This window comes from Thermobia domestica, chromosome 10, assembly GCF_964235325.1.
Source record: "Thermobia domestica chromosome 10, izTheDome1.hap1.1, whole genome shotgun sequence".
In the NCBI taxonomy this organism is placed as follows: domain Eukaryota; kingdom Metazoa; phylum Arthropoda; class Insecta; order Zygentoma; family Lepismatidae; genus Thermobia; species Thermobia domestica.
In genome coordinates, this window is record NC_137463.1 from 108,853,449 (window position 1) to 108,925,537 (window position 72,089).

The 72,089-nt window shown below is 36.0% G+C and overlaps 1 protein-coding gene across 1 annotated transcript; it reads left to right on the forward strand.

Moving 5' to 3' along the window:
* Window positions 1–20,622: 20,622 nt before the first annotated feature.
* Window positions 20,623–49,200, forward strand: LOC145662648 (uncharacterized). Its single transcript, XM_081728432.1, has 7 exons — window positions 20,623–20,747; window positions 34,077–34,415; window positions 35,627–35,887; window positions 40,133–40,432; window positions 42,120–42,452; window positions 44,511–44,831; window positions 48,450–49,200. The coding sequence occupies exons 1-7, from the start codon at window positions 20,657–20,659 to the stop codon at window positions 48,506–48,508; spliced, it is 1,704 nt and encodes a 567-aa protein (XP_081584558.1). The 5' UTR covers window positions 20,623–20,656; the 3' UTR covers window positions 48,509–49,200.
* Window positions 49,201–72,089: the final 22,889 nt, after the last annotated feature.

The following is a 72,089-nucleotide window of genomic DNA, read 5'->3' on the forward strand; positions in this document are numbered from 1 at the left end:
ACGTTGGTGGACTTTCCTGGTTCTTTGAAGTCGAGCAATAATGGTCCATGGCAATCAAAGACACAGACACCATAACTTTCCCCGCAGACGGTTGCGTCTTGAACTTTTTGGGAAGCGGAGATGAGTGATGTTTCCACTGCATACTGGAAGACTTTGAACTCGGTTCAAAATGATGGCACCATGTTTCATCCTCAGCAAATGGTAACTTGACAAATGCTCAATGGCGCAACCCATACGCTCTAAGTTTTGGTCTTCGTCAACACCTTTCGGATCCACTGCGGGCACACTTTATAATACCACAGCAATTGGTCATACACTATTCCGAGAATGAAGATAAGACGAGAAATGATTAAGATACTTTTTGTCTCGTCTCGATTCTCATCTCGAAAGCGAGACGATAATTTGAGTTAGCCTTGCCCGTCTCGAATGTAAAATGTTAATTCTAGTCTCGATTTTGTTTCTTTTGTTTTGTAACGAGAAGAGAAATTCCTCTTCTCGTGGGCAACACTAAACAAATCCGCAATATTCTTGCGAAATTATTCATTTCTGCTTGTAATTGTATGACCTGAGCGAGAATAAGCTCCTAACTTTTAATCTTGTACGACATAATAATTATTATTCCTGAAGATTTGATAGTTCAAGTATTGAAACATCCAAGTTTTCAAATATCTGAAGATAATAAAACGTGTGTCATCGCCGATCAATTGCCAACAAAAAGTCTTAACTAAAAAAAATATCAGCTCGGGCTCCGACCGAGTACTTCCAGATTACTGGCCAAACACTGTGATCACTAAACCAAGATCACTACACGGTGAGTGGTTCGTCTTTAGTGTGTTTATGTTAGGTTTCTTTCCCTCCAGTTACAAAGTTATACGTTTTCTTCGTTTCAAAGTCTTCCGTATTTCTTTTATTATGACGTAAGACTATAATATTATTTGGCAAAGTCTATTTTAATAACTTGAGTTGTTCTCTGACCTTTGATTCATAATTTAGTTTCTTCTGCACACTAAACTGTAAATTTGACAGATTTAATTCTCATACTCGCATTTAGTTCCAAGTTACCTGGTCAAGGATTTAAGCCCGCCACGATTCATAACATCGATTTCAAGAAGGGTTAAACGATGTAGACCCGTGACAAAAATTTTTTGACACGTAGTAATGTATTATTTTACCACTCAAGACGCTTTTTTTAAATTTCAACGGCGTAATTAATTGAATACCTACCAACACACACATAATTCTAGGGGAGAAAGGAAATACTGTGTCACACTCAAAATTTCTTTAAAAGGGTTGTCCTAACGGAGACTTTGCTATTTAAGTCTTCATTCGGCAAACAGAAAGTTTCAGTCTTTCTTTCTTTCCTTTTTTTAAAATCACTTTTGTTTCCAATTTTTTCTCCCTCAAACCATCATTTTATGACACTAATGTCAAGTTAGGAAATTACGGCAATAGTGAAAGAATAGCGCATGTGTTATAGGCAATAGGTTAGAAATAGTGGGGTCGCGGGTTCGAATCCATCATAAGTCAATTTATGACTTTTGAATTTAATTTGTTCTTATAAGGTGTATAACGACTTCTTTTTACTCGAAGTTCTCCAACTAGAGGTGAGATGCAAGAATCATGCACACGTTAACTGAAAGAGAAAGTGGAATATTATCCGAAACATTAATCCATATTCATATTTGATTATGTTTTAGTTCATTTTTGTTTATTCTTCTTTACGAAATTACAGTTCTCGATTACTTAGAATATAATAAGGGATAGTGAATGATATATTACGGCGAATTAAAGAAAGAACTGGTATTCTTGTGATATCGTTTATTCTTCTAATAAAAACATGTATTGTATCATTAATTGGGGTTATATTACTCATGTTATATGCACACAAAATATGATTATTTGTCATATTTGAAACATTTGACATGTTTTCTATTGATGCAATGGTTTTCGCAATTGAACTGACACACACTGCATATTTTGTTTTTACTTTCTTAGATTATATTTCTTATTTATTTTCCTTTTTGTTTTTTTGTTTTATTTTCCGAACACACTGGACACTAGTAATATAACTTCAGAATATATTCTTCTTAGCTTTAGTGTGTCATTTAAAAGTAACAATAATAATACATTTAAAAAAATAAAAATTACTATACTTTATCTGAGAAAAAATATTCTTTCAAAACAAAGACGGGATTCAAATCATCTTGACCTGATATTTTTTTCATAAAGTTTTACTAGAGATAATAAAAGTGATAAGTAAGAAAAGTGAAGGTAATATTCAAACGAATAATGTAAAAGATTCAGTGATTTTACAAAATACTGTAACCTGTAAAATAAATGTTTGACCAACATTTATTTTTCCTTGGTATGTCTAAGGTTAAATACGATCTTTTTGTAACTTTCTCATGATATCAATCGCTCTTTAGATACTAAGAGGCATATTCTACCCGATCTTTATTCGTCGCAGAGGCATGGAGATTTTTCTAATCTTTTTGCTGTTTGCTACACTGATTATTTCAAACAAACTATATCACTTGTAGAACGCCTATAACACTTGTAGGTTGTTTGTTGTTCTCAACCAACCAACCTTAACATATTGTTGATTGTCTAACGTTGCAGGATATGAAAAATGGAAGTGTGAATGCACTTTTGCTCGTGTACATACATTGCAATGATGATTGCAGTTGGTAGCCCGTGAGGAAACCCTGAAGCTATGAAAAATTCTCCTCTGAAGGCATTTATCCGATAGAGCTCAACCTGGATTATCAGTATTTTTACAGTAGGGTCTACCTCTTTCGCAGCCTCAGCTTATTCAGGGGCCTCCGAGAGTGGTTTTCTGAAATCATCAATGGCGCATTGTATATTGGAAAATCGAGTCATTGCCGAAAACATCCGTATCATAGGATGAACGTGACCACCTCAAATGACCACATAATCACTGACAGTGATGCGTAGTGTCGCCGCCATCTCACAATAGGTGGGAGAGAGTAAAGAGCATAAGCTTATTTGGATATACGGCACACAAACACTGTCTGTTAGAAATGAGGTTAAATATATTTATCGGGCCGTATTAAAACTCTCCAGTCATCAGTGGTTCATTTTGCAAGGTGTCAGCACCTATTTCATTATCTTAAAGGGTTGTTAGCGGTGGTCAGCAGTTTGGAAATTGCAATCCGATTGCAGAAGTTCTAAGCATCGAACTGTAGCAATAGGCTGTTCCAGGCTCGCTGATCGAGCTCTCATTAACTTTTCCCACATTTGCTTCACCGACAACTTGATATCTTTGAAAGTCATAGTGGTATTGGAATAACTATGATATTTTGCTAAGGGAACATGCCCCTTACTTGTGAAATCTGAAAGAACTTTACGTGGGGTTGAAGGGTATTCTAGAGATGGCAATACTGTTCTAGGGGACCTGGTCTCCCTTGCAACCCTCTAGTTACGCCTATGTACAGAGATCTTTCACTTTGGATTCAGGGACGGCGCCAGAAACGTTTGATTGCGTGGGCGGAAAGAGGCGGACCTAGTTGCTGGGTGGGCGGACAATGAAATAAGAACTGGGCAATGTAATCATTTTTTTACAATAATTTTCAATTTTTATACTATTTAGTTAGCTAAGGCTCAGACCGAAATAGGGGAGAAACAAGGATGTGGAAAATAGCTGTCTTGGCCTTATAGAATGTAGAATCCCGGCATTCGCCTGTTGGGACTGAAGGAATGCAGGACTTTGGATGGACTGCGGGAGTTCGTTGCTATATTCTCGACCTACCGAATTCCGAGTGGCAGACACACTCATACACTACCTCTACTTCCATTTTTTAAAACAATAATAACGGTGTGTACTGTGTAGTCAATGAAGTTCAAGACAGCTTTACCTCCTCTCCCTCCATGAATACACATGAATGCCTAGAAATAAAAGAAGATTCAAACAATTCAGACTAACAGATAATACTCTATCTTTCGTTAATAACATAAAATAATAAGTAGGTAAAGTAAAACATGGATAAAATATGCTACTGCAAACATTTTTATCATGGAAGGATTTATTACAAGAAAGCAAGAGACAAAGAAAAAATATACAAAACATTTATATTTTCCCTCATATATTCTTAATTTGTGCACATTAAACTTTTTGACGTGATCTCTATATGGAATAGCAAAGACCTATGTTACTGAAAGAATAGGGAATTTCGACAGCATGATTGTTTGACCATACCTTACACAGAAATCAGCGAAACTGAAACTCAAGTTAAAAAAAAAAAAAAAAACTAAAACAATCATACATTGGATAAAGAAGTAGACAGCAATTAACAAAACATCATGATCCACAGAAACAACAATGTATTTTAAACTATGAAGGGCTGATCACATGGTACGAACGAGCTTACAATAAACTTTTATACCTACACTTGAATGAAGTGCAATGCCTCGATTTTATGTCCAGCATCGAATGCGTTTACCACATTCTCTACAGGAATATTCATTACAAGTTTTCTTTCTACTGAAAGGAAACAAAGATCGCTTAGGCGATCGTTTGCCATTCGATTTTCTAGATATGTTTTAACCCGTCTAAGACACGAGAAAGAACGCTCACATTGTGAACTAGATACAGGAATGGTGGAGGCAATTACGGCTAATTTGTGAATTTCATGAAAAGCAATTTTGAAACGATCCATCACTTCAGTAAACTGAGAAACGGAAGTAATTTTGTATTGCTTTTCCTCCTCATAACGTTTCTAAACTTTTGGGAGAAGTTTCAGTTCCACCTCTACATTATCGACATCACATCCATAATGACGTGCAAGTGGTGTCAATTTTCTCAAATGAGAGGAAGTGTTCACTTTTAGGATGAACACTGCTTAAACCAGTCCTAGAACCTATTACATTACAATCGAAAATAATACCTATTGCTTTTGAAAAACAGGATGTCACCTTCATTATGCTACTTTTGTTGGGGTGGGTGGATGGCTGGGCGAAGGCATCCATCGAGTGGGCGGTCGCCCACCCCTCCCACCCTTAATGCCGACCCTGTTTGGATGACCATAATCTGCCTACTTCAACAAACTCTTCCATTCTACTTTACTTGATGTACTAAAGATGATCACCAAATACACGACTAACAATGCCCAAGGATTGCACTTGTACAAATAATTAAATTATCTCTTGGATAAATAAGTAAAACCGATATCCAGGTCACGTTAGGCCTATCACACGTCGAAATTTTGTACTTGTTAAAGACGGAAAATTTAATACTGTATGGTGCATATAGTATGCAAAATAGGACTCTAATCTAATGTAACGTGCAGCATGCATTAACTTGTGTTTACGTTCTTTGTCAGCAACAATGTTATATGGGACGAGACCAGAGTTGGATTTGAGTTGAGTTGATTTTTAGTTTAGCGTCCCTTTCAGCAGCGAGGCTATATGAGACGTGGACCTACTGATTAACGTGGAATCCGAACCACATGAGCTCCCGCCGGGAATCGAACCCGGGTCTCCCACGCCAAAGGCGCGTACGCTAACCGCTTAGCCACGGAGGAGCTCAGAGTTGGATTTGAAGCACTCTAGTGTTGTCAATGGTATATTTCTGGAAATCGAATTGGAACCTCGTAGAAAAACACACGCCTAGTCAGTAGATTAACGAGGAGGGCTAATTCTAATTTATTTCTGGAAGTAATATATATACTATTGAGTAGCTTTCGACTAGCTGGGTAGTTCGCCCTCATACCCCTCCATTTGCTTGGCCTTCGGGCTCACCTCATATTTCAGTCTAAGATTATGTTCTATGTACGGCAAGAATATTTGTAACATTATTCCTTCTCCTTTTCTTCCTACTATAGAATGCACTTCTTGCAGTGAAGTGAAAAAAACATAGGACATAAGAGCTAACTGTATTCAAAAATTAATTTTAAGTAATGTACCCGTTTTCCCCTGATGATGAGACTGACAACATTAAAGTCATTTTTATATATGGAGAAAAACAATACAAATTGTCACATTCTCCCGTTAAATGTGAAATGTTAGGAAACGCTGTGGATATGCCCAATTGTTTTGAATAAGGATTTATATACCAAGTTCAGTGTCTCTAGAATGTATCTAATCTTAAGGTATTTTGAGGTACGACCATTTTATTATAACAATTGCAACTCAATACTTTTTCTTCCCTCCGTTTTCCTCCATTCTAAGAGAAACAATGAAAACTGCGGAGACATCGTTGATTATTTTAAATTAAAAGCCTAAATATCTCCCGTAGAATATGCAAGTGGTACATGGCACGAATCCCTGACACGTCCCTATTTATCCGAGGATCATAATTCGCAAAAGATTTCGTGTCATATTAGGGTAGCTTTCAAATGGTATCATTCACATGTCCCTATCGTGTCCCTAAGGGGGGAAATTTTCCTGAAAAAATCTCATTTTTTCAATTTGGACGCGGTTTTCTCGCTTCTGATGCACAAAAGGGAAATTGTAATAGTACAGTTGGAAATAGTGCTTCATTGCGAACACAACGAGGTACGAAGAGGTACGAACCATGATCCTAGAATAAATAGGAACGTGTCCAAACATTCCCCCTAAAAGCTCTGAAATTTATCCAATTTTTTCTTCTTCAATGTTCGTGACGTCATCACCCGTAGGCATTGCACGCGTGACTGGAAAATGCCCAAGAAAGACGTTCTTTGATGATTCCACGATTGGATAAATGCAAAAAAAAAAAAAAAAAAAAAAAAAAAAAAAAAACCGGTGTGAAAAGCTTAACTAGAGACTTACAGTTGGTGATCAGAAAAATGGAAACACCTGTAGTTGGCAACACGTCAGATATATGGGTTGGCAGTGGTGTCGTGGCGCCCGCAGCGCCGAACTGCTGGTGGTGGTATGTTAGGTCTGTCTCCATACTACGTCAGGCGCAGTGGAACAGCAGTGTCCAGTGGCTGCAGCAGACGAAGGTAGTGTAAAATGGGAGACCTCTCAGATTTTCAAAGAGAGCAAATTGTTGGTGCGCGGTTATGTGGAGTTAGTGTGATGGCAGTGGCTACTGTGTTAGGTGTGTCGCGTGGGACAGTGTCGAAGGTGATGACGGCCTACACAACACACGGGAAAACCACATCGGGGAAGCGAAACAGTGGGCGGAAGAAAATCATGAGTGACAGGTCACGCCGGGTATTAAAGCGCATTGTCACTCAGAACCGTCGTGCCACTGAGGAGCAAGTGACGGAGGAACTCAATCAGCACCTCCCCCACCCTGTTTCGACAATCACAGTCAGCCGCGAATTACATGACATGAACTTACGGGATCGTGTTGCACGGGCCAAACCGCTCATCAGGGACATAACGCTTTCGCACGTCGCAAATGGTGCCGCGACCATGCAACTTGGACCTTTGAGAACTGGAAACGTGTGGTATGGTCGGATGAGTCATCCTTCACCCTATTCCAAACCACGGGCCGTGTTTATGTGTGGAGAGCGCTCAAAGAAGCTTATGATCTGCAGTGTCTCCGCCCAACTGTGAAACATGGTGGCGGCTCGATGATGCTGTGGACCGCCATGTTATGGTTTTCATTGGGTCCTGTGGTCACACGTAGCGGACGAATCACTGCCAACGCTTATGTCGCAATTTTAGGAGACCACTTGCATCCTATGGTTCGGATGTTGTTCCCGGACAATGACGCCATCTTCCAGGATGATAATGCACCCATTCACACAGCTGGCGTTGTTGCAGCGTGGTTTGAGGAACAACGGGATGAAGTTTAACACGTCCCCTGGCCCGCCCAATCTCCAGATCTCAACATAATTGAACATCTGTGGTCCGTCTTGGAAACACGACTCCGGCGACGATTTCCACCTCCATCCTCTCTCACAGAACTGGCCGATGCCCTGCACGAGGAATGGTGTAAAAATCCACTTGCTACCATTCACGACCTCTATGCCTCCATCCCACGTCGCATCAAGGCTGTTCTGAAGGCGAAAGGTGGCCCGACACCATATTAATCTGGTAAGTTGCAATTTCGCTCAGGTGTTTCCATTTCTCTGATCACTATATGTATAAGGCAAATTCCAAAGGTCGACGCTATGGTACAGATCTGTTCCATGGGTCTCCAAAGGCTTAAATGACTAAAACCGGAAATTTTTTGCTATTAACTGTTTCTTATTCTGTTTGGCAGCAGACTGGAGAAGAAGAATAGTGTTTTCTAAAGCTTTCATGTAAATATTTAGATTAAGTTGCTAGAAGTTAGCCATTTTCCAATATGGCTCCAGTGTCGACCATAATGATCCTACGAACTGTCTCCCGGTAATTTTCCAATCTTGATTGGACATGTAAGAAAATGGCGAACATTCATGCTGGTAACTGGAAATGCAGGATACTTACGCTAATATACCACACTATAAGTGGTTTGGCCTGGGCAATTGTCAGTCAGTCAGGCACTCACTCACTATCTTAGAATTTCTTTTATGTATGTATGTATGTATAGAAATAATGCTAAATATATTGCTTTTGAAATGAAATGACAAACTGGAAAACAAGAATTTCCACTATATAATAAACAAAACCAAAAATCTCACAAAAGAGAGAGAATACAATATATGTCACTTGCGCTGATCCTAAGCAAAAAAAAAAGAAACTCATTATTTATGGCATTTCATGTCTTCCATGCAACATCAATTTATAAAACCATTACGATCAATCGTTCTAAATCTGAATAATAGAGGTACCTATTTTAAGCTGTAAATCAATGACACTTGTTATGTTTCCTCTACACAGTAAGGTTGACTGTTTAATAAAGTGGAGATAAGGTATTCTAGATAGAAAAAGTTGTTCATGCCTGAGTGATAATCCCTAACTGATAATACGTAACGTAGCGTGCTATGTTTACTTTATTATCTAACATAGATATATGATAAAAACAAACGTACAAATTAAATACACAAATTAAAACACTACAAAGATTAAAACCATCGGTTACTCAGCACACTTATTTTCTCACGAGGTGACAACAGAATGACATTTTTCAATAGGTTTGAAGTGCTTTTAATAAAGTTTAATATTTTCAACATTATCAGTAGTATGCAAGTTAACAATCTGTCATACTGATAAAAAGGAAGTCGAATTTAGTATGTTCTTGGTTAATAAATTTGGGAATAATTTCCATACGGACTCAAGCTTGTGAGAAGGCATAACTGTAAAGTTACTGATAAATACAATATTCTATTCAACAAGATAGGCAGGAAATCCTTGTGGTTATATGAACAGCACACACACTTTTGGACCAAGATTTGTTTCCCGGTGTGAACAAATGTGGTGTAGACCTCATACTAAGTTGAAGAGAGATATCTCGTCTAGTCTCCATAATGAAAATGGACTTCAGGCTTAAAAAAGAAAACGGAGCTCACCCTCATTTTTTTTTTTTTTTTAATTTTTAGTTTCCAAATGAAAGACAACGAAGAGCATTAAAAGTGTAGTAGCATTAAAAGTATATGACAAAATATTATTAAAGAAGTTAATAATTGTATTGAAACCTTTCCTTGTAGACCAGAAATTCTGGGATACCATTCATGACCTGACAATTGTTGGCCCCCAAATTTATATTCTATACATAGAGACTTCAACACTGTTCATTTTCAGTACTGTCTGATTCAGTTTTTGAATTTCTGAAATTCTCTATTCTCTTTAAGGTATTTAGTAAAATTCAAAGAAGTAGAGGGTGAGATTAGGTAAGTGTCTTAACGAAAGAGTATAAGCCTCCTTAGCCTCAGAAATTTATCTTTTAAAATATTAGTGGCATCTGTAAATTGCATGCCATTTTTACACTTCTGGTGGCCAATTAATTGTTCTTATTATTTCAACAATGAAATGAAATGAAATCTTTGAGTTTTACGTTCCACAGTTATGCTGGCTAAACTAAAGGAGACGGTGATGATGAGAAATGAAAGAAATAGTGGAAAGAAGAAAGTGAGAGAAAACGGGAGAACCCCAAGAAGATCCGCATACACTGTGTCCCAAAAAAGGGTCAAACCCGGGACCTCATATACCACAGGTGAACGTTCTATCACTGAACCACCGTGGTCTCCTATTTCCTCAACAATATACACTTTTATCTCCTTTAAACAATTTTCATTATATGCAGTTGGAACACCCGACAAGTTTCTTTTTGGATATTTACACAGAATTATTATTGAAAATTTGGAACATAAGCAGTAAATGAAAACAAGAATGATAATGACGAAACAAACGATGAAGAATACAATAAAGGAATATATTGTGGTTCCTTGAACACATAATACAGATCCATGACATATCCTATGTGAATTAGTGTATAGAATGATTCAGAAACGCAAATATATTGCGGAAAAATAAAGAGAAACTATCACGAGTGTTCTTAATGTGAGTATAGAAAATAGTAGGGTCTACTAAAATGTCTAAGTAGAATGACAAACAGTTGCGACGCCAGCTTTAAGTTCTTAGAGGGGCAAAGAAGGGGCAGATACATTTTCCGGATGGGGGGGGGGGGCTATTGGCATACCAGAAATGACATATTTATTACGTTTGACTTATTTTACATTACACTGTGTATTTCGTTACTGCTTTTATATTAGACCTATATGATTATAAATTAAAGTTATTTCAAGTAAAATTTGTTACTAACAAATAAGTAACGTCTGCACATTAAATATTTTTCAATGAAACTTTTGAAGCCTATGCTACAATTGAATTCCCGTATACTACAAGTAACACATTCGTCTAGTAACTATATGCTCGTCTCTCTCTCTCTCTCGATATATATATATATATATATATATATATATATATATATATATATATATATATATATATGTGTGTACAGAGAGAGAGAGAGAGAGAGAGAGAGAGAGAGAGAGAGAGAGAGAATTTACGAGGAGCTGCTGAAAATGTAGTCGAATCCAGAAGGAGTGTAGGTACTAGGTAGAAAAATGAAACTATAGTTTAGAAAAACATATCTCTGTATGTACAAATACAAATTTTCATATTAATAATGATATTCTTATTGTTTCTCAGGGATCTGAAATGATTATGTGTGCCCAAACAGATAATTTCACGAACATCCAGATCCTAACTGTTATAACATTTTTGTTCCACCAAGGAAAGTCACCGAAGTAAATTAATTAGGAAAGCAGTGAAACAACACGGAACTCTCCTCCGTTATATACAGTGGTGAAGATGTAAGTGGCTTAGTATAAACGTGGCGATTTCTCAACAAATTATGCTTTACATCCAGGAAGCTTAAAAGCAATGACTCTTCCCGAAGTCATGGATGCAATTTGTGACATTATTTTTGAAAATTACAGCATTTGAGCCAGTGGTGGATATAGCCCGGGGCTGGAGGGCCTAGGCCACCCCAGTTTTTGAGTGACAAAAATAATTTAAGCTATTATTTATATAGGTTTTAAAGTGTATAGTAAACTCCCGATATACTTATTATAGTCTGAGGTCTGGCTGCACCCCGCTTTCTCAGTTCTGGGCATTTCTTTGGAACTCGTCCGTAGCATAATTCAGAATGGCTTGGGTATGCGCAAAGTTTACGGCATAATGGGTTCCCAAAATATCTATCAGGAGAACAAACGAGTAACGGCATTAAGAGAAGTCTTCTTCCAATTTGACCATAATGCTGATCAATTTCGCTCACGAATAGTAACCATAGGCGAAATATGGTTGCGCCGCCATGATCCTGAAACGAAACAACAATCAATGGAGTAGTAGCACTCATTTCTCCATCGCCCCAAGAGGTTCAAGACACAGAAGTAGGTTGAGAAACTGTTTGCAACATTCTTCTGGTATAAGTATGGAGTCGTACTCATAGACTAACTCCGCAACGGTCAGATGTTTAATCCAGAATCTCTACATTACTTACAAAACTGAAAGAAAAACTCAAAGTTCAACGCAGCGGAAAATGAAAAGAAAGGAATTATGCTCCTTCAGAAGAATACACCTGTCCATCAAGCCCCTGCGAACACAATTGGCATTGCATAATCTAGGGTTTCAATGTCTAGATCATCATTCTTATTCCGCAGATTTAGCTCCGTCTAACTATTACGTGTACTTATTTCCCAAACTTAAATAGCACTTGAAAGGGCTCCATTTTAGATCTGATAGAGGTAGTGCTACGAACAGTGGTGCAAGGAAATCTTCAGACATTTTAACTATTCTGCAAAAACTGGAGCACTGTACAAGGTAGTATATTGACTCTCGGGGGAAGTGTAGAAGAAGTAAAACTTCACCATTCCATGCTGAATGAGGGGAGGCCCGGCCCCTTCCCCCCCTTGGCTACACTCCTGCTGCTGAACTAAAGAAAAAGAAAACATATATCAGTCGGCTAGATCTTTACCCGTGATAAATAAACCGGTGAGAGTTTTTCGTGATTGTTGTGTTCTTTGTCTTTTATCGTGGTGGAAGAATAGTTGCTGTAGTTCATCCGCTTTACGTAGTTGTATTGAACAGTGTGTTGTGAACAGAATATTTTGTTTCTATGGTTTGGATAAAAATATAGTCAAGTTGAAACTCAATGGCTACAGCACGGAACCGTGAACTCGGTTGTGTTACAATTCCAAACTGCTTCTGTTACGTGTGTGGTAAGTTTACACCAAAATGACAGAGGAAACAAATTTCGCCACTGATACGAACAGCATACAAAGCATACTTTGATTGTCCCCTAGGCGATCAATTTTAATCATGGGCACCTGCTGTGTGTTGTGTATGATGTGTGGTAACACTAACTGAGTGGATGAAAGGAAAGAAGCGAACAATGAAGTTCGGAGTGCCCATGATTTGGCGTGAAGCGAAGGACCACACAACTGATTGTTACTTTTGTCTGGCTAGTATTCCAGGTTATTCTAGTAAAAATAAAAATTCTATTGTGTATGCCGACGTGATGTCAACAATGAAACCGGTGCCGCACGGACCGGATTTGCCAATCCCCTCGGCACCATCAAGCACAGTGACTGAGAGTGAGAATTGTAGCAACAAAAGTGAAAGTGATTCTTTATCAGAATGGGAATTTGAAAATGACCAGTTGCCTCACCTCATTCAGCAACCTGGACTTAATGACTTATTGCGAGACCTGAATTTGACCAAAAAAAAAAAAAAAAGCCCAGATACTTGAGTCTATGCTACAATAGTGGCATCTTTTAGCACCAGGCACGTCTATTTCACTGTACAGGGATCGAGAGAAGAAATTCGCACAGTTCTATCGGATGGAGAATTCAATGTCTGCAATGCAATGGCGTCTGTTTATTGATGCCTCTGAGTTAAAGGCAGTGCTTGTGCATAACGGCAATCAGTGGCCGTCCATACCCATTGCCCACGCAGTAGGCATGAAAGAGTCTATCAAACTATGGATGAAGTGCTGTCTGGTATAAAATACAACTCTTTTAAGTGGAAAGTGTGTTGTGATCTTAAAGTTGTATTAATTAATTAATTAATTTATTTATTTAACAATCACCAGATACAGCTCAGAGGCCATTTTACACTGGATATGTAACAACAACAACAATAAAAATGGAAAGGATGTGGGAAGGTATCGGCCAGGGCCTGTTTGCCCAGGCCATCCTCCAGGGTTTGCAAGGAGGATACACAAAGTATAGTTGTTTTTTGTGTTTGTGGAACAGCTGAGACACTGCAAACCACTATGTTCGAAGGGTTTGGCCTAAATTTGAGCAATACACAGTTGGTGAGCAAAATATACATCTCCCACTGATTGATGCTAACCAAATCTTACTTCCCCCACTGCACATTAAACTTGGTTTAATGAGTACATTTGTGAAGGCTCTGGACAAGGAGAGTGTAACTTTCAAGTACTTAAGGGAAACATTTCTCAACTTAAGTGAAGCAAAGGTTGCAGCAGGGATTTTTACCGGCCCTTAGATAAGGACATTACTCCATGACCCAGGTTTTGATAATAAAATTAACCATTTTGAAGTCGCTGCATGGAATGCATTTGCTGCGTTATGGGACGGTTTCCTAGGGAAATACAGGAGTCCTCACTATGTACAGTTGGTCGATGATTTGATAGCAACCTATCAAGTTCTAGGCTGTCGCGTGACACTGAAGCTACATTTCCTTGATTTTCACTTGGACTTTTTCCCTCCAAACTTGTGTGACGTGAGTGATGAACACGGAGAGCGATTCCACCAAGAAATTTCCCAAATGGAACGCCGATACCAAGACAGATGGGATGCTTCAATGCTGGGTGACTACTGTTGGTTTTTGTGCAGGGAGTCCGACACTAAATCACACAAAAGAAGATCATCATGAGTTTATTTCCAGCAGTAACAAGTAAGTGCCTCGTAAAACTAATTTCTCTAGTGTGCTTTCACAGTTTCGGCGCAGAAAAGAATGATTTACTACTTTACTATCCCAATACATGGTGCGCTGTATATAGTGAGCCTATATGGGATATGAAAACTGGCCATATTCTGTAACTCAGAAATGTGAAGTGATAGAAAATTTCTAAATACACCATTGAATTCAGCAACCCCAAATTAGTAAAGAACAGATACTTTCATTCCAGTTAAAAAAAAAAAAAAAAAAAAAAAAACTCAATTTGTTGCCTGTGTTATTGACTTTCAATTCTAAATTTCACTTTCAAACCTCCGTAACTTTTTCCTATGTGTACTTCCACCTCAAATTCTGAATTTAGGCATAGCTGCCTATTCTCTAAACAGTGTTGAAGTTTGCTATTGGGCGCCAACTTAGCATTTCTTAGTTATCTCGAGTTAGTTTATTCCGTGTTACTTTCATTACAATGCATATTCTAAGCGGTAAAAGAAGAATTAAAAATGTATACCAAACAACTGAATATCTCACAAATCGTTAATCATTGGAAGACGAAATTCAGCATATAAACTCTATTTTGAAAATATGCTACAGGTGCTACATTGCTTTCGAAAATTCCTCTTCTGGCGAAGAAAGGGGGCAATTGCTACAAATCTTAGTTTTTAATTTTGTATTCATTAAATGGCCAAACTGAGGAGACGTTTTAAGTATTCATATTAAATTTTAAACTGCACTTAGATTGACTTAAGCTTTCATAATTTGAGTTTGATTGAAATACGTATCCTACTGGTGGCAAGGGTTTATATAGGCCCTATTTCACAAATAACATTTTCAGAAACTTCCACTGCGAAGATCGGGAGTTTCAACTAGTTTGTATCTGACTTTTAAAGATTTAACCAGTGAGTATTGTTAAAGGGATTGTTTACCTATTTCATGTTATTTGGAATATATTGAAAGATGCTCCGACCATATACTAGAAACATAGATGTACTATTTTTGGAAATTAAATATCGGAAGTTTAAATATGGGTAACGATGGTTCAACGAGATGTCACATTTTATACCCAGACTTGTGACTTTCATCTATTTTTGGGTTTACGTGGAAATTGCTCCATGCATGGTATTTAAACTAATTAAACACTTCAGAGATCACAAAAATCATCTTCCTTTAACCTTATGAGCTCTAAGACTGATGGGTTGGTTGATTGAGTTTGGCGTGCCCTTCAGCGTTTTTTGTTCGTATTTTGATTTGCCATTTTGTATTCAGAAAGTGGCTAAAATGAGATAACAATTGAACACGTGGTTTAAAAGTGAATTTTCGAATATGACTTAGGTAACACTTGGATCCACCTTGAACTTTATACTTCGGTAAAATACGTATCCTAATTGCCCGCCTGCCCTCCAGAAATCCCGCCCCTGTTTGCGCGAAATACTAAAGAATTAGTTTCTAGAATGAAAATCTTTTCATATTGCTTTCTGTTCAAGAGTAAACATTAGACTGTATTTTATTGGTGTTTCGTGTCCTTTTCAACACCGTTATATAAGAGCTGGACTCTGTGTAATGAAACCACACGAGTTTCCGCTAGGAATCGTACATGGTGTCTCCAACACCAGAGTAAACGTTAGAGATAAGAGAAGAAGTGATTATATATATTCTAATGACTATATTATATAACTGTAATACATATTTATAAATTTCTTGCATTCAAACATCAGTGTTCTTTGTCAGTAAAATGCAGACTATTTACAAAATCACAAGTTTGTCTAGTCAGGATTTTAACCCATGTTAAAAGCAAACACCAACATACGCATCCATTACGTTATCCCAGTGGTCGCCATACTTACGAAGCTTCTGAGCTACCGTTCCTTTTTTAAATCGTACTGTGAGCCACCAAACAAAACAACTACCAACTTTTTAAAAAAGAAATCTTACATTCGTTTCTTGTCTGCAAACTTACATTTTTAGTAAATATAAAATCAAACTATCCAAGTTAGCAACAGTGACGACGCCAGAGGGGGACGGTCGCCCCCCCTGGTGACTACTCCTGCCCCCCAAAGTCCTGCATATGGTATCATAACTAATCTCATTGTCAAATTGTACTAACCATTCATTTATTTCGTGGCAGATTAGTATTCAGGCTTTCTTCTTTGAGCTGCTGGGTATGCATGTATACTTCTGTTTTCCAATTTTGCGCTTTCTCCGGTAAATTATGATTTTTAATTTCCAACAAACAGAATAGACGTTGTAGATCCGATTTATCTGGATACAAAACTTTCATTGTGCCTAGCAACAATATTAGAGTTGGTCGACTTGTTTTCATCGCATTGGATCAGCTTCGGTTAGAAACAAAAAAGGTAAAACCATTAATTATATTATATAGGGCATACATTAAATAGCTCGTTTGTATTTATCCAGATTTGAAGTTTTCAATTACACATTTTGTTTTATTTAAAGGTTCTATACTTTTCTCTGAAACAATATTATCAGCATTCAATATTCATAAGATGGGCTTAAAATACCTTAATTTGCCAGTACCGTACTAGAGCTTAATTTTTGGAGGAAATAAAAATAGTTGTGCTTTCCCTTACTGGAAATGATGATCATAATAAATATATGGAATTAAATTAACTCCCAATAAAATGCATTGTCAGAGTGCTGATTTTTAGTTAATAATACGCTCCCTTAGTTATTTTCCTTCAAAGCACTGACGGCAGTGGCGTATTTACGATTTTGTTTCCGGGGGGGGGGGGTTAAATACACCACTGACTGACGTGACGTCTACCATATTGAGGAGAAAGGTACAGGAGCTGCTGAAAACTTCGTAGCCCAACCTGGAAGGAGTACACGTGGAATGATGAAATTTTACTTGTTCTACATACTTCCCCGAGGTTAAATACACTTCCTTGTACAGTACTCTCCAGTTTTTGCAGACCAGTTTAAAAAATCTAGATACCTCCTCGAAACACTGTTCGCAACACTATCCTTATCAGATCTAAAATGGCGTCTTTTCAAGTGTTATTTAAGTTTGGAAAATAAGTACCGGTAATAGTTAGACGGAGCTAAATCGGAAGAGTGAGGAGGATAATTTAGGCATTGAAATCCTAGATCATGCAACACATCAGTTGTGTTTGCAGTGCTTGAAGAACTGATGCATTCTAATGAAGCAACAGAATTTCTTTCTTTTCATTTTTCGCGGCGTTGTACTTTGAAATTTTCTTTCAATTTTGTGAGTAGTAATACAAAGATTCTGCATTAAATGTCTGAACCTTGAACAGGTAGTCTGGGTACGACTCCATCTTTATCCCAGAAGAATGTTGCAAGCGCTTTCTCAGCCAACTTCTATCTCTTGAACTTCTTGGAGCAAGGGGAAAATGAGTGCTAACACTCTATTGACTGTTATTTCGTTTCAGGATCGTAGTGATACAACCATATTTCGTCTATGGTTACTATTCGTGATGAAAATTGAACGACATTGCGGTCAAAATGGGAGAAGACTTCTCTTGATGCCGTTAACCTTTCACTCTTTTAATCTCCTGACAGATTTTTGGGAACCCATTATGCCGAGAACTTGCGCATGCCCAAATCATTATAATTTCTGCTACCGACGAGTTCCAGAGAAATGTGCACAGTCTTTGACACATGTTTTGCTGAAATTTTGCAATTTTCAAGAATAATGTTACGAATTGCATCCATGATTTCGGGAACAGTCACTGCTTTTGGTCCTTATGAATGTAAAGCATTATCTGTTGAGGAATCGTCACGTTTAAACTAAATCACTGGAGGAGAGTCCCATAGCGTTTCACTGATTTCTTCATGAATTTACTTCAGTGGAACAAAAATTTTATGACAACTGTGATCTCGATTTTCGTGAAATTCGCTGGTTGGGCACACACAATCACTTCAAAGTCAAGAAAAACACAATAAGAATTTCAGTATTAATATGAAAACTTATATTTACACACAGAGAGATATGTTCTTCAAAACTGAATTTCATCATTCTACCTACACTCTTTCTGGCTTGGGCTACGAGTTTCTGATCAGCCCCTCGTAATATAGCATATATTAGTACCTATTATATAGACGAATGTGTTACTTGTAGCACACGCAAAATTAATTCAATTTATGGTTAGGGTATCAAAAGTTGCATTGAAAAATATTTCATTTGCAGACTTTACCTTATTAATCGGTTACAAATTTTACTTGAAATAAGTTTAATTTATAATTATATAATATGAGAACAACAACGAAATACATGTACTGTAATGTAAATCAAATATAATAAAACTGTCATTCTTGGTATGAAAAATACCTGCCCCCCAAAAAAATGTATCTGTCCCTCCTTTGCTCCCCTAAGAAATTAAAGCTGGCGTTGTCAGTGGTTAGCAAATGTCTAATATATAGGCCTACACGAAAAACATAACGTTGAAAACCTAACGCGTATACAATCAATTGTGAGATGAGGCTGACAGTGGCAGTAGCGCAGGGGAAAAAAGCAGTTGTTGTCGTTAGCGTCCCCTGTCATTAGCGTCAGCCCAGTGGAAGAATCAAGGTTAGCCAACCGGAGCGTTAACGTGATCATGTCCCCGACAGTTACTAGTAGCTCGCGATCGACGGTTTGGCGATCACTGCGTTATCCACTAGACCAAAAGCACTTGCCTATTATCTTTTGCCGTTAATTTCTGTTATTATTCCGTTGACAGTGTGTTTTCCACAACCTTTAATCTCGTGTATATTTCTTTTGTTTTCTTATTTTTTTTTGTCATAGTTTATGATTGTTTTTTGGTGTCATCTGAATATTTACTTTTAGGTAATGACTAGATGAGCTATTTCTATTAGAGAATACGAATATTGTTTTGTAACAGAATGGAGGGAAATTCCTTGTAAGGAGATTAGAGGGACATAAGGATGTAAGTTCTGGACTTACACTCTCGGAGGCAGTCCTGCTTTTTGTGACCAGAAGTGTACCAAGACAAGACTTCATCTAAAACATTTCATTATACCTACAGATTTCTACATCTGACACAGGTATTCAATTTGATGATATACCGGAGAAGTCACCTGCGCCAGCCCTATGGATTTCTGTTAGTTTGGTCTCCTTAGCATTTTATTCACGTTATGTGACCACTCTCCGGGACTTGTGGTAAACCTGTGAAAAGGAATAGCAGAAGATTCCCCTTCCCGTGCTTCGTAGAGGCCTTCTACAATGAGAATTGCAATACAGAGGTGTTGTTGAGACTACTGTATGTGGAGTCATATTGATACTCACAGATGGTGGCGCCAAGGATTCTCCAGGGATAATTTCGAGTTCAAATTTGGACATTTATTAGTAACTCTATGGCTGTTCCATATAACAAAGATAAATGTCTGTGGGTTGAAGAAAAATTATCTATTTTGAAAAAGAAAAGGCATTTTATTTACTACGTGAAATACATACTCCTATAGAATATAGAAATAGGTATTTGGTTGCCAATTATGAAAGTCATTATTGTCGAGTCATAATATGGATTTCGTTAGGGAAACTTGAATAAGAATCCAAATAGCTGTTTTGAGTTGAGTTGATTTTGAATTTAACGTTCCTTTCCGCAGCGAGGCTATATGAGACGGGACCTACTGATTAACATGAAATCTGCACCGCATGAGCTCCCGCTGGGAATCGAACCCGGATCTCCCACGCCAAAGACGCGTATGCTAAATAACTGTTTTGATACATCAAAATTAGATTCTACTACTTTGAGTTTGGATTGCTCTGTTTTATACATGAAAGAACTTTTGTTGAAATTTGTCACTCTTTCTGTATTATACCGGTTATAATTTACATGTAATAATATATCAACCCTTTAATTTGATACAGATAGTCATTTAAACAGCCAAATAGTCAAACAGACCTTACTTTTGAGAGGAGTGTTCTGCTCTGAACTAAAATAAAGTGGTGACCTCATCTGCTTACAAATACAATACCAAGAACACGAATATTGTATATGAGGTCAGCTTCTTGAAACATAGTGAATAAGGTATCGATATTAAACTAAATTTGAATTGACTTCACATTTGATTAGTAAGAAATATTTCGGAATAATTAACGTATTCGATTCTTATCACGACGCTCGCTTCTAAGAAAATATTATTCCTATTTATGAATATGATTTATTGCTCCTTTTTCATCTCTCAAATTGAAAAAAAGGAAGTATTTCGTAATTAAAATATTTGAATATGTAATTATGATAAAGGGGAAGTAAATCACGAGTTAGAAGGTAGTTAAAAGCCCGAGATAAGATTACGGTTTCGAGGGATTATAAAGGCTGCTATTGACCTAATTGATAACAGTGGTAACTACAGAGATCGAGGACCAAAAGAGATGGAGAAAATGGCGTGTGCTCGTAAAGCTTTAGTTTCATCTTTCTTGATAATCTTAGTTTTTCAAGGCGTGTCAGCTCAAACTGATAATGGTAAATATGTCTAACTTTGATCTTATCTTTATTTTCCTTATTTTTGTGTATAGTTTTAGTGAAAGGTGTTTATATATACTATGTAAAAGATGAAGGAATTAAAAGAAAAAAAAACGTTGTTAACAGAGCGATCGATAATATATTACAGTTATTGTTCTCCATAAATCAATTCAAATTGTAACTAGTTCCACAAAAATACAGCATAATTCTTATTGGTTGGTTTACATTGGATCGTGTTTAATATTTAACCAACTGGGATAAAGTCAGTCTTACAGTGCACTTACTTCAGGTTGCCGAAAACAAAGACTATTAACTAAAAGCAACCAAATACTGTAATTTGAATTAATTTTATATATTTTCTATAGTAACTATAATATTCGAGACAGTTTTTACTTTCAAGTAGTAAATAGAAGAGAAAAAAATCTGTCGTTCGTGTAAAAAAAATGAATTAGAAATTTCAATGGATTTACACATTTCACGACCCTTACATCCTAAGAACGAGGTTTTTGATGTCTGTCCGTTTGTACGTCTCGATGTATGTATACTTACCTATAGAAGCCATACCGTCTAACGCATACGGATGAAATCCCAAAGTTTGTATAAGATTATCTAATGAGATTAGGATTAGGATTTTAGATTGCTGGGCTTTCGGCATCTATGGACATGTTAGTCCGTCACGTATGAGGGATGACGTCCCTCGGCGACCACCGTCTTAGGAAGGGGAAGGAAGACAGGATTGGAGGAGGAAGGAAGGTATCTGGAACTTGTATGTTAGGTACCATGTTGGGATTTGCCTGGTTCTGAATGGGGAAGAGCCAGGAAAACCTCACTCAGGATGGCGGGCCTCAGAAAGCTTTTTATACTTCTTTTTTGGCCGAGTGTCCGCAATCAAATGGAAAGAAAGTTCTAATATTCTTCCTACAATAGAAAATAAACGTAGTTTTACAGGAAGCCTGAAACGGCTCTAGGACTTTGTTCATATTTCATAAATATTTCTTTAAGAACGCAATAACATGGTCGTTTCCTTGATAAAATCAAGAAAAGGAACTGTTTAGCCGTTTTTGTTCCGATATCATGAACAAATATTTCATTTACAGCCCTAAAACGTTACGTAAGTGATTTCTCATTTCAAGACCCATAAGGAATAATTTACTCTTGGAGTTTTTTTTTTTTCGGGCGGTTTTATCAAGAACTGTTCAAGTCATTTTCTTCATAACTAAAATTTTCAGTAACTATTGCAGCATTTCTTAATTTAGTTTAATAAATGGAAACGAAAAAGTTTAGTGTGTGGTGAGTACCTTTTATTATGGTTGTTTGTCTTTGGCGTACGTGGTCCCGGGGTCAATTTCCAGGGGTAGAACACAATAAAATTAAGTTAACAATCATAATATTAATTAATCATCCGTCTTATTTCGCCTAAAGGACATAATTGGGAACATTAGATTAGAAAATTTAATTTAATTTCATTATACTTGATCTGCAAGCAATCAATAATCTTCTTTAAAATGCTGCTTTAAATCACAGTTAAGTAAAATCTAAGCAATACATTATTTTTAATTTTGTAGATTTTATCTTGTATTAGTGGTATTGACGAATTTATTATAAGGTCTAGTTTATAAGATGAATGAAGTCAGCTAAACACACTATGTCGAATAATGAGAGCACAAGCCATAATGAATAGGCATGGTCAACTAGACTCATTAGGATCGGTCAGTATTTGACACTGAGTCATTATAGCATTAAATAGTCAGGATTGGTACAGTTCGTTGGTTATAAAATAAAATGTTTTAATGGTAATGGTTAATCATGAAGCGACAATAAAAGAAAAAAAAGTCTTGCTTTTTATAAAAAAGAATTCTTAATTGTAGACACAAAATGCAGTTTCAAGTTGCATTCATATTTCTGACCTTTTACTGCCTTTTGTACTCTGAAAAAGCTATCGTCCTGGAAAGCAAGAATTCACTATCTAGAATTCACAAGTTTTTATGATATATCATTTCTGAACGGAATGAAATGTTTAATGTCTCTCAGTCACACACTTTTAGGCGAAAGGAAACAGATTATTAATGATAATGAATTATTTTGAAAGTATTGTGCAAATGAGAGTGTGTGAAGAAGCCGGTGAACCTTGAAAAAAAAATCTAAAGAAACGATGTTATCGCTGACTCATATGAAATGGGATTGAATACGAACCTCTCGTATCAGAAGAGAGACCATCATGTCGTTGCTAAGATCCTATGATATATTATCCCATCGTATATCCTATGATATACTATTACTTGTTTGCTTTAAAAAATCTAGAAAAAGTAGTTTTCAGTTAAACGCGAATCCCGCTTCAATGCGTACCTGTTATTAAAAATGGACTATGTGTGAGTTTGAACAAATCTTTTTTATATTAATTCTTTCAAGTATCAGACACCTTAAAAAAGATTCATTTTTAAGCTTATAAGTTAATTTAAAAATAAATCTTGTTAGAGTCGTAAGTCTCATTTGAATGTTTTCTAATGATTACACTGAGGTTCAAGGGAGATTATTTTCCACTTACTTGGAAATTAATAAATGCATTTTTGTAGAAACAATTGGGTTTATCTACATTACAGGTTATATTGGAAGAAAGAAAAAAAAAAAAAAAACGAACCAGTTACCTACACAAGAATTCATTTGTGGAGGGGTCCAAAGCTTAACAGCGTTTGCACGCGTTCCCGGCAATGCCGGCGATGGAATCGGCGGCAATGTAATCAAATGGTAGATTGCACACACTTTCCGACCCGGCAAAACAGCCAGTGGAACTCCCGGGACCGGCAAATGCAGTCGGCCTAGCCACCGACAATGTCGATGTCGGCTCCGGCTTCGGTTTTGTCAGTGGCAATGCTTTCTTATGCGTGGATGCACACGCAACCGGTAATGCCGGAGCCGACTTGCTGATAGGTTTCTTCAATGTAGCTACAGTGAGTGAGTGGAAGGCGTTGTGTATTCTTGTTTCTTTTCCTGTATTTGGATTTTTTGTTTACTTCAGTTTTTTCTCTTATTTTCTTTCTTTCACATCACTTCAGTTTTTTCTCTTATTTTCTTTCTCTCACATCACTTCAATATATAATGAAGAATAAAATAATCAAAATGGCTGTGAGGTACCATAAATATAGCGGCTTGCTATCTACATATATTCCCAGCAAGGGAAATTCGGGTCTTGTTTGAATTACCCAACTACGGTGACGAGGAAAGTGAATTTTACAGATGTATGTATGTATATTAATTTATCTCCTACAGTCGAAACTTACTTAAACGATTTAAACAAAGGGGTAATTGTATTCGTTTTGATAGAGAATATGTCTTAGCATATATGAAGTCGTAATAAAAAAATCAACATGGCGAAAATGAACAAAATGGAGATATGAAGAAATCATGAATCTAGGATAGTTGCCCAGTGTTTATCCTGTTAATTATGCAACCATGTATGTAGAATATGAATAACCATCATAATAAGAAAACAAGAGTTTAAATCTCCATCATAATCTAAGAAAGAGGCATTCCCAAGTATAACAAAGGTTGTAAATGAAATTAAAGTAAATAAGAACTAAAACACAACTAAAGAAAACTAAAAAAGCACAAACAGAACAAGAAAATTTCAAGTCTTGTGGTTGCATGCTGCTTTATCCTATACATCATAATAAAAATATTCATGTACTCCGTGTCTAGTCTGGCATTTGTTCCATAGAACGATTGTGGATCGAGTGAATAGACAACCGCAATGCTACCTTTTCAGAACGTATTATTATCATTATTATTATTATTATTATTATTATTATTATTATTATTATTATTATTATTATTATTATTATTATTATTATTATTTTAAATGCCGTGTTCTCAGCCTGTTTCAATCTTGAGAAATTTAAAGACATGTTAAAATTATGACAACGAATGAAAAAAAAAAGAAAAGAAACCAAAAGAAGGCCATATATTTCGTGCGCACACAACCACACACACAAAGAGCAAGTAACTTTGTTTTTTTCGCTCTTCTGTTTACCCTTTTGCCTCCCCAGAGATGAAAATATAGGCAATAGTTTGCAGAACTGCTTCTATAAATTATTGATAGCGATCATTTTTCTCCTAAGCATTTTCATTTTGTGTGGATTGTCTTCCTTGGCTACTGCAAGATCATAGTACGTAATTTGAAAAAAAAAAAAAAAAATACGGATCATATGTCGGCAGCTTTTCACATAATGTGTAAAAGGAACCTTCCACATGACTCTCTGTCAACAATGGATGGATCCAAATCTTCCTAGTGCTGCTTTGTTTCCTCTTTCTTCGCCGTAAGTACAGCAAGGCGAGGATATAATTTTTACGTCCCACGGTTATGCCGGTTAGGCTAAAGGTGACGGTGATGATGAGTAGTGAATGAAACGGTAGAATGAAGAAAGTGGGAGTAAACGGGATAACCCCGAGGAAACCCACGCTCACGTGCTGTACTCATGTTCTCTCCTTCACGTTCAAATTCAAACTACTTCTCGGCACCGGCATTGCCGGGATGTGTGTGCAAAGCAGCGCCGGTTCCGGTTTTGCCGGCCGCGTGTGCAAAGCAGCCCCGGTTCCGGTTCCGGCATTGTCGGATACGTGTGCAAACGCTGTAAGGGGTATTCAAATTGAATGTGTGGATAAATTATATTAACATTTGTAAAATTACTCCTAATATTATAGTAAATTAACAGAGTAATCGGGAATAAGCGAGAGTACCTACCTCCAATACAGTGATAGGAAAGGTTACATAGCGAAACCATTTTAAAATTTCTATTTGTAATGCGATAAGTTAGAAGATATGACGAAACAAAGGACAGTTTCCACAAAGAGGGAAATATTGTAATAACGGTAATAACGGTAGTAACTATAGACATAACTTCGTAAGAGTTTTTCTAAAACCAAATTGTAAATATATAGATTTACAATGGTGTACAGAAACTAAAATTCCATCAAGCGTAGTTAGTGTTATTATCAAAACGTTTGATAAAGATGACTCCTTAAAGGGTATTCCTAGAACGAATATTACCTGATATTAGATTTGGTCTAATATCCGGATGATAGGCTAGTATTCGCGATTAATGAATATCAAATATTGGCCTAGTATCAGAATAACGGTTGGTATCCGGATAACATATATGGTGCATAGGTTAATACTTGAATGATTTATAATATTCGAATAACGGATACAGAATATTCGGTTAATTTCTGAATGACAGATAAGGTCCGGATGACGTATTCTGGATAATGTATTGTAGACATATATCGAAATAGTGGGTAATATCCGGATTATGTACATTAGATATGCGGCCAATATCTGAATTACTTCTAATATCCAAATAATGTAGATAAAGTGATGAATCATACTGAATTAGGGATAGTATTCGGAAATTTGTTATACGGATATGACGGGTCATTTATTTTTATTATGTTGATAAAGTCACCGTTATTCTTTGAGTTACGTTGTTTGAAATTACAGGAAAGAGAGAAGTAAAGCAATCTCGATAAATCAAGCGATGAAGAAAATTATCACAATATGTCTAAACAATTCTACTATTTTTAAGAATGAGGATCATCCTCAACTTTTGCAACATATCAATAACCATTAATAACTAGCAGTGTCACGTGTACACCATACCACAAATAGTTTGGTTTGCATGACGTGATATTTTCTCAATTAATATTGAAACCGCAAATGGTAGTAGATTTACACCACTTCAAGTTTTAGTAGACAGATCAGAGTAAAAATGGAATATATTGTTAGTATGCTTAATTGATCGAGAAAAACTCAAAATTTTGAAGCAAGCACTTCTGAATCGAAAAGGGGTCCCCCTGTTACAGGACAACGTTAAGCAACACGTGGCTAGGATGACCCGGGACACCATTCTACACCTTGGATGGGAAACACTATCGCATCCGCTATACCCTCCGGACATTGCACCGTCCGATTATCACCTGTTCCATTTCTTGGACAATCACGTTAGAGGGCGCCAGTTCAAATCCCTAGTAGAGGTGCAAAATGCATTTTATACCTTCTTCGCTTCACGGATCCATGGCCTTCGAGAACGTTGACAGTAGGTCATTGGTACTGATGGGGACTATTTTTAATCTGCGAGGTACGTGTTAAGTAACATATCGATGTTCGAAGGTAATGGGTGAAATTAGGACAGAACTTTCTTGATTACCTTTATATAAAGGAGTTTTGGTAAACTAAACCCCTTTAAAATACAGGATGCTGCTTATACTTCCGTGATAAAGTAAAATACTCAAGTATCTCATGTATAAGTCACCTATAAACCGGAAATTGCACAGAATTTGTTAACATAGCACTTAATAAACAGATAACAACTGGAGAGTTTTTTCTTTATCTTATCATTTTAAAATCCTCACCCAAATGATATTAAGACTTCAATATAGTATTTTAAATCACAATCACAGATTAATATTCCATTATTAAATTTATCAGAAACAATTTTAAAAGACATACAAAATGATATTCTGAAATCTCATTAAGGTACATGATTGTCCATGTCATAATCAGAGATTCCCACTTCATTAAATTTATCAGTAATAATTTTTAGGACCTCTATTCGATACACTAATATACATATACATATATATATATATATATATAATATGAATGTAAGTGACTATGTTTGTGACTTCATATCTCTTGAACCACCATCCGATCTCGATCAAATTTTCAACATAGATGAAGTTTGGACCTGGAATGGATTTTATCATTTCTCTTTGACGGCGCAACTTACGGGAGGGAGAGTGGAAAAAATGTTTAAAAAATGATCGAAAATGACCGATATCAGTGTCGAAACCATATTTTTTGGGATCACTGAGACGAACAGACATTTCCGATGCAGTTTAATTCCAAATTCAGTGCTTTATGTCCAAAATGAAAGGTATTCTCCCCCTGCAAAGAACGGACATTCTACTAGTATATATATTTACCGTAGAACTATTTGTAACATAATAAATCTTTTATATTCAGGAAACTTATTATTCCACTTCACAAATATATTATGCTAACAAATGCACTTCGTCCGAAATTACGTACAGCTGCACATACAATTATATTTATTCTCTATCTGTATCACTGCTGATACAATAACTTTAAACCTCATTAGCATATGAAACTTCAGTTGAACACAGTTTAATGAAACTTTCAATTATAGACACCTTCAAATTGTTTCAATATGCAACTGTCATAATTAGAGTCTACAACACCATCATACATAATATAAATACCTTCTTTATTCTCTCAACAATCTTCTTTTACATTCATAACATATTCCGCCCAACGGTTTGGGTACAAAACCTCGCTGCCAGAACCTCGCGGACCAAAACCTCGCCTGGCCAAAACATCGCCTCCCAAAACTCGAGGGACAAAATCTCGCCTGGCCAAAACCCCGCCTGGCCAAAACGTCGCGGGCCAAAATCTCGCGGGGCCAAAACCTCGCCTGTCCAAAATCTCGCCGGGCCAAAACCTCGCCTTGCCAAACCCGCGCCCCAAAATATCACCATACCCAAAATCTCGCCTGACCGAAATGTAAATGTTCCAACAGATGATAAGGATGACGGTATAAAAGACGCTGTTTCAGAGGAAGTATTTGACCAAGTCCCGCGATGCCATATGAAAATTCTATTTCTGTATTAGAGGATTTCAATGTGAAGGTAGGCGACAGGATGTTTTTAAACTGGTTATAGGGAAAGAAAGTCTGCATAAGGAAATTAATGACAACTAACGGGGTTAGTTTCGTGAACTTTGGAACATCCAAAAACTTAAAATTTTAACAAAAATCTAATAACATTTATGAAAGTATGAAATAATATATGAGTTTTACGACGTCCCTTGATTATATCCTGTAGGTTAAAGGAGACGTAGATGACCAGGATAAAGGAAATGATCGAATAAAGAAAGTGGGAGGAAACGGGAATAACCCGATTCATTCGCGGCGAGGTTTTGGCCACGCGATGTTTTGGGTGGCGAGGTTTTGGCCGGTGAGATTTTGGCAACGCGAGGTATTGGCCCGGCAAGATTTTGGCAACGCGAGGTTTTGGCCCGGCGAGATTTTGTCCCACGAGGTTTTGAGCGGCGAGGTTTTGGCCCGGCTAAATTTTGTCCCGCGAGGTTTTGGCCGGCGAGATTTTGGGCGGCGAGGTTTCGGCCGCGAGATTTTGTCCGTATGCCCCGCCCAACATAGATTTCCCTATTTTTAATCTTTATTATATTAAAAGGAATTTCCTTACTTTTAATTTTCAAGATATTTAACATATCTTAAACTTTAGCAACACCTATATGTAGATCATATAGTTTGAATCTATCTTGTAGGTGTTTATGTAATGATTAATAAGTATGGATATGGACACGGTCCGTATCGAATGATATCATTTTCTTGTATGGCCAAATCTAAACATCTGTGTTACGAAAAGGTCTGTGAGTAGGCCTACCCAAATTAGCTTACCCACTTTTATCTACATGAACCGTTAGTTCCTCGTTAGTCCCCGTTAGTTCTTATTAAAGTTACGTTAGTTCCGCGATTTTAAAGAAATTATACACAGAATATGTTATGAAATAATGGGTAGGCTTACTTCATATGTGAAGTTGGCGTGCCCAACAAGCTTTCCCACATTTTTCGGCTTAAATCATTAGTACCTCGTTAGTTTCCGTTAGTTCTTACAAAAGTACCGTTAGTTTTGCGATTTTGTACAAATTAGAGCATAAAGAAAAATGTGTGGATAGGCCAAGTTCACATGCGAAGTTGGCGTACCCAACAATCTTTCCCACATTTTTCGACATGAATCGTTAGTTCCTCTTTAGTTCCCATTAGCTCTTACAAAAGTTCCATTAGTTCCACGATTTTGTACAAATTAGAGCATAAAAATATGTGGGTAGGTTAACGTCACATGTGAAGTTGGCGTGCCCAACAAGATTTCCCACATTTTCGACACGAATCGTTAGTTCCTCGTTAGCTCCCGTTAGTTCTTACAAAAGTTCCGTTAGTTCCGCGATTTTATACAAATTAGGGCATAAATATAATTTATGGATAGGCTAACTTCACATGTGAAGTTTGGGTCAACAGAATTCCCAGGTTTCTCGACATGAATCGTTAATTTCTCGTTAGTTCACGTTAGTTCGTACAAAAATTTCCGTCAATTTCGATATTTTATACAAATTAGAGTATAAGTGAAATTGGTGGGTAGGCTGACTTGATATGTTAAGCTGGCGTGCTCAAGCAGCTTAAATACATTTTACTACGTAATTCGTTAGTTCTTCTATAATTCCCTTTAGTTCTTACCAAAGTTCCGTTAGTTCCGCGATATATATATATATACATATTACAGTATAAATAAACATTGGTGGGTACGCTAACTTCAAATGTTGGCGTACCAAAGAAACTTACGCAGATTTCTCGATATGAGTCGGTAGTTCTTCGTTAGATCTTATTAAAGATACTTTAGTTTCGCTATTTTATATAAATTCTATGTAAATAAAAATTAACCCTTTGCGTTCCAGATGTCATCTTCCTATGTGCGTGATATAGCATTTTATGACACGCACATGAATGTCACTGGAACTCAAACGGTTAATGGGTACGCTAACTTTACATGTCAACTTGGCATAACAAATCAGTTTACATGAATCGTTAGTTCTTTTTTAGTTGCCGTTAGTTCTTACAAAAGTTACGTTAGCGAAACTTTTTGTAAGAACTAACGTGAACTAACGAGGAACTAATGATTCATTTCGAAAAATCTGGGAAAACTTGTTGACCCAAACTTCACGTGTGAAATCAGCCTATCTATAAATTATATTTATACTCTAATTTGTATAAAATAGTGGAAGTAACGAAACTTTTGTAAGAACTAATGGGAACTAAGAATGAACTAAAGATTCATGTCGAAAAATGTGGGAAAGCTTATTGGGTACGCCAACTTCATATGCGAAGTTAACCTAACTACACAGCTTTGTTTATACTTTAATTTGTATAAAATCGAGGAACTAACGAAACTTTAGTAAGAACTAATAGGAAATAACGATGAACTGATAGTTTATGTCTAGAAATGTGGGAAAACCTGTTCTGTAGGCAAAGTTCACATATAAAGTTAGCCAACCCCAAAATTTTTGTTTATGCTCTAATTTGTACAAAATCGCGGAACTAAAGGAACATTTTAAAGAATTAACGAGAACTAACGAGGAACTAACGATTCACGTCGAAAAATGTGGGAAAGCTTGTTGGGTACGCCAACTTTACATGTGAAGTTGGCCTACCCAAACATTTTTCTTTATGCTCTAATTTATACAAAATCGCGGAACTAGCGGAACTTCTGTAAGAACTAACGGAAACTAACGAAGAATTAATGATTTATGCCGAAAAATGTGGGAAAGCTTGTTGGATACGCCAACTTCACATGTGAAGTTAGCCTATCCACACATTTTTCTTTATGCTCTAATTTGTATGAAATCTCGGAACTAACGGAACTTTTGTAAGAACTAACGGGAACTAACGAGGAACTAACGATTTATGCCGAAAAATGTGGGAAAGCTTGTTGGGCACGCATGTGCGGGCCAACATAAAAGATTTCACAAATTTCTCTTAATTCAGATAATCCCGTTACTGTACTCTCTATGAAACGACTATGAAGAAGTAATTTCTTCCGTAAAGTTGAACAATTGCTTAACATACTGTATTTTTTCTTCATAAAACAGTTTTTTAAATTTTCACAAAATTCTTATTATATTAGTTGTTTTTTTCATAGTTACACTTGGATGGGGTGATTTGTTTCATAACTGAGTAACCATTTTCGCAGTAGAAAGCGTGGCAGAGAACGGGAGTATATCAACGGATATATAGGGTACCGAAAGCGTAGTGAAGTGCATGTAGGTCTAAGTATTGAAGTGTATACAATGTACAGGACTCCATTTAAACAAGCTTTCAAGATAGTAATCTTATATATTTTTTTTGTCATTTTTCCACATTACTTTAATTAGGGTTATCCACCTTCAGTATATATGATCTTTATACATTAGTATTTCATAGTGACATGATTGCTTCTTCTGTAAATTTTTGTCTTCATGTTCAACTGCACCATTTCTTTTCCTTGTGATTCATTGTCAATATTAACTTTTGGTGCAGAATAAGAATCTGAAGATCTATATCGATGATTCACGGGTAAAATCTATAGCTTCACAAAGAAAAAGTAACATCTAAGGAACTTAATCATTAGCGCAATATGGTAGAAATAGTCCAATCAGTATGCCTGTAGCTGAAGCAAAATGGTAGAACTATCACAACTATAGTGTCATTGTTGTGTAATCTACTGCACAGGAATATGAACTCAAACTAGTTTTGCGCCACGTTGTAAATAGTTCTCCCATCAGTACCTTCAGTGTCCTAACGTTCTTGCAAGTTGCCTGCTTTGGTTTGCAATGAAATTCCTTAAGTTACTTTGCAACAGTGTCATCAGTACCCTAACCTCCAGTACTACTCTCTTCCCGGTGAATTAATAAATATTCCCTCGCACAAGCATGCCTAATAAAAAAGAACGTCGCCAATAGTTTACTGCTTTTTTTATGCTGTTACTAGTTTATTGTGTACATAACACGATTTGTATGTAGTTACTGCCTTTACTCTTGATAATCTGCGCGTGAAAGATCCGAAATGACAAATATGTGCAGGTGCTGAAAGCTGAAGCTGTTACCATACATGAAAGAAACTCTTAAGTCATTTTAGGGTTGCCCTATATTGTCAATTTGTTCTATATATTTATCTGTAATATAACTGAAATTTAAAAAAGTTCAATTCTAAATATAACTGAAATCTATTCATCTAAAAAGAGCACTAGCTTATTTTTTCTAGCACGCGAAATTCTCCCTTTTTTTGTTATCCGTGTTCCATGTTCAACCAAGATGAGGCGCTGTAACGAAGTACGGATCAAAAGATTATTTGGCGAAGTGTACACTATCTAGTGTGTACTCCATTTGTAGACTCCGAGCATTCATGCTGGAAGTGTGCATTACGCACTTTTGGACACTACCTTAGTTTCGTTTCGTTCATTTTCCCTGCACAGTCTCGAGTTAATGTCCTCCAGAAATTCAATAATAATTTTCTTTCCTCATTTATTAATCTGTTAATAATTTGCTTTTATTTTGTTGGCAATTGCACACTAGTAGATTTTGTAACTCTTAATTTGAACTAAGCATCTTAATCAATTTCAAGTGTTTAAATGTCTTTGAAGATACTAAGGTAACGTTTGATTTGTTGCTCAATTTTCGATTTTTCTCTAATGTTAATTAAATGATTGGAAGTTCCTCACCAAACGCTAGTCTTTTTATTTTCATACCTGTTTTTTTGCAATATTTTTGCTTCAATCTCAACGAATGCTGTTTGGTACGGTAACTTGGTCGCGGGGGGGGGGGGGGGTTGAGCTAGCGTGATTTTGTTTCAAGAAATTAGCAACAATTGCGAATTGAAAGATAAGACGACTACAACGTGTATTTTTTCTAAAACCATTCAATATCTGTTTCTAGTTAAGCTACACTATGATTGAATGTAAAATATAGTTGTATATCATAAAGAATGCTCTAAGCATTAATTTTCATTGTTAATATATTACAGTTATTCATAAAAATAAACGTTTAAGTTGAACTTAACCACTGTTGCTTTTCCCGGGTTAAGTGCTTACCCATATATTACATGCACAATCATACAGGGACCACATTTATTTCGATATTGAGGGACATGCAAATGCATTTAATATTTTTCGTCGTAAATTTTAAAGCGATATGCATCAATCACAACTATCACTTCGTTGAACACTATACTGCTACAGTTATTCAGAGAAATAAAAAGTGTGCCGGTTCGACTACGCCAAGAAAATTGGTCAATAATTGCTTGAATATAAAGTATGAATGGGTACTAAGACCTGATTGATGAAATCATTGAATTTGACAACTTAAACCAATATAAAACAAATTTACTGCGATTTCAACCTGAATCTATTGTGTAAACATGCAGCATTATGAACTGAAATATGTAAAATAAGTAGGCCATGCACTTTCAAATATACAAAATGAAAATTGGAAACCCAAAATTGTTCCCAATCCAGATTTTCATCCATATAGATTATATGATACTAAAATCACACGCATTTAAGTTATTATTTATTGCAGAATTTGGTTTACTCATATTGTTTAGGGCTTAGGAGGAAACAGTAGTTTATTTTCAAGATGTTTTTCAGGTAATGAAGATATGTTTTTAGAAAGTTATATAACAATTTGTTTATTTTTTGCCTCTTTTGCAGACCTTTTGTTTCCGAAAGGCGATATAAACGTGGGAACAGGAGAAATTGTTACTTTGAAGTTTGTGTTTCCTGCCGTTGAAAACGCTTCGATCTCTTGCAATTACACGGCTCCAGCACAGCTCTCTAATAAAACGTATTCCTGTCCCGGTGTTGCTGTTCGCAAGACTTTGGGTAGGGATTCTCCTACACCAATTCCAGGAGTCCAATGTGTTAATGAAGACAATATCTGTGGCATCAACATATACATCAAAGACAACACTTTCACAGGAGAGTGGAAAATGGTTCTAGCAAAGCCCATTGGATCTTACAGTCCAATTTCGCGACATATCAAAGTAATTGGTGAGTTATACTCATATATTTGAAAATCATGGAAGAACCTTAATACAAAATCTATAAAATTTTTGAACCAATTAATTTACGGCAAACAGGGGTTCAAACTAACGAAAACCATCCATTAAATAAAACCCATACAATGTTACAGTAGAGTGCAATAGTAAAAAGATCAAAAACCATGAATGGATAGTTGGTAGCTAAGGAAGTGGGATACCTTGTCTTACTATTTTCTGAAGAAGATGTAGTTTGGAATCGAGCTTAAGTTCTTTAGATGGATACGCAATGATTCACCTCTTAATTAATAAGTTTCTCTCACACTAGATTTAGAACTAACGATAATTTCGTTGATTTTGTCGTGAGTTTCGTTAAAGTCAGGAAAGATGACGACACATGCAGCGGGAACAATCATTATGATATAATTAGGATTACTGTGACATAATACTTCAAAACTTTTGAGGAAGGCAAAACTCTCGTACTAACAGATTAAAAATACACATAACTCATAATGTAACTATTTCTTCATAATATGAGGAACTCATACAGTATATTAGGAATCAAACCAACCTGTTATAACAACCAGACATTCACCTTGAAAAATAATTGGTTGTTATGTTAACTACTTAGACACGAGAGAGTTATGTATCTCAAAAATTGCTTACTTGTCCAACAGAACAGAAAAGTGCGAGCAACAGCTAGGAGTTGGCCAATATAACAGCATTTTTCCAATATTATTTTAGTATGTTCAAGAGTAAAGTTTAATGACAGACAAACTATTGCCAGGTTTTCATTATAAAGAAGTCAAGTTACCTACTGACAGTACAACAAAGAAGATAAAACAGTTGTAGACAATTGTAATTATTTTATGTATATAAATATTCATAATTTAAATAATGAACAATATTCTCTTTGATAATGCATGAATCAATTGGCAAACATAATCTATAAGTTTTTCTTGCTTTCTAAACCAATACTGAATTATCTTGATGTTAGTGAGTAGTTAAACATAAGCCACCATTATGCAGAGTCGTTTTAACGTAAGATTAGCGTCATACTAAAGGCCTGACTACTGCATGAAACATATGTTAGTCGAACTCATTAGTACGGCACTAATCACACGTCAGAAAGACTCTGCATAAGGTCCATGAAGTTTTAATTCTGTATTAATAATAGTGTTTTACTTACCTATAATGTCATTTCTATTTTTTGATTTCCGAAAGATCCAACACCTGCTACTTTCGTAAATGATGGATATTTGGCTGGCCAGTCAGAGAAAGCTATAATTAAGGTCAAAGATGCTTCTTACTGCAGATTCGAGTTGCCCAACTTTAATGATGTGACTATTCCAGTGGAAAATGATCAGTGCGAGATGGAGATTAACTCGGCTGATGCTGTGCCTGGAAATTATACTTATACTGTCAATGTAGGGAGGAACTACAAAATAGAAGAAGATATTGTACAAGGAAAGATGACTTTCTATGGTGAGTATTTATGTAAATTCAATTCAAAATATGTGGACTTATGCTTTTACATTTTTTTTAACTCCTTGATAACTGATTATTTTGATAGAGAATAAAAGAAACAAATACATAATTATTTGATCATTACATTCGGTGAAAGAAAATATATTGTGCAAAATTAATAGGATCCATAAAAGAAAAGATGTTTAAAGATGAGATATATATCAATCAAAAAAGCTGAACAAAATTATATGAGTGAGTGGAAAACTCATGAATAGTTTGCGAGAAAATAATGAAAAAAACAAGTGTTTCTTTTGTTAACTTAAATTTCATGCTGAACGATAGCCAAGACATCTATTAAGTAGTAGTACTAATATATATTACAGGCGCGGATCCAAGGGGACTGTAGGGACTAGAGCCCCCATCGACGCTCAGGTATACGCTGGATAAAGTGGGCTTCAATCCTGCTTTACACTGGATAAAGCTGCAAACTATGGTTTAGCCCCTCCCTTGATCATATCCTGGATACGCCACTGTATATATATATATTTCAGCACCACTACTTAATAGATGACGTAGGTATCGTTCAGCATGAATTTTAATTTAACAAAAGAAACTCATGTTTTCATCATTTTCTCGCAAACTAGTCATGATATTTTCCACTCACTCGTATAATTTTGTTCAGTTTTATTGATTGATGTATATCTCATCTTTAAACATGTTTTCTTTTGCATACACACACACACACACACACACACACACACACACACACACACACACACACACACACACACACACACACACACACACACACACACACACACACACCACACACACACGCACACACACACACACACACAAACACACACACACACCTACACACACACACACACACACACACTAAGCTTCTCATTAGACACTAGCTAGACAACAGTTCACAGTATGGTTCATAACGCATAGCCCAAAACTATGGTTTGGTCCCAAATTTTCATTTTTATTTAACTATAATAATGTTCAAAGATGAGACGCATATCGATTGATATATAATGTCAGCCTGAACAAAATGACATGCTAAAGAGTAAATTTTCATGCGTAGTTTTCGAGAAAAGCGACAGAAAATTTTTTAGGGCGCTAAAATTCCGCTCCAACAATAGTTAATAATTTTTAATCTGCTGGAACAGATTATTGATTTATGTGTGTATTTTTATGTAAAAATTACAGGCTGCTACATCTATTGTTGTCAAGCTTCTGTTTACGGTGACACATAATCCTAACACAGTGTTGCACACACTACTTAGTGTAAATATAGATACAAGAACATATAAAACTATACACTAAGCTCTCTACAGTGTTTTGTTACTTGTGTGATCTCTTTTCGTAAGAGGTTGTACCCAAAAATGAGATTTCATTGCTTATAAAACTCACTAAAACATTGAGTTTTGAACCCTACGAGGAATCAAATCTGAGTTACACTCACACACATAAGGAAGGGAACACTGTTTATGATTAAGCTTCTAGGCATACAAGTTACTATGGGTTTCGGATAAAACATTTCCATAAAACATGAAGAAAACTTTAAAAATATTTGACCATAATTGTCATGAAGGGAGAAGGCATTTTATACAGAATAGAAAGCTTGACTATGGTGGCTGCCGCAGATTTCGTATCGCGCGTGCTTCCTGGCCAATAAATGAACCATGAATGATAATTTGAAAATAAGATAATTTTGTTTTATGTAATGAGTCAATAAGTCACTATTTTTCTTCGTTTGAATTTTCTCCGTCTGCCTAGGGACAAGAATTTTCATCGATAAATTATAATAGACCCACATACATAATTTCTATCCGTTTCTTGGGGCCGCAGTGGCTCAGTGGTAGAGCGTTCACCTCTGGTGCTTGGGGTCCCGGGTTCGATCCCAGCCCCCGCCAAGTGAACTTTGTGGTGGACAAACACCGTGCACGTGGGTTTTCTCGGGGTTCTCCCGTTTCCTCCCACTTTCTTCATTCCACCATTTCACTCATCTCTCATAATCACCGTCTCCTTTAGCCTAACCGGCATAACCGTGAGACGTAAAACTTAAAGATTTCATTTCATTTCATTTTTCTCTTTCGTTTTCAAGAGAATATTTTTGCTTGAATCTATATGGATCATCCAAAGTTTAATGTGATGTTAATTAAGTGATTAATATGTCCCCTCTTCAACATCGAGGCTATATAAGACAGGAACTTCCATGCTGCTGTTCGTTGATAAAAAAAACATAAGACTTGGTCTAAATCACGAATTTAATGGCATGGAATTCATTATATTTTTACACATTGTTCATACCAAGATGTCAAATGAGGGTCATGCGTAAATTATAAAGAAACACAACATTGAATGTGAATTTATAATGCGATTAATATATACCGTGTCTATATCTATACCTATAAATATACCTCTATCTATCTATCTATCTATCTATCTATCTATCTATCTATCTATCTATCTATCTATCTATCTATCTATCTATCTATCTATCTATCTATCTTTCTATCTATCTATCTATTATTAAATACGGTACTATTCTTAGCAACATACTTGGTTAATTGTCGGAACGGTTGGAAATTGGTAGCTGCAGGAATAAAGTTGAAAATGTGTTGGGCCAACGTAATTTAAAGTGTAGTAGTTGGCCAATCAACAATTTGTCGTCATTTATTCAATAGCATCGACCTGTGACTATCAATCAGAATTTTACATTTTACTTTTCTGATAGGGACTACGTTAGCAAATACTCGGTAAAGCGACAAATTATACCTAGATAGGGTTAACACTTATTGCATTAATTGCGTTGTGTAGCGATCCACAAGTTTTGTCCTTTGGATTGATTACGATTATGAAAGGTAACACAGTATAAGAAATTAACATGGTGCAGAAAAACTTTGGGTAGTTGCTGTGTTAGTGACTATACCAAAACTGAACTCACTGACATTAGAGCTTAGCATCAAAATTCAAATTGCCCAAAGCTAGGCCAACGCCAGAAAAACTGTCACTATTTGCAATCGATCCATGACCCTGTACCACTTACAGAAAAGCGATTATGGTAACCATTCGGCTATAATGGACCAAAACAAGACTTCAGTAGTAAGGATAAACTATTGTTAATGCTTATAAGAATCAGTTTCAGTATAATATTTCATGATTGCGTAGTTATTAATATAACCAATAGCCACTAGCAGAGCGAACCATTGTACTTTGATCAACGTAGTACGTAATTCAGGTCCTTTAGTTACAGCTGAGACATAATCTATGCCGTACACGTGATATTAGTGGAAAAGTAAAGTAGTTGGGGTATGCACTTAAAGAAAATATTTATTCCCGAAAACTTAATTATTTCAATATTTTTAAAAGTATTATATATATCTATGAGACATCAAATGCACTTGTTAAGATTGGTGATTATTTATTTACCATATTTATAAAGAGCATGGATGTTATTTTGCGAACTAATGCAATCTCTTTCGGTAAATTTTTAAACGTTCTCAATGTTATTGAGAAACATATTTGTTTCATTACGGTTTAATAGCTGTATATTATCTCATAACAAATAACTAATAATGATATATTCTTGCACTTATTATTTATTTGTGTATTAGAGAATACAGTACTTGATGGTGTCTCATACGCATCAAAGTATTTAAGCACTTTTTGTCAACCAATATGGATAGCAAGTATGGATTACTGTGAATTGTCACCTTGATTCTGTCATAATGAAAAGCTTGCTTAGTGCCAGTTTCATCTTAACTGGTGGCGTCGTGTTGTACAGCATCGTTTCTTGGATTTTCAAACAAGTTAATTTTCTCGAATTTTTCGAAGACTATGCCTGAGGATTTACACACAATCATTCATTTTCTTTAGTTGAATAAGATCTATAGATTGGGAAATGTGTAATTTTTTGGTGGATTTAATTGTTTTACCCGTTAAACGCCAATGATGTTCAGGAATTACAAAAAGTAAAGTTATAACAATTGCTTGGAATAATCCTATTTGAAAAATATGTTAGTTTCACACTAATTTTATTTGTACTAATATTCTATTAAATATTCAAGAAACTAAATATTTCTGTCCAAATTGCAGTAAAAAGGTTAGATGCTTTATTTGTTCATTCTGTGCAATAGACGCGATATTTTTGAGAAACATTTTTTCATCACATAGTTTTGAAATAATTATACGAAAGTGCAGTAATAAATATCTATCAATGTTACATTATTTTATTTATTTACTTATTAGAGGAGCTAGTCGCTTATAACGTCACGTATTCATCGAAAGATTTAAACATTCTTTGTAAATCAAGACGGACAGCAAGTTTCAAAAATTGCACTATGGTGGACCCTACTGGGAAAGGATACTATATAAAGGACGGAGTCAGTAGCAATAACACTAAACAATTTGGTTCTAGTTTGGAAAATGGAGAATGTGGTATAACAATTGTGAATTACGCAATGGAACACGTTGGACGTTGGAAGTGTGTTTTTCCTGTGGATTCTGGAGACCTTGTCACTTATCCAATGGTAACGAAAGAACCTGAAGGTAAGTATTAAACTATAGCACCTATTTGTTATTATTGTTACCCTCAACATATTATTTACTTTATATTATTACACAGACCTTCACAGTACCCTGAAGTTAGTGAATATTGCACGGATAGAATAGTGTATTCGAGATAGCTAAAATCATCCAGACACGTCCATATCATAGAAAATGCGAAGGGGGTATATAGAAATCGATATGAGAAGTCTGGGAACTAGTCCATTCAGTAATTAAGTAATAATCACAAGGATAATAAAGCAGGATACTATGTAAATGGTAACAAAGCAATGAATGGTTTAGATTTGCCCAGAATAGAATTCAAAGTCTAGCGTTAGTTTCTGAGGCAAGAACTTCAGAACTTCTTAGGTCACAGAGCTTATTCAATTAATTTATGTAAGGTTTTATATGGCGTATTTGTTATAGCGAGAAAGATTATCAGACAAACTGGAAAACAGCTTGCACTATACAAGTAACTTCCATAATATTGTAGGTAACTTAAGTTAGTAATTTTTTTTCTATAAGCTAGATTGTGTTGCAGAGCTCTCAAACTTTCCACACTGGTTTTGCGGATAGCGCATGAACCTTTGTTGCACGTGATCCTAGGTTCGATTCCAAGTGGGAGAGCACAAAAAAATAATTTTATAATTATTAACTTTCATAAATCATCAGTTTTCTTGACCCTAAACGGTATAATTGTGAGACGTTAAACTGAAAAAGAAAGAAAAGAAAAGAATTCAGAGGAAGAGTTCAGAACAAAACACCAGAAATGTGGAATACGAGTTCAATATTTGTGTACGATTGTATTTTTAAAACATTGAAAAAGACATTAAGTCAGTGTTTGACTGGTATTTGCAATCAAAAAATTTTCAAACTACTACAGTTGTATTATTATTTTTATTTGTGTTTTTTCCATGTAAGGCTCAAATGAGCAAACCACAACTGTAACTATTAGTATTAAAATCGAAACAAACTAGATTCCATGACGTTACAATGAACGAAGATCTATGGCCAGCCAGATGATTTGATCTTTAATTGATTGATATATGATCTTGATGCAGTTGTTTCTGAGTTTCTCGATGTACGTAGTTTTTAGTCATATAGTTAGCAAATGCTAACGACGTGTCTACGATGAAAACCTGTACCTTCACGAGGGAACGAAAATCTCCACTACTAGTACTACCACCGTGCTACTACTACTACTACTACTACTACTACTACTACTACTACTACTAATAATAATAATAATAATAATAAACATAATAAAATATTTATCTATAATATATCGTAATCAATATGAAAACAAATTAATATATTTTAACTTGGTGTGGGTGAAACTTTAGGGGGTTCTACTAGTTTATTTTAAATACAACTTTAATTATATTCTTTTGAAAATGATATTTTAGAAAATGCCTTTTTTAAACTTAAATTTTGATCTTAAAATCATTTTGCTTTGAGGAAATTTATTTACCTTAACATTCTGACAAGAATATTAATTTGCTTAGTTGGTAATTTTCTTATAATTAATTATTATTGTTTCAATCATTGCTATTTGGCTGAAGTTTGTGAAAGAAACTTCTTACTAACTCTATTTTATCCCATTTCAGTTTAAATTACTGGAGATACCATTAAGTGTTCACTTTGTACTGAATACATAAAAAAAGTAATTTAACTCTCCTTTTCTTTTTAGGTATATATCAACAGATTCAACTGAAGGCAGTTAAGAGCCCGGTAGAATTTGTCGTTGGAGAAAACGTGAGCATTGCGTGTCGAGTATTGTCTCGTATACAGTACTGTCGATTTTCCACTCCTAACGACCAGAAGTTCGATGTGATACAAGATGGAAGCAATCACACTATTAACGGAACTCAGTATACGTACTTAGCCAGTGGAGAGGGATTGAACGCTGGAGAATGTGGTATTACAATCTTCAATGTATCAGAAAAAATTGCAGGAAAATGGAAATGTTCTGTTGGACTTACAATTCAAAGTGAAGAACTAACGGACATGATTACTGTACAAGGTAAAAAGCAAAGAGATCTTTGAAGGTGATTTAAGATCATAGTGATGGGACCATACCTAAGGGTACATTTTCTGAATTTTATCTTGAAGTTTCCTGTGAATGCAAGTCTTGACATATATCATGACATGAGAATGATAAATTGGAACTTGAGTTATATTTTCGTCGAATGTCTCTCCTTAACAGGTCATCCATATGGATTGAAACTATTCATAATAGTTACGTATATTTGCTGATCAGTATATTATAACTTTTTCAAAATATATTTTGTTTTAAAATATATATATCTGCTATAAATACAATAGGGCGATTAGAGATTTCGCGCAATTGTTAATTAAGAAGAAATTGATAGTGTGAATTATTGAAGTTAAATTCAATGAATATTTTGAGCACAAAGATATATCAGAAAGTCAATATTTCTTATGTTACTCTCACAGTATAATGCCCTTAAGCAGAACATAACTTATCCTCTTACAATCAGACAGGAATATATTAAAATATAGTATATAATTAAATAATATGAATACAAGTTTGAACATACATAGTAAAGAGATAGGAGTCCAATTTTTCCCGAATGTTTTGTAGAAATATCAAAGTCCACTTATGTCCAGAAACGGAATTTTCTTAGGAATTTGTATAGTTTATTTATGAGTTCTTTAAAGGATTATGACAGATCTACTTTCGGAGATCCAAATATGGTCTTGTGTAGGCCCATCCCACTAAAATCCAACCGAACAGCACGTTCGGTTGGTATTTTGTTTATCCTTAAATTTTTTCAAAAGTAGTCTGAATGTACGAGGACAGGTACGGATCTATTGAACGTCCAGAGGTCATAGCATGTACAAGTGGTTTTATGTGAATAAATTAAATATAGAAAAACAATTTTTAATCCTTACTATTTTCCACCAAGGAGGCTCATTAACTTTCCGTGATTGAACACCCTTGCGGATATATTGTTAGCGTACTGTGCAAGAGAACCGGGTTCGATTACCGGCTAGAGTAATTGTGGTTCTGACTCCACATTAAGTTGTAGGTCCACGTCTCATTCAGCCTTGTTCCTGAATGGGATCGTAAAACTCCAAATCAACCCAATTTTTGTTATTGTTTTGAAGACAAATATTAAAAAATTAAAAGCAAATCTTTGACTGAAGTATTTATTACATACTAGTAACGTGCCTTTGCATATTCTCTCGGCCTTTGTAGAGTTAATTTACATGCAAAAGTGTAGAAAATGTTGGATATCTATCTAGCAATCCAAATAGTTTAACAATCTAGAAATAGTTTAACATTACCCAAGAGAATTTATACTCTATAGAATGTGTAGGGAATGCATTTATAATCGGTTGACAACACAGATTCTATTTCTGTTTACAAAGTACATATGACACTCTCTGGTTTAATCTTAGTATAGAAAAGTTGGATCAAATGATGACATCTCATACAAAAATGGCATATCACTTGCTACCATATATGACCAAACTAAAGTTTGATGTCATCATGGACGGAAAAATGTACTATTTTGGCCTGTAGTGGCCTTAAGGAAACGAAATTCCATCTTTCTTTATTTTTGGCACACTAATTTTCTAAATTAAAATCCTACTATACCCTATAAAATTTAATGTATTTTTGCCTAACCAAGGTCGAATATTTTTCCATAACTTTTAGTAATAAGGAAACATTACAATATACAAATCAAATTCAATTTAGTAACAGAAAATATTATTTTAAATAATAAAAATAATTATTCAATAATGAGGATCTATATCATTAATTATTGCACTCTATTTGAAAGTGGCTGGAATAAACTAACATACTTAAAAGAACAAATAAAAATTAAGAACACAGTATAAAGGATGAAGTGGAATTTGATCAACGAAGCTTTACAAGGGTAATTTAAATTACACTAATAATATTTAGCTAATTAGCATCCTGTGTTTGAAAGTTTCCTTTGCATTACAGTCTTTTATAATGTTGTAGCTACTATTAATATACTGATTATATAATCCTGATAACATATTTTATATTCGTATTGATTTTGCTTTCTTTTTCTTTTTTCAATAGAACTTCAGTTAAAATCTAATGAACCAAATGTGAATACTGGCGAAGGGAAGAAAGCTTCTGTAGAGTGTAATTTATCAACACGTAGGACAATAAAGCGTTGCCGATTAGAAAGACCCGACGGATTAGGATTGAATGTAGTCCCTGAAAGAACCAACACAACTCACATATTTGATTTGAAGAAGGACGTCGGATATTGCAATTTAACTATTACATCAGTCAACAACACAGACTTTGGAGTATGGAAATGTTCTATGCTACTTTCGGACAACAACATCGAATTCTCTACTGATGTTCATGTTAACAATGGATCTCGTGGTGCAAGTAAGTAAAACTCTATTTATTAAGAAAAGGAAAAGTGAACAAAATAAATCTATAATTGCAGAAAGAATCTCAGTCTTACTCTTTCATGAAAATACAACAATGGACGCACATGTATGCAATTATAGCAGCGTCTTTAACCCACCAAGAATTACTACTGCAAAAACTATTCACTGAGCAAAACAATACATTTAATGTAAAAATTATTATCGTGTAACAGTTTCACTAATTATCCACTTAGCTTCATGAGACGCTATGAATCTGATGAAATCAAGTGAATAGTTGGGGAAACTGTTAAACGATAATAATTTTTACATTAAATACATTGTTTTGTTCAGCGAGTAGTTCAAATCAGACTTAAGTCTATTAAAAGCAAAACTTTACAATGCCAAATATTACAGTTACTGCTGCAAATTAGCTAGTATAAACTGTTTTCATACTAATTTCTAAATCCAATAAATGTAAGACTGAACTTTTTGCAAGAAGTTTAATTACTATTTATAACCTTTACATAAAGAGTGCTAAATGTTCTCATAAGCTGATTCGATCTTCACGTGATTGAATTAAAATGATTAAAAAAAAGGATTCACAAATAAGACGTTTTGTTGGAACTTTTTCAGGAAAACTGGCAGGACGAATATTCATTCATTTATTATAAAATTATTACATTCATTATAAAATTATTACTAAAATGTGTGTCAATTGCCGTCTTTAAATGAAGGGTAAGGGGTAAAAAGAAGGAATGCCACAAAACTGCATTTTCGAGAAAACGGCGTTTTAATATTGAAAACCGCTTTTAAGAAGAATTGGGCTAGTTAAATCTTTTGCCCATTTAACATGGACAATTCTACATCTACGCATGGATGGCGCATACAGTCAAATGGTACCAAGAGTCACAAATAGAAAGGGCAAAGCACCCGACAAAACACATAAATGGACATTCCTTGTTTTTTCCCATTAACTTTCAAGTTGTTGCCCCACCAAACCTTTGGCTTTCTGTATGTTATATTTTAAATTCGTAATTAAAATTAAAATTTGTAATTGTTTACGTTTAGCTCTTTTTCTATTATTTTGTCCAACTAAGTTATTATTACATAAATATTAGTGTCCAAATCTAAATATTGTCACAGCTGTTAATGGTAATATTCTTCATGTGAGTTGGCGGAAAAGCTAATTAAATAGTGGCAATACCGTCCTTAATTTATATTCTGTGTTCGTGTTACTTAGTTACTAAATTGTATTGTTTTTGACATGAACTAAATATTTGGCGTGGATTTTATAAAAGTAATTATAACCCCATTTACATTTAATACAGCCCTTGTATTTATAATAAACAGCAATGTACATTCGTATTCAGCATCATCATCACTATTCAGTTTTAAACAAACGCAGGCAGGTAGGCAGACAGCAAACCTAGCAGGTCGGCAATTGTTAACTATTAGAAATTAGCATTACTCACGGACGGGGATGATTTTGTATTATGAATAGATTTTCTGTGTACTATCTTACCTACCAAATAATCAGTTTTAACCTACAGATATTTCTCCGGTTATTGGAGGTAATTTCTAAAAATTTAGAGTTGTTTTCAGTTGATAACTGATATTACTAGTGGCAGGCGAATGCAAAATTATAGTACTATGTTGCACGTAAAGAAAATAAAATCCACTTACGTACAAATATCTATAATACTGTACATGAGAATGTTTGTGAATGTTCTTATTATACATAGTCAAAAGAGAAAGACTATCGCATATCGAAAGATTCTTTACTTAATAACTTGCAGCACGGTGTCAATTTGAATGCAATTATTGACATAATAATAATAATCGATAACATAATTAGTACATAAAACTTTCTACATTCTGCATGGGAGACGCATAGGATTCCCTGTAGGCCTCATGTATTTCAGATTTCAAGTTAAACTGTAGTACATATAGCTACGATGCTTAATGAGACGTTAAATTTTTAGAAAAATATATCAATCTACTTATTTTGACTAATTCATTCCCAAGTTATTAAGGATAGAACAAACAAAGGAGGAAATTTTCACTCCCGAAAAGATGCCTGGTAGCCCGGATGTGTACTGATTGCGAATAGTGATGAAATTTAAGGTGTTCGTCAGGGAATAAAGAATGCAATATGAAAGAAAATAAGATAGGGAAGATAGGGGGAAAGTGAGTAGCTTATTTGAGTCACTGTGTTATTTGATCTCTCCTCAGTTGAGTTTTTCATATACCGGGCTCGCAACACAGACTAATCATTAGCTTGCGTCTAAGAACTGTGTTGCTATAGACACAAAATTTTGATATACTCCTATGCTTTTTAAGAGTTTTGAAAATCGTGAAAAAGAAAAGAGACATATGGGAATCCATTTTTATCTCCTCTGTTGAATATCCAGAACAAAGTAATGTAAAAAGTAATCATTGCGCTTTCATTGAGCTATGTTAATCCACTAAATATCACGTAAGTTGAACAAAGATGTTAAGCCTATAAATTATTAAATCTAAGACAATTGTTGTTATTGTTACAGCCAAAGGTAAAATAATAATTGTTAAAGAATCAGTGTTAACAGACTGACTTATTTGACTATTTATCGGAATGATTATCCGCTAGATATTCATTCAAGATTATTATGGGACTAAGAATTGCACTACTCAGTACTTAGGTACTTGGATATGAATTTTGGTTTGAGTCACAATAATGGTAAACATATGAAACGGGATGAGTTAAACGTTATTTGAATATTGTATTTTACGTGAAGAACTTTTAATAAGATACCTACGGATTAATGCTACTTTTGTATTGTACTTCAATTTGTTTTCTGATTTCCATTGCGTTGATGTCTAACAACGATAGAAATCTCTAAGTCGTAAATAAAAGTACAGACTATATAGTAAACAAATAAGAGGACATTGATGGTTCATTTTGATTCAGCCTTCTGGTTGAGTATTAACTTCCATATACTCTGGAGATGATTTGGAAATTGAGTTTTAAGAAAAGCTAATGACAAATCTTACTTTGTATTTCGTGCATTATTATAATGACTCAGAAGTTAATCTTACAATACCATGAGGTCAAATGTTTCTTACAGATCACGGAGAATGGTAATCTCACAGCTCTGTATTTCTGTATTTTTAAAATCATTCATAAATTAGTAATTTTTAAAAAACAATTTGTGATATACATCTTTCTCCTATCATCACAAATCTCAAAACCGATTCTTTCATTTATAATTATGTATACATGCATGCAATTTTGGATAACGCACTTATTAGTTTCTAAGTGAAGTGTTTACCCGACTACGGTAGACCCCATAGTTTTGGAGCTATGGATCTTTAAAGTTAATTTTTTCATGTTTTCGACAGCCTATAACTCCGAAAGGAAGCATTTGTGCACCTCTTTCCAAACGAAACACCATGTATTTTCTTGCTGCCATAAAGTTTTTCATATTCCTGAGACAAAAGTTTCGAGTAACTTTGCTGTTACTTTTGTTAATCTACGTACTATGTCATAAATAAACACCTCTGTTCTCACTGTCTAATTGCCATTTGGATATCTCTCGTAAAAATGTTTTGCATTTATTACCTAATGTGGCTAAATATTTTTTTCTTCTTCTTTCAGATTCAATTGGTTTTGGTATAATAGCTATACTTTCAATTTTTGTCACTTTCTTACAGTAAACATGTAGTCTGAACTTTTGAATTACATATTTACAATAACTATGGACACTAAATCCACTTATGACAAAGAAAAGGGGAGTGATTTTAAATTTTGTGCAATCTGGAAGCACGTACCGACTGGAACAAGCTTATGTATATTATTTGAGGATATTGGAATATCAAAGAAGACAATTTTTCTGCAACAAAATACTTTGTTTTTTTTTCTCTGAAACAAACAGAAAAATAATATTATGTTACAGACGTACTTTACCGACGGAAGTAAAACCAGGATGCAAATGAGTCTCTTCATCTACATTCATATCTTTTATAGTGCTTTTTGAAGTAGTTTTGCTACAAGTTAAGAATAAATTTGTTTAAATGACCCAAATTAAGTGTTAGCATCATAACATTTATCATCATATTGCTGTTAGTACTTAGTACAAGTTTACACAATTTGATCGGTATTAATTTTGCTTATAGTTATAGTTGTTTTGCTTCGATCATAATATCCAATAAATTATTTTTATTTCCTTGTTCAATACCCTTGAATATTATTTCTTAACCATATATAAATCTAAGATTTTGAGTACCTTTGTACCTTTGTTTTATTTATTTTTACACCTGAGGAAAATATTTTTCCAGTTTTGTTTCATAAAAATAATAAGTTATTTTATGTACATTTGTTGCATGGATTTAATAAACATGTTTTCTCTATTTCATCGTCAGATTATTATTTGGTACATCCATCTGTAAGAGGGTATTTTTGGGAGCGAAATTTCTAAATAAAATCAATTGTAGGTTTTTGAAACTGAATTTCCACTTTTTTCAGAAATACTATTGATTTTTCTACCTAAAAGCAGAAATTCTGTTTTATATTTTCAACTCTCCTTGAACTTCAGTAACTGAATTTGAAATAAACGTGTCTTACTTCTATCTGCACCAGACAGTATATACAATTTTAAAAATTCTTATCTTGTTAAAATATTCTAGACATAAAATATTTTTGCTATCGTCTCTTCCAGGTAGGAAGTCAAATATATGTGGATCCACTTCAGAATACTTGTAGAATTATATATTTTGCTACAAAATACTCGGAAATAATTTCTGTGTTGTTACTTAAATTATCTAAAAAGACTGAAACAAAACAAAGCTATATTGTAACAATATAACTGAAGGAATCATATCCATAGTATTAATAAATACCCTTAATACACAACGCCAGAAAGGAATGAATTTTGGGTGGTATGCTTTCTTCATTTATCATTTATTAGATCACCCTCTTATCCGCAAGTTCTTCGTCTGCCAGCTCAAATGGGAACAAGCGGAAGGTTGATAGAAGTCTGAAAAGAGGAGGATCTAGGAAATTGAGATGGATGTTCACACATCCCAACCTGGTGGTTCGTTGAGTCTAGTGTGTTTCTTTGTCGTGTTTAGTACAGAAACGAAAATATTTTAAAAATAATAATTATGTACTATTTTTCTTCAATGTTCTTTGTTTTTATTGGTGAGGGCTGTCTCTTTTCTATTTTTAGTATGACGCCAAAAGGCTTGGGTACACCTTTTGGCGTCATATGGTTTTGCCGACTGTCTTTTGCTTCAGATTCTATTCCCTTTTACCATATGCTATACTAAAACTACTGTGAGGGTTTACCCATGGAACTCTTTTGGGAGCAGCATTAGTTCTCGCGAACTCTGTGGCGTGGTGTTGCAATGATTGAACAGAACTTTCATTTTACAATGTTTCATATAAAGACTGTTATACGGATAAACATTCATTAATTTCGTGTCCTGGCTCACCTTCTCGTAATAGGTATAACCTGTTAGTAAAGAGACTGGTGATCCATCTGATTTTGAGAATGTGTTAAATAGTAGTATTGTGATTTCTGTAATTCGATACCTTGTAATTAAATCGACGAGTTGGATTAAGGCTTGTTCTCTTTTGACTTTCAGTAAGCTATTATACGCATAGTCGAACAGGTTAAGGATATACGAAAATAGCAAAATGGTAGATAATTGGTAAAAAGTATGAATAAAAAAGAGACAGAGAAATTACTAAAATTAGAGACCATTGAACCACTTCGCGTTTTAGTGGAACCTGACTGTTTACTGATTGTCAATCACGGAATGATTTCATGTTACTCCTAAATGTAACCGAAGGGATAAAATTAGAACTAGCTAATAAACATGTAGTTGAAAAAGCTTGAATCGAAAGTAAGGATACAAGTAAACTGCTTCCAATCCAGTTGCTGATTCTTACCTTCAGACTATCTACGCTTCCGGAATTCACGGAGGTTGGATATTATTCACTTATAAATGGGTTCCTTCTATTCAATAATATCGTTTTGCTCCTCTAAGTGCCAACACGTTGGTCAAACTGAGAAGTTCCATAATGCACGGTGAGCGAATTATGGCCAAGGAATTCTATCTAATCGATCGGAAAAAGATCAATAGGGAGACTTAGAAATGGGAATATAAAGTACAATCTGGATCCAGCTGGCTAAGGACAAAAGTGAATGGAGTGCTTCACATAGGTCATATAGCTTTCACATATGTCATATAGTCTGGTTCCATAGCTCATATAATAAGTTAGTTTTGGCCTTGGAAGTCATGGGGTAGAAATCCGCAAAGCGACCAAGCTCCAATGTAAAACTGTAAGGGTGATTATTTAGCTTGGACATTTTCACCTAGAAATTATTTCCAGAACCAATGAGTGTAGAATCCAAATCTTCAATTACCGCTTTGTTCACAATTCAGTTCAACACTCTTAGTGTTGTTCGTAGTGATTATCTCAAATAAAACCACCCTATCCTCGTTTGACGTACACTGCTAGCATGAGGCTTAGCCATTATATGTGGTGCCGTCTTAATGACCCTTTCAATCTCCATTTCGAACCACCTTCGATGTTACTAATTCCACATATGTTGAATAACTGGTGAATAGTAAGTGAACAGTCAGCAGGCGGAAGGCACCTGACCTACACTACCCTAAAAATTGCCTTTTTTCAGGGCCTTCTGAAGATCCCACTCCTATTGCCCAGCTATGGAAAAATTGAACACCCCGAAAACTCGTTCTCTTTTTCGAGAGTGTACTTGTTCCCTTTTACGACCCCTTTTTCAAACCCTATCTAACAGCAGAGAATGCCTAAGACTATGAACACGTAGCAGAGAATAATGGAGTGTATTCCTTCTCTTTTATCAGACCCTATATTAATATAGCAGAGCTAATAAAAAACTATGAACATATTTTCCAACCCCTATGCAACATAGCAGAAATTGCATAAGACTGCGAACACGTTGCAGAGCTGATAAGAGTTTGGCTTATATTTCCACCTCTATTTTAATATAGCAAAAGTTACATAAGACTATGAACATAGAAATTACGAACGCATATTTTAGCAGCACTCCTATGCAACATAGCAAAGACTACTAACCAGAGGTGGCCATTTTGCACTGCGCTCGCTCACACTCGCGCTCACTAATCGTAGCTGGGCTCACGCTCAGTTTTCCCAACTGAGCTCGCGCTCACTTTTTTCAATTGGGCTCGCTCTCACTTTTTTCAACTGGGCTCGCGCTCACACGGGCTCGCGCGCACTAATCTCAAGTGTGCTCGCGCTCACTCGGACTTGCGCTCACTTCTCTCTACTGGACTCGCGCTCGCGCTCAGTTTTTCTAACTGACCTCGCGCTCACTTGGGCTCGAGCTCACTCGGACTCGCGCTCACTTTTTACCAACTGGGCTCGCGCTCATTTTTTTCCAACTGGGCTCGCGCTCACTCGGACTCGCGCTCACTTTTTTCAACTGGGCTCGGGCTCACTCAGACTCGCGCTCACTTTTTTCAACTGGGCTTGCCTTCACTAATCGCAAGTGCGCTCGCGCTCACCTGTCTCACCTGGGCTCGCGTTCACTTGCGCTCGGGCTCATTTCACTCAGACTCGCGCTCACTTGGGCTCGGGCTCTTGTTTCCTCAGTTGAGTTCGCACTCATTTGGGCTCGCGCTCAATTATTGAGCCCGAGCCTGTTTGAGCGCGAGTGTCGGGCTCGCGAGTTTGCACACCTATGAAATGGGCTGATTAATGGCGTACTCCCTTCTCCAATTTACATCCCCTGATTCAGTTGTTATAAGTAATTGGAATATTCCTACTTTTCCTATTTTTCCGACAACTCAAACTATTATCTGAATGGATTTTTGTTAAAACAATATCAGTCACTATTTTATCGATTTTCATTGTTTTTGCTTTCAAAATGTACGTGAATAGAGTTATTATTTAGTAACAAAACAATGTGCTTGTTTTTATCTCTAAATAGCAATACCTGACAGGTTAATACTGAAATGTTAAAACAGCTGCTTTAAAAAAATGAATTTAACCAGTCCCACAAGTCATAGGTTATTTATGCAGCTGAAATTTGCATTACTGTTGATTGATTGATTAATTGGTTGATTATGGTTTAGCGTCCCCTTTCATCAGTGATTCCATATGGCACATGAACCTATAGTTTTAACGTGGAATCCGAACCATGTCGTTCAATCCTCTCCCGAGGAAGCGATCCCGGGACTCCGTGGACAAAGGCGCGGGTGCTAGCCACTAGACCAACGGGAAGGGCTTGTGATGGTGTTGTCCAATGGTTTTTATTAGGAATAAATTATAGGTGATTTTGTCGTTTAGTCGGCGTAAAGAAGACGTCCAAATTACTCGCCCTCACTAAGTATTGAAGGATTGTTTTGTAAAAGGAGAAATATAAATTTGTACAAATGAAATATAATAAAATCGGGTAGCAATAAACTGTAGGATATATAAAACAAATGAAGCCGCTTCAGCAAAATGAGGATTTTGTAAGCAATTTAATCTTATTATTATTAATTTCGCACAGATGTGCCATACATCATTCTGGGATGCTTGCCCATCAACAGTCAATTATCCCGGACATAACATTGATATTTTTAACTAACACTTTTTTTTAAAACATCTTTATATCATGCGATCGAACCGTAGAAATTTAAGGAGACATTACAAGTATTCAACATTCGTGAAATTACAGAACTCACAATCACAAGTGCTAAAAGATTCCCGAAAGTCTGCTAAAGGTTTGGTAAAGGAAGTAACAGGATCTGATATCAGTGGTTGTAAGTGTTGGTTAATAAAGCCATTTTATAAAACTGCTATCTCTGTGAAAGCTAAATGGAAACCAAGAGGTAGAAAGGAAACTTCTCTGACCTTGAATCGGTTTGAAAATAACACAAAGTAATAATAGTACTGCAGTAATAGCTTCAGAGGGTACTGCAATATCAATGATCTCATTCAACATATATTCTTTCTTAGTCAAGTTCGGGCTCCAATAATACCTGCAGGAGTTCGGCCTATACTACATACAGGATGTTTCATAATCAAATCATTAAAAATGAACGATTTTTTTTTTTTTAAGAAATTTAGACATTACCTTCAAAACACCAACTTTTTTATATGGGGAAATACTACACTGGTTTGTTACTGCAGAAGAATGTGATTAAGAAAGAAGGAAATATAGATATTTTTCTTTCTTTCTTTCTCTCTCTCCCTCTTTTTATTTTAATAAAACAGCTATCTTATTGTACTACAAAACAATATTGTAGTACCTTTAATCGGAATCGGCTTGTGAGAGAAGTAACACAGATAAAAATTAAAACATTTGTTGTTGCTTCAAACTAAAAGAAAACTTTCTTAACATAATTATTGTCATATACATCAGGGCAGATTTACAATACTTGTGCGGATTGGACTGATTCCTACAATCGGGCCCCGCGCTTGAATGTAATGTACTCTCCAGTGTCGTCTTAGCTGCATTATAGGCCCCTGTGGAAATCAGTGTGGCCAATATGACTAAATTTGCAAGTAATGCATTATAATACATTCTGAAAGTAACACGTTCTGCTTACGGGGCCCTGGCCAAGTGACCAGATTGTAAGTGGCTCTGCTAGTCTTGGGTTGTCAAGTACGCACAAAATATTGCAATACAGGTACATTCATGGACTTAAACAAGGAAACGTATGGTGGCCTGTACTTAGAATTCAAGTGAATGAATAGTTTGTATTAAATTTCTGGAAACAAACAATATTTTCTGAAATAACTCTGCACTAGTGTGTGTGTGTGTGTGTGTGTGTGTGTGTGTGTGTGTGTGTGTATTTGACATTTGTAGACCTAATAAATAAGAGATTTATTAATTTAATAAATCTACGGACAATAACTATGCACATATATATTGTCTGACATACCCCACCACCACGTGCTCACTCTTGTCCCCGTAGCTCTCTAAGGTTTATTTAGTTAATAATTCGGCTCAAGCGATAGCATATGTTAATTTTTCCCCTCATATTGAAATCTTCCATTTTGCGTTATTACATACAGGTAGAAAAAATAACACTTCAGTCTTATGAAAACCACTAAAACCGGACATACTTAAAAAAAAAAAAAGAAAGAAAATCTGGATATTAGCCTATGAAACAAGAAATGAATTGTTACTGGTCCCGATTTCTAACATCAAGGTCAAATCAAAGGCCAAATATTTAAAATCTCTCAATTCAAATTTCGAGCTTGTGCTTCTACTCCCCGCTAAAGCTGCGCTTTTTCCCCTCCAACTATCGGTTCCGTGATGGGGCTCAGGAAGTCAATACTTACAATTACTTTACTGTTAGGTTGCAGATGAGTTGATTCATTATGGGCTACTTTATTCAAATAAAGTTTTTCAGACAACATTATTAGCGTGGACAGCAAACTGTAGAACGTAAAGAAAGATGTAAAACTAAAGGGTTAACTAAAAAAAAAAAAAAAAAAAAAAAAAAAAAAAAAAAAAAAAAAAAAAAAAAAAAAAAACCGCTCCAGTTTAAATGCTTATACAGACACGGACAATGACACGGAGAACCAGTCGTATTCACAAATGCTGAAACAAATCATCAATTATGCGCTTATTCACCTAAAAATCACCTTCACTAACATGTCTGATCACTAGAACGAATCCCCAGCGTGTACGTTAACATATACTTACGAGAACGAGAGAATACCTATATCTCAGATTTTGAATACAGTTTCAAAAGTTCATTTCCGTAAACTGTAAAAGCAGTAATTACTATGCTAATTATCACTAATTAGATGCAACTTTTGAGTTGCTTACACACAAACTACTAGGGAATGAAGACCATGTACTAACAAAGAGTACACTGGAAAATGAAATAATATGTTATAACAAAAATTAAAATAAGATGATAATCGATACAAATGTAGAGGATGAATATGACATGTCCGAACTTCGCCAAGTATGGTGGAAGAAGCTATTTGTTTACTTCTTCTTCGCCAACCGTTAAGAACATTTATAAATCCATATGTGGCTTTGTTATACGTAATTAGTACATTCAAATTCACAAACGATGACGAACTGAAGGGTATGAAGGTACAGTTGCAAGTAACAACCATAGTCATAATAATATAGTTCAACTAAACAACGTTGAAAATAGTGAATAATTAGGTTGTAAGTAGAAATGACCAAAACTGAATAGTTTGCATCGATCATTCCGAAGAAATTTGGAGTTATACTGAGCATAGTTTGGGGGCGGAAGCGAGCATCCCCGGTGGGGATACTTCAGCTGACTTCTTTGGGGGGGGGCGCGGTGGCTCAGTGGTAGAGCGTTCACCTCTGGTGCTAGGGGTCTCGGGTTCAAACCCTGCTCCCGCCAAGTGAACTTTGTGGTGGACGAACACCGTGTGCGTGGGTTTTCTCGGGGTTCTCCCGTTTCCTCCCACTTTCTTCATTCCACCATTTCATTCATTACTCATTATCACCGTCTCCTTTAGCCTAACCGGCATAACCGTGGGACGTAAAACTCAAAATTTCATTTCATTTCATTTCTTTGGGGGGGGGGGCGCTCTGGCTCAGTGGTAGAGCGTTCACCTCTGGTGCTAGGGATCTTGGGTTCAAACCCTGCTCCCCCAAGTGAACTTTGTGGTGGACACACACCGTGTGCGTGGGTTTTCTCGGGGTTCTCCCGTTTCCTCCCACTTTCTTCATTCCACCATTTCATTCATTACTCATTATCACCGTCTCCTTTAGCCTAACGGGCATAATTGTGGGACGTAAAACTCAAAAATTTCATTTCAATTTTTCTTTGGGGGGAACAAAATGTGATTGAGGGGAAATCCACCCCTGTATATATATATATATATATATATATATATATATATATATATATATATATATATATATATATATAGATAGATAGATAGATAGATAGAAAGATGATTGGCTTGGGGCAATATAGTGCTAAGCCGCATTTGTAAAAACAAACTCTATCTTTAGGGTTCTTGGATATCTTATTACCCGTTGCTGTTGACAAATTTGCAAAAATTGAGATTAGATGGCAGTAAATATCGCAAATGGTGTTCTCTCCTAAATGTGTTCTTGTAAATGGTGTTCTTGTATATATCGTAAATGGTGATATATACATCGTCACGGCATTGTCAAGGCTCTATATTTTTATTTTACATTTAAAGTTGCAACCGTGTGTCTCTGGCTGCCCTATTCGGTAGCCCGATCGTCACCCCTGTTCTTCGCGCGCAGAGTCATTTGAAGAACTGAAAACGTACTCTGTACACAAACAGTTTATGGTTGTGAACTCGGAAAACCTGATACTTCTGCTTGTCAAGGTCAAAAAGTGGGAGAAAAAAGGATGTGTAGAATGTAAAGAGGGTTCAACAGTGACTGATACTTGTAAGAAACATATTCATTTGTAGTTCGTGCACATTCCGCCTGTAGCGCTACTGTGGCACAACGTATATTGTAACTGTATAACTCTTGAGCACCGCTTGTCATAGGTGTCCAAACTCGCGAGCCCGACGCTCGTGAGCTCGGCACTCACGCTCAACCGGGCTCGGGCTCAATAATTGAGCGCGAGCCCGAGTGACCCGAGCCCACTTGAGATTAGTGAGCGCGAGCCCCAGTGAGCGCGAACCCAATCGAGAGAAGTGAGTGCGAGCCCGAGTGAGCGCAAGTTCAGTTAACAGAAGTGATCGCGAGCCCGAGTGATCGCGAGCCTAGTTAAGAGAAATGAGCGCGAGTGCGAATGAGCGCGAGCCCAGTTCAGAGAAGTGATCGCGAGCCCGAGTGAGCGCGAGCCCAGTTGGGAGAAGTGATCGCGAGCCCGAGTGAGCGCGAGCCCAGTTGGGAGAAGTGATCGCGAGCGCGAGTGAGTGCGAGCCCAGTTGGGAGAAGTGATCGCGAGCCCGAGTGAGTGCGAGCCCAGATAAGATTAGTGAGTGCGAGCGCGAGTGAGTGAGAGCCCAGTCCAGAGAGATGAGTGCGAGCCCGAGTGAGTGCGAGCTCAATTGAGTGCGAGTCTGCGCTCACTTCACACTCACGTGGACTAATTTGCTTTAGAGTCAAAAAATAGGAAATTCATTTCATTTGCAGAATTGTAAAGGAAGAATTAAACAACTTTACAAAATGAAAAATCACAATCTTGAGGTCTGAGCTGTCATTTTATTGTCCAGAGGACTTCAAACACCTTTCGATAGAGAACCGACTTTTTCATGGCTATTATGAGAGGATGGTATTTGAGGCAGGTATTTGTTTTTGTTGTTTTAGTAACAACTTACATGACCCAAGTTTTTTTTTTTTTTTGGTGTGTGTGTGTGTGTGTTTGCGCGAGATCATAGAATAAGGAAACTACTTGACCTTGCGAAGTAGGAAATTTATTTACTAACAACTAATGAAGCTGTGCGTTCATAGAAAAGTCTAGCGAAATAATTATGTATTATTTAATTATAGCTTCTTTAAATCCCAATAAACAAGAGTAGCTCTTAAGAATGTTGATAACTTGCATCATAATGGTTATTCAGCCCATTAATTTATATGAGGAAATAAAGAATTTAAGCCAGTTAATTTTACTGACTACTTCTTGAGATCTTTAAATGTATTCTATGCGAAATTTAACCACTGTATTATGTAATTTTAATATATATAAATAAAAACTAAAACAATATAACATTGAATATTTTTAAAGCAAGCAACCCTTAAATAGGCCAGAAGAAGAAATTATTAAAATTGAATGCGTAAAATCTCGTCTATTTAAAAGAAAAATACTTCCTCATATAAGTCAATGGGCTATTAAAAAAAGAAAGATAACAATTCAACATCCCCCCCCCCAAAAATAAAATACACACACACACCTCCTTTCATTAAAGTATTTTTTCGAAAGCTACCGTACCCTGAAACGATGGCGTGTCGTTTGTTACAACCAGAGTTAAAAGTGAAGGAAAACACGGGGGACGTCATCTCCCACTTCCAAAAATATCTATGGTGTCCCTCCACTTCCTAAAAAATATAGTGGACAAAGATAGGCACAAGGGATGACATGACGTCATGCGTTCCTCAACCTTTTCAGATCAATTTTTACCCCTGGTTACAACTCGATTTTGATGTTGTTTGACTTTTATTAAAAACAGACTCCAAATTGAACTGAACCCGCTTGATATAGACCGACCGAGCTCACAGAATGGGTGAGGGTAAAAGTAGACCGATCATTGTTAAATTTGCATACTACAAAAGGAAAGAGGCCATACTGAAAAATGCATATCGTGACAAGGGGACACCTGTGCGTATAAGAAGGATTTTTCCTATAGTATTAGAGCCATTAGAAGAGAACTCAATGAATACCGGGTTCAAGCCAAGGCACGCGGACAAAGGGTGCGAATGCAATTCGATAAGTTGTATATTGATGGGAAATCTTATACTATCGAGGACCTACGAAACACAGATGACAAAAATCTAAGTGATACAGTTGGTATGTGTTCAGTGAGTGTGAACAATGGAGACGCTTAAAAAAATTCAGCAGTTGCAAGTGCTTCTTGTAGTGTGTGATCACCTGCAGAGCCTGTGGGGATAAGTGATGAAGAGTTTCCAGCTTTGAGACAAACAATGAATGCAGCTCGAAGGGGCAGAGGTCAACCACGCCCTGGAGGAAGAAGCATCACTTGACAAACAAGGAAGAATGACCTTCAACAAGGTAAGACTTCTCAAAGTGAGTGCAGTGATGTGTTATGTAATAATGACATCAAGTGTGTTGTAGATAACGCAAAAAATGATAATTTTCTAATGTATTATATGAATGCGAGATCATTTAGGAACAAAGCATGTGAGTTTTCCAGCAACATTTCATTGAACAATTATGATATCATAGCAATAACAGAGACCTGGTTGTCTTGTGATTATTTTGATTCAGAGTATTTCGATAACAGATACCTAGTGTATCGTAAAGATAGGTACTATAATACATAGGGTGACCAGATTTTCTGAAATCCAAAAGAGTATATAAAACAAACAAACAAACAAACAAACAAACAAACAAACAAAAAAAAAACAGTAAGTATGAAGACAAGATGAATTACAGTATTTTATCCAATGCAAATGAGTTAAATACTTAAAACAGTTTTGCTCACCATCATTCATACTTCTGCAACGATCTTGCTTTCTTGAGTAAGTTAATGTCATTCTTTATTGCCAGTCTGAACTCTTCACAGGCCATGCTTGCATTGAACTTCACTTTCATCACTTGTTCCAGTGTCGACACTGTGAGTTGACTTTTTTCCTCGCTCCAGTAAGTGTTAGTAGCACTGAAGAGCCTCTCACAATCAACATTAGTGCCCGGTAAAGTAAACAAGAATTGCACGAGTGGCACCATCACTTTTAAATTTGACCCAGCCCGCACTAAATCTTTGTACACTATTTTCCATTTGCCCTTCATTGTCTCTCTTTTCTCTCCCCATTGTTCAAGGTGTTCTTTAACACATCTGGATATTGTACAGTACGTGCCAAAAATATCATTATCACTGAATTCCAACGAACTGTATACATGTTTTACCTGCTCATAGAAATATGCAAACGACTCCTGAAATTCTTCATAGGTAACTGGTGTGTCAAGCAGTAAATGTTTCATCTTGTTTACTTCTCCGAAAAAACGTTGTGACCACATCTCTAAGTATGTTATTACTTCAAAGTAAAACCTTCTTGACACTGAGTAGGCATATTCCTTTTTTTATATTTCCTTCTTTTACAAGTTTCGAAAGTAAATTTCTAGCAGAAAACGGAAAAAAGTTTTGTTCAATTCTATCTTTGTATTTCCTCAGAAGTTCAAAATATTCAACTTCAGTCACTGTTATATCCTCTTTCTCAATTTTTGTAATTGTTTCAATGAACAAGATTAGCTGAGCATGCAGGAAATACAGCCACAACTCACTTGTTTCGTCTCGAAAGAAATTGACTATAGCTATTGGAGCATTTTCATCACTCAAAAAGTACCCCTTAAGTGGTTCATACTGACGTACAATTTTTTCTACACATGGAAGCAGAGACAAGAATCTCGTCTTTGAGTGATACAAAAGACCATCATAATGACAGCCAATGAACTCACAAAAGTTTTTCAAATTTTCTGTCCTTACAGTAAAAATACTGAAATGGTTGTATATTTTAAAAACCAAATTCTCAACATGGAACGGTATTACTCTCGAACACGCCACAGAAATTCCATTGTGAAAGATATGAGCCCCACACCCGATAGGCAAAACACTTTTCTTCAACCTGCACTCTAGTTCGCTATGCACGTTTCCTGTTGTTTTATTTTTTATGCTTCCAAAATTTACTGGTGCATTATCAGCTACAAAACCGATTACCTTATTTTCCAAACAAAACTGACGTAATGTACCCATTAATACGTTCGACACAGTTTCCGAGGTTTCATTTGATATGCTATGAATTTTTAGAAGACATGTTTTTACATTAATATCAGTATCTACTTCACAGTACCGCACTTAAACAGGCATGAGTTTGGTTGCTTTACGATTGGAAGCATCACAAGCAACAACACACTATTACTTAAAATATTTTCTGACCACACTCCCACCACATTTGTTAACAAAGCCTCTGTTTTCGTTCTCGCACATCCAAATTTTTTATTCACTGTTGATTTCAAAAGTTTGCTAGTGCAGTCCATGCTTCTAAAAGAGGGGTTATGTTTAACACTATGGTATGACCACACAAGTTCTAGTCGAATTAAATCTAGCTCTTTTGAAGATTCTGTGGTGAGAAAACTATCCAACTTATCTGCTTCGGAAGTTGATGAGCATTCAGTGTGCGAGTTAGATTTTATATCTTGCTCTATATCATATTTCCCTTTATTTATTTATTTATTTATTTTTATAGAGAACTCCTTCTTACATACCGTGCACCATGCTTTGTAAACATCGTTACTGCGGGCCATTTTAATGCAAGGATAGCTTAATTCAAACGCTTGATTATACTGACATTTTCTTCGCAACATTGTTAAAATAAATCCTTCCAATCCTCGAATAATATAATTGATTGAGTGTACGTACGCACGTTAATTAGAATAATAATCATTGCGCGATTCCGACTACCAAGAACTGACTCACTTTGAAGGGAAAACAAAACCCCGTGCCATGAACTGTAGGAATACCAGATATAGTTTCCGAAAATATAAATCATTCCAGGTGCTCAATTTAATTAACAATTTAATAATTAAAACGTTGAAAGTTTGGATAAATCTATCACTTCAATTTTGCCGTCTTTACTATAGTTTTAGTACTAACTAATAAAAACAGTTTAGTTATATTATTATTTGTTTCTTTTGCAAAAAGAAAATCTGGCAACCCTACAACACAACGAGGACGAGAAACGCAGCGTTGAAAACGTCCAAGTTTTTACAGGAAAAAAAATGCGATTTTCAATGGGAAAATGCATTAAACGTTAAATGAAATTGAAAATACCACAAAAGAGTATAATTCGATATTTTTGGGAAGAAAAAAAGAGTATAGAGTATATGAACCTCGAAAAGAGTATAATACTCTTAAAAAGAGTATGTCTGGTCACCCTAATAATACAAGTGGTAAAGCAAGGGGGGGGGGGGGTGTTGCTGGCAGTACAGAACCTGGAAGTGAGTCAAGTGACTGTTACTGACCAGAACCCAGAAGGCATTCTAGTGAAAACTATGGTTAATTACAAACCGCTTTATATCTGTGTTGTGTATTTTGAACCAAACTCACATCTATCATTATACGAATATTTTTTTCATTTTATCGAAAGCAATTGTACGATAGGTAGCACTGTTCTCCTTGTAGGTGATATGAATTTGCCTGAAATAACTGGAACAAACTTTGATTTTCTGCAGTCAACGAGTAAATCCCAAAGTCTCTATCATTTTATGTTATATCATGACATGGAATCACTCAATAATGTTACAAATAGCTTAGGGAGAACATTAGATTTAGTAATAAGTAATCTTTCCAATGTAACAGTAATAAGAGAACCACACCCATTAATTAAAGAAGATAATTACCACCCATCTATTTGTATAAGCTTTCCGCATGTTAAATCATCTAGAATAAAAAACAAAAGAAACATATTTGGTTTCAATTTTAAGAAAGGAAATTATGATAATCTCTATAATGAGTTAGCGAGAATAGATTGGCAATATCTAAACGAATATACGGATCCAAATAAAGCAGTAGAAGAATTCTATAAAGTAATTTATGACATATTTGAGAAGTGCATTCCCATGAAAAGGCCAACGCAAAAAAGTACCCTTGCTGGACTCAAACTGATGTTATGACGTAAATTTCATTCATAAACATCTTTATTGAGCTTTCATTAACTTCTAATTTTCTTTGGTGTTGTTTTAACAAAATACAGGTTATAATCAACGCATACTTTCAAATTTTCAGTTTTAATACTCTTAAACTTGGCCTAAATTAAGAAATATTCATATTTAATGTATTTTAGCAGGACAATATCCTTTCAAATACATAATTAAAAGTAGTGGTTGCTCCTGAGGGAAGTCACCAAGTTAAAAAATTAAAGTTTTCTTGCTTCAAGGTAAGGGGAAAAGTAATCTAATGGACTTAGAAGATGCAGGCCCGAATGGGAACACTATTGTGGGACTCCCGGTTCCAGAAAAACAAATAAAGAAATCTAATTAAGACTATATCATCCTGGTATTCATTGAGGTGTCATATCTCTTAATAGGCCTATTTTTTCATCGGAAGTTGGAAACGTAAAGAAATAAAGAAACTACTCCAGAATTAACTTTAGAAAATATTACTTGTTTGTTAATACAAACTATTCACTCCCTGAAATTCTAGATAGAGGCCAACAGGCTATACGCTCCCTTGTTTATGTTCATGGATGTACATGTATTACAATATGTTATTGTATTTCACAAGCCAAGAGTAACAGAGCCATCTAACAGTCTGATGATCACTTGGCAGAGGGACCCGCGAGCAGAATGTATTAATTGCATGTATTACTTGCAGAATTTAGCCATAGGAGCCACACTGGTTTCCACAGGGGAACATTATGCTGCTAAGACGGCACTGAATAGTAGATTACACTCTAGCGCGGGACCCAACTGGAAACAATCGGTCCAATCCGCTGAAGTCCGGCCCTGATTGTTGTATACAACAATTAATATAGTAGGGAAGTTTTCTTCTTTTAGTTTGAAGCAACAAAAAAACTTTTAATTTTTATCGGTGTTACTTCTCTTACAAGCCCCCTCCGATTAAAAGTACATTTAAAAAAAATTAGAAAATATTTTTCTCTTTTTCCTTTTCTCTCTATATAAAAGTTATTGCTCTGGAGGTATACACTACCAACATTTCTCAAAAATCTCTAATTTTTATTGCTTTGATTAGCACATCCCTGTAGGATAGGCCGGAACTCCTGCAAGTATTACTGGAGGCTATGAGACCATTGACATTTCAATACCCTCTGAAGTACTATCATTTCGTTGTGTTACATTAAAACCGGTATAAAGGGATCAGATAAAGTTCCCTTTTACCTTTTGGTTTGCTTTTAGCTTCCGCAGAGGTAGCTGTTTTATTATAAAATGGTTCTAACAAACACTTAGAGTCACTGATATCAGATCCTGTTACTTTCTTTACCAAACGTTTAGCAGATTTTCGGGAAACGTTTAGCTCTTGTTATTATAAGTTCTGTAATTTCACGAATGTTGAATACCTGTAATGTCTTCCTAAATTTCTACTTCTAATTTTACTTCTAAAGCTGTCTTGTCACAAAAATATAAATAAATAAAAAAGTTAAAACCTAAGAATCTGTGTGTTAGTTAAAAACAAGAGATATCTGTGCGTAATGTGGGTGTTGGACATAAGCTCACCGGCAAAAAGCTCACTCACAGTCTCATATTACAGGGATGAACAAAAGCTCACCGATAGCAAGCATAAGCTTCCTTGAAGGACTTGTAATAAAATTCACCGAATATTGAAATTCAGGTGTTAGTTACTTCCTAAGCAGAAAATGGAGCTACTATCTTATATGACTTATCTATCAGGTATATAAAAAAATAATAATGAGGACGTTGCAGAGTTGCGTTGTATTAAACGTGGGCAGACCTTGAGGAACTTGTAACAACATTCCCTGGATATTAAAATCTAGCTTTTGACTACAATTACAAATAGGCCAAAGAACTCGGTACAAAGTAGAGCTACTAATGTCGTATAGCAGTTATCAGATATCAGAATAAAATAGGGATGTTGCAAGTTTAATGTGTGAAGCATGGGCGACAGTAAGCCTAATTTTGGCCCTGGAAATTTTCGAACCAAATTTTTCTTATAAGCCTGACAATTCATCAACTGCATTAAAATAATTTCATGATAAGGCATGAGTACTTACATAATAGAATTTTCTTGCTAACAGGACTGGTGATTTTTTTTTTTTTAATTTTACGAAATCATCATACTCAGATAGGCTTTGCTTCTTAATGCTGCCGTTGTGCTTGCAGATAAACACTCAAACAAGTTTCTTTCGTATTTACTAACACTAAGCTTTTTTTTTGTTCATAAGTTGTTTTGATCATAGTAAATAAGAAAGAGATTCATTTAATGAGTATTGGTCTGCAAGTGTGATGACAGCCTTAAGACTTGAAATCTGCAACACTCTTAATATTTTATTCTGATGTCTGATAACTCCCATATGACGTTAGTCATATAGCCTATTTTCTATTGAGGAACTAGGCCTACTAGTAGTCAAAGCCCAGATTTAAATATCTGGAGCATTTTATTTCAAGTTCCTCAAAGTCCGCCCACGTTTAATACATTAAACCCTGCAACACCTTTATTATTTTATTTTTATATCTGACAACTGATATATAGCATTAATAGCTCTATTTTATACTGAATTAGGCCTACTGCTAGTCAAAGTCTAGATTTTAATACCTCTTTATACCCATCATATACCCGCGAGCCCAATTGAGGCAAGTGAGCGTGAGCCCGGGTGAGCGCAACCCTAGTTGGGAGGAGTGATCGCGAGCGCGAGTGAGTGCGAGCCCAGTTGGGAGAAGTGATCGCGAGTTCTAGTGATCGCAAGTCCAGTTGAGACAAGTGAGCGCGAGCCCGGGTGAGTGCAAGCCCAATGGACAGAAGTGAGTGCGAGCCCAGTTGGGAGAAGTGATCGCGAGCGCGAGTGAGTGCGAGCCCAGTCGAGAGACATGAGCGCGAACCCGAGTGAGTGCGAGCTCAGTCGAGAGAGATGAGCGCGAGCCCGAGTGAGTGCGAGCCCAGATAAGATTAGTGAGCGCGAGCCCAGTTGGGAGAAGTGATCGCGAGTCCACTTGAGACTGGTGAGCGCGAGCGCGAGTGAGTGCGAGCCCAGTCCAGAGAGATGAGCGCGAGCCCGAGTAAGTGCGAGCCCAGCTGAGACAGGTGAGCGCGAGCCCGAGCGAGCCCAGTGGAAAATGGCCACCTCTGCCGCTTGTAGGTCTATTGGCGTAAGTGACGACCGAAACTATGTTGTCAGCTCTGACTGCGATAAGGCACTGCTGTGCTGCTTTTGCTTTTCTTTTTTGTCCTTTGTCATTTGTGAGACGCCAAGCAAGTTGTTTTTGCTTGTTGCACGCGCTGAACGAGTTCCTGCGGAGCGAAGTATTTAAGAAGTTAACTACATATTCTTGTTTTGCGATAAAATATGATAAGTACTTTGAATTATAATACAGTTTTAAATTGGTTAACTGTTGAAAAAAATACAAAACTAAAGCTGTACTTGTAAATGTATATTAGTCGAGGACGTAGCTACTGACAGTGTTGCAGGCACGTAGGGGGGGGGGGTCCGTGACATGAAATACTGTGGTCATCATAAAAGGGGCTCGATCACTCTAAACTATTTTACTGGAACATATATCATTTCGTTTAGCCAACATTTCGTAACGGTGAGGGGGAGTGACATGAAATTCTGAAGACCCAGTACCTCGATCAATCTAAACTATTTTACTATCAATATATATTCGTTTGTTAGGACAATAAAATGAGGATATGTTGGCAAGTATTTTAATAACAAACTATGAAGACATTTCGAACAAAATAATAAAAAAAAAGTATTGAAAAAGATTTTGCAATATTTACGTTCTTCTCCTCTTTATTCAAATATAACAATTTTCCTTTCGTTATGACCTCAATTATTATAAAAAGTACATACTGAATACTGTCTTGTAAACTATCTTTTACTCTAAATAAAATAAAGAGTTTGTTTGTGTGTTTGTTTCTGTCTGTCTGTGTGCGGCCTGGGGAACAGACGAGTGGACCGAGAGTTACCAAATTTTGGTCAGGGGTACCTTGGCCCAGGCCCCAGATCAAGAAGCAGCGATTTTTTTCAAATTTCGAAGCAGTGGGGTCTCAGGGGTCTTTTACCGGAACCGGATTGGGAACCAGACAAATTGACCGAGCGTTACCAAATTTTAGTCACGAATACCTTGGTCAAGGCTCCAGACCAGAGTAAACGTTTTTGTCGAAATTCGAACCAGGGTGTCTCAGGGGGGCGTTTACCGGGACATGTAAAGGTAGTAGAAAATGACCGATATTTTACTATTTATTCATTTAACAATCACCAGATACAGCTCAGAGGCCATTTTGCATTGAATATCCAACAACATTAACAATGGAAAGGATTTGGGAAGGTATCGCCCAGGGTCAGTTTAGTAGGTGCCATCCCTGCATTTGCCTGGTAGGACTGAGGGAAACCCTGGAAAACTTCAGTCAGGATGGTACGTAGCGGGATTCGAAGCCACGACCTCCCGAATGCGAAGCCAACGATCTACCACTTGAGCTATTAGTGTCGAATTCTTATTTTCGCGGTCGCTGAAATCAATGGTGAAACTCCAGTCGCATTAATTTCCAAATTCACGCTATTCGGCTCCGGGCCGGGGGTCACCGGAGGAGAGTGAGATACCAAAACATATAAAAGTAATTCAAAATGACCGATATTAGTGTCGAATCCATAGTTTTCGCGGTTGCTGAAATCAATGGTGACACTTCCATTAGCGATGACTTGCAAGTATGCTGTCCGGGAGTCAGCGGGGGGTGGATACCGAGGCATGTAAAAATATCCCAAAATGATCGATATTAGTATCAAATCCATAGTTTTCGCGGTCACTGAGATCAATGGTGATACTCCCACAGGCGTTGACTTCCAAATACAGCCCCTGTGCGAAGCATGTGTATATTTAACTAGTTTTACAATCTATGCGTTCCTTTCTCTGTTGAATCAAATGCTAACAAAACTTTCTTTCAACATATCTTTTTGTTTTTATTATTCCGTCAACTACTGTCGGTTCCAAATGACAGGTTACAAGAGCAACAAAAATTGTCCTTGAAATGACATATTTGATACTGCAAGGATGCGATGACGAAAAGTTATGATTAAAAATGTCCACGCTGTTACACAACGGCACTTGCGTTTTTGAAAGCTTGAAATCTCCCTGACTAGTAGCAGGATTTCTGAGAATTCCATAATTTTCTTGATTTTTCAAATTCTCTGACTCTCCCAGAATACCTCGCTTACCTCGCCACCATATTGCAAGTAATACAAACCTCCTCATAAGAAAGAGTAAGCAAAAGCTTCCTGTAGTTTCCTTTTTAATTTTTAACGCTGATTCTTCTTTTTGTCATTTCATGTTGTTTTATCTTTCCTTATTTTTTTCATTTCTGGTCTCGAAGGGGGGTCCGGACCCCCCAGAGCCCCCCTGGCTAAGCGCCTGAGTGTTGATTACAGATTTTCTCGTGGAAGAATTTATTTACACTATAGGTGAAAAGCAGTACTGCAAAAATACATGTAATTCATATTGAGCATGATAGGAGACAATGTTCATTTCAGATTTTCCAGTGCGGGGGGATTGAATAAACGATGGGTGAATATAGTACTGTGAAAATTCTGGTAACTCAGATTGAGCACGCTCGGGAAATGCTTTAGAGGGAATTTCGAATCTCTAGGCCCAAGAGCCACCCCTGTAATCATCACTGACTGCCATTTCAATAATGTGTTTTATGGTCTTATGTCCATATTCCCATCCTTTCCCTCCCCCTCCAACTCGATTCTTGATACTTTTTCTATTCCAAAGTTTTGTGCCAGTTTTCTGCCGAAACCTTGAGTTTTGAACTCTCATCGGTTTCGAGTTAGTTAATTATTTCATTTCTGCATGATGAAATAATGATGAAATTCAAACACAGTAATCGTCCAAATTTTGTAAGAGATTCCCACTGGGAATCGAACGTGCAACTACGTGCACGAAAGGCGCGCGTGCTAGCTACTGGAACACCGGAAATGGCGTCACCATTTTTTAGTCTCTTCAAAATTAACTTGTATTGACATCTTACAAGTTGTATGTACTTGCATTATAAGAAACAAACATAAATTAAAATTATAAAGAAATCTTAATAAAATCTTTATAAACGTTTAAGAATATGTTGAAAAGGCCAGAAATTTCTCAATCTCTTTCCCTCTCATCTCGTGGTGCTATTTAAAAGTATACTTTAAAAATAATAATAAAAAAAAAAAACTCTACAGTCGCACCTACAACATTGGATGGCAACTAGTCTGAATTTTCTTAATGCATAAGTTTACATTCATTAAATTCAAAAGTTGCATTCTAACTTCTTTTGAAATTGTATCAAATGTACCACTATTCGTCTTAGCACTAATGAGAACTATGGATTCGCCTTTAATATCCGTCATTATCGATTACTTTTAAAATGTCACTCTTCCCGATTCTTCAGGGATGAAATTGAACGGCATGGAAACAGTCATTATCCATATCAGCGACTCACCCCAAAACTATGGATTCAACACGAATATCGATCATTACAATTATTTTAAAATGTCATCTCTCCCATCCCCACTCCTTGGGATGCTAGGGGTTCCTTACCCTCCCGCGTATTTCTTTCCAGATTGTAAGATATATCAAGTTTAGTTGGAATTAAACCAAGTGTTACATAATTATGTAGGAAAAAATGTTTTAAAATTAATGGAGGTGACTCTTGAACTGGAAGTGGCAGAAATCAACGACTTCTGGTTTAAGATTGATCACTGTAGAGCAAAAGACGTTAGTAGAAAACTAGAAGCTTTTTCTGAAAATCGATTAAGCGTCCTAAGAATGCATATTGTCTCTGTTCTTATCCTACAAGTAAAACAGGAAGTGGTAGCGATTAACTATTTCCTGTTTTTAACGTTGATTGCTATGGAAGAAAAACTGTAACAGATAACAAAACGCTGTTTTCCATAATCGATTAACCATCCGTTCTCATCTCCATACTTAACCCTATACTAAAAACGGGGGTGGTAGACATCAACCCTTTCGTCTTAACGTTGATCACTGCAGAGCAGAAACCGTGACCCGGTTTTCTACAATCGACTAAGAATACACTTCATCTTCATCCTTTACCCTCTACTAAAACTGGAACTGGTAGATATCAACCTCTATACGGAAGTATGTAGCAAGACGCAGTTTTCTGCAATCAATTAAGCACCCCAAGAATATAATTGTGTCATCAATTCAATCCCTTTACTAACACCGGGAGTGGTATAAATCTACTATCACTTCCTATTTCATTATTAATTAAGAAAATATTGTGTGAGCCTCCTTACTGTCTTCATCACAGTTTATTCAATACGAGCCTTCGTCTTGCTGAAGGCTTTGCCCTCAGACTCGCAAATTTGTTCGGTCTAACGCTTTGCATCTCAAACCTGCAATCATCAGTGTTTGCTAGGCTTACGGCCTCGCACCTCACATACCTGCAAGTATACTGAATTTCAGTTGAAATACCTGGGGGCTTTGCTCCAAGGCCACCATGTTTGTTTGGCCTATGGCCTTACACTTTATATATCAGAAAGCATACCAATTTCAGTTCAAAAACCACGTTTCATGTCTTCAACTTTACGGGATCCCGAGATATAAACATCTTAGTATAATAATAATTGTAATATCCACCTCTATTCTCTTCCAAACCCTTTTCTTCCCTTCTAGATCACAATCAAAAACGCTGAAATATGTATCTAATTATTGGGATTACAGAGTAAGATTTATAATAATATTGTACATTTAGTACTTTGTTCCATCCCGTCCGTTACCCCGCACGAAACTCTTGAACGAAACTGAATTTGACTTCTGTTTTTTGCAATTGATAGCCAAAGTAATTATCTCGAAAGCGTTCGTTAGTAGAGGATCATAAACCAGGAGGTAGTGGATCAGAAACCAGGAGTGGTAGAAATCAACCATTTTTGCTTTTAACGCTGATACTGTAAACCAAAAAGGGTAATAGTTAGCAAGAAACGGTTTCCGGCAGTCAATTTAGCATCCCAAGAATACCTTTCAACTCCATCCCTAATACTATATTGAAATAGAAAGTGGCAGAAATAAACAAGTTCCCGCTTTAACATTGAATGGGGGAAAACGGTAATATATAGCGAGAAGCAGTTTTGGGAAATCGACTAAAAGATTTCAAGAACACCTTTCATTTCTATCCTTAACACTGATAAAACTAGAACCGGTAGAAATCAACAATTTTCGGTTTATTTTTCATTGCTGTGGAGCAAAATCTGTAATAGATAGCGAGAAGCTGTTTTCGACAATCGACGGAGCATCCCAAGAATACATTTTGTCTTTCCATAACACACTAATAAAATCAGAAATGACAGGGTGTCTACTAAAATTCCATGAAATGAATACATTTCATGACGTTTTCTTTAACAAACCATTAAATTTAGTAACATTCTCAAAAGCGAATTTGAGTGCGATTTGGTCCAATTTTCACGCACGTGATAGAAGCGTGCTTTACTAGTGATTTGGTCGCGTCTAAAACCATATGCGTGTTTGGTGGTGAATTTTGACATTTCATAGAACAACATTTACAAGTATGTACTTATATTTGTACAGATATAATGAATCGTGACCCAAAAGGAAAATTTCTTGACTTTCATGACCATTTTCTGATTACGTGACTTTCTTTAATCCTTTTCGTAACCGATAGACACCCTGGTAATTCAGTATGACTTCCAGGTTCAATGTAATATACATAGAACATGACCTATAAGAGACAGCGAGAAGAGATTAAAAAAAAAAATGAATTAGCGTTCTTAAAATAGGTACAGTCCGCGGCATAAAATTTGTTACAAAAATTCTAAGTCCAAATGAATAACAAACTCTTGCCCAGTTTTCTTATGCATTCCCGCAATACGTGTATCAATCAATTAGTTGCTTCTAGTATTTATTCCAACTCCTCCCCGTCCTACAC

Bases quoted from the DNA above. Each gene is read 5' to 3' on its own strand.
- LOC145662648 (XM_081728432.1), top strand. From the start codon at position 20,657: ATGGAGAAAATGGCGTGTGCTCGTAAAGCTTTAGTTTCATCTTTCTTG. The intron at 20,748-34,076 runs GTAAATATGTCT...CCTCTTTTGCAG, and splicing joins GTCAGCTCAAACTGATAATG to ACCTTTTGTTTCCGAAAGGC. The intron at 42,453-44,510 runs GTAAAAAGCAAA...TTTTTTCAATAG, and splicing joins GGACATGATTACTGTACAAG to AACTTCAGTTAAAATCTAAT.